At 47.2% G+C, this 72,089-nt stretch overlaps 2 protein-coding genes across 2 annotated transcripts; both read left to right on the forward strand.

Moving 5' to 3' along the window:
• Positions 1-22,565: 22,565 nt before the first annotated feature.
• LOC148454318 (uncharacterized) lies at positions 22,566-31,696 on the forward strand. The gene is made up of 5 exons (XM_088461052.1): positions 22,566-22,824; positions 28,640-28,703; positions 30,101-30,188; positions 30,684-31,042; positions 31,610-31,696. The coding sequence occupies exons 1-4, from the start codon at positions 22,633-22,635 to the stop codon at positions 30,694-30,696; spliced, it is 357 nt and encodes a 118-aa protein (XP_088317178.1). The 5' UTR covers positions 22,566-22,632; the 3' UTR covers positions 30,697-31,042; positions 31,610-31,696.
• Positions 31,551-44,244, forward strand: LOC148454319 (ciliary microtubule-associated protein 2-like). The gene is made up of 6 exons (XM_088461053.1): positions 31,551-31,745; positions 31,812-31,955; positions 40,370-40,537; positions 42,118-42,246; positions 42,619-42,740; positions 43,995-44,244. Exons 1-6 carry the CDS (start codon positions 31,551-31,553, stop codon positions 44,083-44,085), a joined length of 849 nt encoding a protein of 282 aa, XP_088317179.1. The 3' UTR covers positions 44,086-44,244.
• Positions 44,245-72,089: the final 27,845 nt, after the last annotated feature.

Consider the following 72,089-nt stretch of genomic DNA (forward strand, 5'->3'; position numbering starts at 1 on the left):
CGAAGCGCCGACAAACATTGAAACAGCAGAGGGGGACCTGCTGAGAACCCCTAAGAGGCGGCCGAAGCGCCGACAAACATTGAAACAGCAGAGGGGGACCTGCTGAGAACCCCTAAGAGGCGGCCGAAGCGCCGACAAACATTAAAACAGCAGAGGTGGACCTGCTGAGAACCCCTAAGAGGCGGCCGAAGCGCCGACAAACATTGAAACAGCAGAGGGGGACCTGCTGAGAACCCCTAAGAGGCGGCCGTAGCGCCGACAAACATTGAAACAGCAGAGGGGGACCTGCTGAGAACCCCTAAGAGGCGGCCGAAGCGCCGACAAACATTGAAACAGCAGAGGGGGACCTGCTGAGAACCCCTAAGAGGCGGCCGTAGCGCCGACAAACAATGAAACAGCAGAGGGGGACCTGCTGAGAACCCCTAAGAGGCGGCCGAAGAGCCGACAAACATTGAAACAGCAGAGGGGGACCTGCTGAGAACCCCTAAGAGGCGGCCGAATCGCCGACAAACAATGAAACAGCAGAGGGGGACCTGCTGAGAACCCCTAAGAGGCGGCCGAAGAGCCGACAAACATTGAAACAGCAGAGGGGGACCTGCTGAGAGCCCCTAAGAGGCGGCCGAATCGCCGACAAACATTGAAACAGCAGAGGGGGACCTGCTGAGAGCCCCTAAGAGGCGGCCGTAGCGCCGACAAACATTGAAACAGCAGAGGGGGACCTGCTGAGAACCCCTAAGAGGCGGCCGTAGCGCCGACAAACATTGAAACAGCAGAGGGGGACCTGCTGAGAACCCCTAAGAGGCGGCCGTAGCGCCGACAAACATTGAAACAGCAGAGGGGGACCTGCTGAGAACCCCTAAGAGGCGGCCGAAGCGCCGACAAACATTGAAACAGCAGAGGGGGACCTGCTGAGAACCCCTAAGAGGCGGCCGAAGCGCCGACAAACATTGAAACAGCAGAGGGGGACCTGCTGAGAACCCCTAAGAGGCGGCCGAAGCGCCGACAAACATTGAAACAGCAGAGGGGGACCTGCTGAGAACCCCTAAGAGGCGGCCGAAGCGCCGACAAACATTGAAACAGCAGAGGGGGACCTGCTGAGAACCCCTAAGAGGCGGCCGAAGCGCCGACAAACATTGAAACAGCAGAGGGGGACCTGCTGAGAACCCCTAAGAGGCGGCCGAAGCGCCGACAAACATTGAAACAGCAGAGGGGGACCTGCTGAGAACCCCTAAGAGGCGGCCGTAGCGCCGACAAACATTGAAACAGCAGAGGGGGACCTGCTGAGAACCCCTAAGAGGCGGCCGAAGCGCCGACAAACATTGAAACAGCAGAGGGGGACCTGCTGAGAACCCCTAAGAGGCGGCCGAAGCGCCGACAAACATTGAAACAGCAGAGGGGGACCTGCTGAGAACCCCTAAGAGGCGGCCGAAGCGCCGACAAACATTGAAACAGCAGAGGGGGACCTGCTGAGAACCCCTAAGAGGCGGCCGAAGCGCCGACAAACATTGAAACAGCAGAGGGGGACCTGCTGAGAACCCCTAAGAGGCGGCCGAAGCGCCGACAAACATTGAATCAGCAGAGGGGGACCTGCTGGGAACCCCTAAGAGGCGGCCGAAGCGCCGACCCACATTGAATCAGCAGAGGGGGACCTGCTGGGAACCCCTAAGAGGCGGCCGAAGCGCCGACCCACATTGAATCAGCAGAGGGGGACCTGCTGGGAACCCCTAAGAGGCGGCCGAAGCGCCGACCCACATTGAAACAGCAGAGGGGGACCTGCTGGGAACCCCTAAGAGGCGGCCGAAGCGCCGACACACATTGAAACAGCAGAGGGGGACCTGCTGGGAACCCCTAAGAGGCGGCCGAAGCGCCGACACACATTGAAACAGCAGACCTGCTGAGAATAGAGGCCAAAATATGATAATTCTGTCAATGTCCCAATATTTATGCACCTGACTGTATATTACAAAATTCTCCGGTGTACATCCCTTTGTCCCAATTTAAGATGATTACCAGCTGTATAACTTCATTTATTTGGGGAAATAATGCTCAACGTATAGCTTATAAGACACTGTCGACCTCGAGGGGAAGGTGGACTAGCGTTGCCTGATTTATATCTTTACTACCTAGCAGCTCAGATGTCCCAGATGAGGGAGTGGGTTACTCCGGTGGATCGGGGAGATCTTCCCTTGGCTCTCCTTGCAAAAGCGGGCCTGAAGCTTTCCCCCTTACAATTTTTGTTGGCTTGTACACCTCTCTCACGGTGTCCACCATTGCTGCAACAGGCTCGTAGAGCGTGGCTGGCCGGGAGAAGCTATTGGGGGAGACTCCAATTGATCTATGTTCCCCACTTTGGGATAATCTCTCTATTTCTGAGGTCAGGGGATTACAGGGTAGAGAGGCTTCGAGGTCATATGAAGTGGTAGCTATTGGGCAGCTGTACCAAGATGGGGTTCTTTATTCATTTACGTATTTGTCCTCCAAATATGGTCTCCCAGCTCACTTCTTTTATAGATACCTCCAGATTCAACATGCTCTCTGTGCAGTGGAGGGATGCAGTTCCTAACTTTAGTGAAGCCCCAAAGCGCCTATTGGTGCGTACTCTGCCCTCTAGTAGAACAGTTTCGGTAGGCTATTCCTTACTTTTGTCTTCTGGGGGAGGAGGGAGTTTGGCTGGCCTTAAAGCCCGTTGGGACAATGATCTGGGTACTGTCTGATGATGACTGGAAGATTGTTATCGGGTCTCCTCAGGTGGCTACGGCATATACAATATTTCAGCAGATACAATTGTATATTCTGCAAAGGGTTCATTGGACCCCACTTACACTTTTTGAGTTTGGAGGTTCTGCCGTGGACTCCTGTCCCAAGCGCCTTGCTCCGTCTGCTGATTTCTGGCATCTCCTCTGGTCATGCCCCTGTATTGCTTTGTTTTGGACTAGTGTGGTTACTGGTGTGCGAGATACGGGTATTCATGTACCTCTATTAACTCCACGTATCTGTTTATTTGGCCTGGACTTGGAGGATTCACTCTCTGGTTCCCATAAATTATATGTCAATAACCTTTTAATTGTGGCAAGGGTTTGTATTCCCCTCATGTGGATGGCCCCTGATCCGCCCACCTTTGCATCCTGGGTCGCCTTGGTTAATTTTACAACATCCCATGAACGCTATTTGTATCAGAAACGTGGCTGTCCGAGTAAATTTAATAAAGTCTGGTCTTTGTGGCAGAGATTCCGTCACGCCCTCTCTAATTAATAGTGATTATGATTTATTAGTTTTTGTGTTTGGAGTGCCTCGTCAGCCGTTTATTTATAAGTGCTTTTCACACAGTATTTTTGTAAGTCAAACATGCAAGAGTGATAATGTAAAAATTGAGTGATTGTAATTGTTCACCCTCTGCTTTAAAGTATGTACTATAGAAATATTATTTAGATGTTTGCCGGAATGTCAGATACTCTGCTACTGTACTGATTTGTATGTAATGCTGTACAATACTGATCGTTTATTTCTTTATTATATGTACTTTGTTTTTCTTTTCTATTGATAAAAGAAAATTTATTAAAAATATTTGTTTAAAAAAAAAAGCACATTGAGGCAAGAAAATCCCTCAAGTATTTCCCAGAAGGTACAAAAACTTGTACCTTCTCACTGAACCATCCCTGCAACTGTGTTTATTTTATTAAAGACAGATGCAAGCATCATGGATCTCCCCGTGTCTATTTTTTTTTTAACAAATGACGCAGCTCGAACGCATGATGCACCGCATACTGAAAAGCACAGCACGATCAGCATACGACGGAAATATGGGCTGCACATCTGATCATACGATACATTTTAAGAGTAGCGGGAGCGCGCATCGCATCGTATCCTACCTTAAAAAGTACACGATTTCCACACGATTCATCGTACGACGTGTCGCATATCGGGCAATCGGCTTGAAATCGCACTAGAGTATGGCCAGCTTTACATTAAGGATGACCTATGAGTAATCTCCTGTACACACAGTACGATAACATGTCAGATTTCAATGATAACGATCCTATCGTTATTGTTAAAATCTGACAGTTTCTGGGCCCTGCTAACGACCATACGATGGACGATGCGCGTCCACATATGTTAGTTGACGACGAACTACCGTCGTCTGTGCAAGCAGGCAGACCTGGCCAATATCGACCAGGTAAGCCTGTTTACTATAGGGACCAGTGATTGTTGATCGGGGGTCATTATAGTAGTGGAGGGTCTGCTGCATGTGCTGGATGCCCGACCCAGCACATGCAGAACATTCAGACGATCGTCTGATCGTTATCTGATCGTTGCTGTCGTACCGTGTGTACGCGGCATAGCAATTAGAATGTAACACAATGTAACATTGTATATCCTCAAAATCTAAACATATAGGCCCTCATTCAGAGGCGGTCGGAGGATGCAAGCGGTCGTTCAGAAACTGGGTGGCCACTTGCATCCTGACCGGCCGCCTGTTTCGGTCGTTAGGCTGTGGGTTTACACCCACAGCTCTAATGACCGCTAGGGTAATGACCATCGGGGCTTACGACGAGACCCTAGGGTAGGGTCTCACTTGTCATAAGCCCCGGAGAGCTTCTGGCTCTGTCAGAGCCGGAAGCTCTCCACTGACATCACTAGTAGACCGTACGGCCGCCTCTGAATGAAGCCCATAATCTCTGCCAGTATATAAAATATTCAGTTTAAAGGCATTTGGTGTATTCTTTCATCAGGACAATATATGCCCACGAACTGTGTTATGCACTACATAAGGAAAAGAAAAACAATTATTATAGTTCATGCTACCAGACTCTTACAAGCTGAATAGGCTACCTATTACAATAGGTTTATTCCTATTAGTGTGTACTAAGTGCAGGGGCGGATTGGAAAACTAAAGTGACCCTGGAAAATTTTCATAAAGTGGCACACGTTGGCTAACAGTGATAGCAACCAGCACTATTCACTACTTGCATGGACGGGCCTACACCAAGTAGAGCCAGGGGGTGAAATGTCTGAAGGAAAAAAAATTAACTATTTTTTGTGTGTACTAAATAAAAATACACCTTAATTGTATTGTGGTTTCTCTGCAACGGGGGAACCTCTGAAGAATAGATCCTTCTTGGACTGGCAGTGTCGGTATTCACTATCCATGCAGGTGTTCAAATGGTGCGGAAGCCGCCCGATTGCCTAGGAATAAAGCCAACATCATCATCATGCAATAGCGATTCAACCAGATAATCCCACAATAACAGAAGTTTTGGGGCAGGGCAAAATGTGAGTTTCTCTGATCTAACAATTTTATATTAATAAAATATATTTGCTAATTTGGTGCCATTTGTATATATGGTTTTAAGAATTGATGTTTTAATGAAGATTATTGACCCGCCGGCCTTTTTTTCTAATCCTACCAGCGGTCCGGGATGCGGTCATAATACCGACTGTGGGTATTCCGCTGGTCAGAATGCCGGCGCCGGAATCCCAACACCTGACAGAATCTCGGCGCTGGAATCCCAAAGGTAAGTAGTGGCATTGGGGGAGGGTTAGGGGTTGGTTTAGGCGCTAGGGGGAGGGTTAGGTTTAGGGTGCGGGGGTGGGAGGGGGAGGTATAGGGGTAGGGAAAGGGGGGGTTAGGATACAGACCAACCGATGTCGGTATCCTAACCCTGTCGGGATGCCGGCGTTGGGATTTTGTCCGCCGGGATCCGTGCCCAACCAAGTGGTCCTAATGATCGGGTGGGGGCGGAGAGAGAGAGTGATATATGGGAGGGACACTGGGCTAGAAGAAGGGACAGTGAGATGGGGGTGCACCTGTCTAGACGGGAATGAAGGGCAGTGAGATTGGGGGTGGGAAGGGGGAACACTGGACTCAATGGGGTGGGCACTGTTACTGGGCTGGCTGGGTTTTTTTAAGAGGTGGAGCAGTGATTGGGGAGATGGTTGTGGAGGGAAAGGGGAGACAATGGGATTGGGGACGGTGAAGGGGTCAGTGAGATGGTGGGGGTTTGAGAGACACTTGGCTGAAGGGGGGTGGAGACACAGGGAAGGGAGTACTTACCTGGGTTGTTGAGCATGCCTGGTCCCCGCAAACTCACTGGAGCAGCATCCGTAGCCACAGCAGCCTCCAGAGCACCTCAGCTGGGATTTGGGAGGCAGGAGCTGAGGTCCAGGAGCAGAGTTGAGAGTGGAGTGGCATGGCATGGTGTGGCGGTCAGGAGAGCCGCACCGGGCCATGGGGAAGGGGTGTGGCCTAACTGCGGGAGGCATGGCCACACCCCCTTAGAGAAAAAAACAACACAGTTTTGCAGCGCCACGGAGGTGGGCTTTGTGAGACCCGGCACATAGCCAGTGGAGGGGGGTGCAATCAGTATGATTGCTCTCCCCACAGGCACTGGAGACTGCTGTGGCTGCTGCTTTAATGTAAGAGGGAGGGGGAGGCAGCACCGGGCCCCTCCATCAAGGCAGGGGTCGGGTAATTAGTACCCGCTCCCCCCCCTCTCGGGAGCACTGGTGGCATTGTGGCCCGGTGGGGTGGGACTGCCGAGCCGTCAGTCTAAGGCAGCTGTCTGAACAGAGGCTGCTGAATTCATTGGAGGCAGGCCTCTCTCCAGCTAAGGAACATGATATGAGGGCGGGCCTCCTCCCGATCAGTGCTGACCGAAACACTGGACCTCAATCAGAGCCGCTCGCAAAATGCGAGCGTTCGCTCTGAATGAGGGAGGCCGCTACTTTTTTATGAGCCGGCCTCCTGGCCGCTCGCTGGGCTGTGGGTGACCACCACAGCTCTAGCGAGCAACCAGGTTGATGGTCGCGATGATCAAGACCCTACCTTGTATACAGCCTGGCTACACCCCTTCATCATACCCTCCCAGCCTAGAGTCACCTTGTATACAGCCTGGCTACACCCCTTCATCCTACCCTCCCAGCATAGAGTCACCTTGTATACAGCCTGGCTACACACCTTCACCATACCCTCCCAGCATAGTCACCTTGTATACAGCCTGGCTACACCCGCTTGAGAGATATGGTAAGAACTTACCCTTGTTATCTCTCTTTCTTCGAAGTCCACAGGGTTGACCTTTAGGTATAGCTGGATCTGGATCCACGGGCACCACACAGTTAAAAGTTTTAGCTCTCAGGATGCACTTGGTCCATCCTCCTTTTTACCCCGCCCCCGAGCCACAGGCACCTCAGTTGATAAGTAGCCAAGGCCGGCGGAGGAACAACAGAAAGAAGGAAGACTGGAACACACAAGAACCATACTCACAGAAAGTGAGATGGAAAACCAGTGACCAGTAACACAGCCCATATGAAGCCAGGTGCGTCAAGGCGGGTGCCCTGTGGACCCTATGGACTTCGAAGAAAGAGAGATAACAAGGGTAAGTGCTTACCATATCTCTCATTTTCTTTTTCAGGGTCCATAGGGGGTCCACAGGGTTGACCTTGGGGATGTCCCAAAGCAGTCCAATTAAGGATGGAGACGCTCCTGCGCTGAGAGTAGAATCCAGTGCCCAAAGGAAGCATCCTGAGAGGCGAAGGTGTCAAAAGCATAGAACCTCAGGAAGGTCTGGATGGAAGACCACATAGCCGCCTTACACAGCTGACAGCCGAGGCACCACGGCGAGCTGCCCACGAGGAGCCCACAGACCGAGTAGAATGAGCCTTAACAGAAACTGGAACAGGCAGGCCCGTCTGTGTATAAGCCTCAGAGATAGCCAAACGAAGCCATCTAGCCAAAGTGTGTTTGTTTTCTGGCCATTCCCTCTTGTGAAATCCAAAGAGTACGAATAAGGAATCAGATTTCCGAAGGGAACCGGTCCGGTCCCATAAAATTTGAGAGCACGGACCACATCCAAGGAGGCCTCACCAGCTGTGAGGTCTGGTGACTGAAAGGCCGGTACAACAATTTCCTGATTAATATGGAAATTAGAAACAACTTTAGGTAGAAAACCAAGATGAGTGTGAAGCACCGCCCTGTCCTGGTGAAATATCAGAAAGGGAGGACGACAGGAAAGCGCCCCCAATTCTTATACCCTCCTGGCCAAAGCAATTGCTAGGAGAAAGAGTCTTAGTCGTCAACCACTTGAATTCCACCGACTCTAGTGGTTCAAATGGAGGGCCCAAAGAACTACTGCAAAATCCCAAGGAGCCACTGGGGGGACAAAGGGAGGTTGAATCCATAAGACACCTTGGAGGAAGGTGTGGATATCCGTTAGCGGAGCAAGTCTACGTTGGAACCATACTGACAGAGCAGAGACAAGCACTTTCAATGAGACCAGGGTCCAATCCAGCTTGAAGGAAGGCCAGGACTCTGGAAATCCAAAACACCTGGAGGTCGTAACCTCTGGGACGAAACCATTGGAAATACCTATGCCACACTCTGTGATAGATCTTAGCAGAAGCTGGCTTACGTGCTCTAAGCATCGTGTTGATGACAGAGCTAGAGAATCCTTTGGACCTTAGGAGGGATGTCCCAAGAGCCATGCTGTCAAAGACAGACGACCCAGGTCCGGGTAAAGGCAAGGACCTTGAGACAGCAGGTCCGGTCGTTGAGGCAGCAGGAACTGTGTTGATGGAGAGACTCCAAAGATATGAGTACCAATGATGCCTGGGTCAAGCTGGAGCCACTAGCCGGACAGTGCCTCCGTCTTGTCTGAAATTGCGAAGAACTTGAGGAAGAAGAGAGACTGGAGGGAATAGGTACGCAAACTGGAAGGTCCACTTCACTGATAATGCGTCTACAAAGGTTGCCTCGGCATCTCTTGTTCTGGACCCGTACACTGGCAGTTTGTGACTGTGCCGGGAGGCTATGAGGTCCACCTTTGGGAGGCCCCATCTGTTCACTAGGAGTTGAAATGCCACTTGGTGAAGAGACCATTCCCCGGAATACACGTCGTGACGGCTGAGGAAGTCTGCTTTCCAATTGAGAACTCCCGGAAGAAACCCAGCAGAGATGGCTGGAAGGTGACCCTCAGCCCACGTTTGAATGTGTGACACTCCTGTCATTGCTGCCCGACTTTGAGTGCCTCCTTGTGAGTGATGTAAGCCACTGTTGTGGCATTGTCGGACTGAACCTGTACAGGTTTTCCGTGAAGTATGTGCTGGGCTAGTTTGAGGGCCCAGTAGACACCTCGAAGTTCCAATATGTTGATTGGCAGGGTTGATTGGACTGATGTCCAACGGCCCTGAAAGGAATGCGGACTGGTCACTGCGCCCCAGCCCCGGAGACTAGAGTCCGTTGTTAGGATTACCCAGTCCGGGATCCAAAAGGGGCGAACCCTTGATTAGAATAGATGTCTGTAGTCACCAAGATAGAGACAGAAGCACCTCCGGAGAGAGCACCATCGTTTGAGCTTTGATCCGATGTCTTAACCTGTTCCATCTGGAGAGAACTAGCCTCTGCAAAGGCCTGTAATGGAACTGAGCATATTCCACCATGTCGAAGGTGGACAACATGGATCCCAGAACTTGCATTGCTGAGTAGATCGACACTCGGTGACTGTGAAGACATCTGTGCACTCATACTCGAAGTGTGGAGATCTTGTCTGATTTCAGAAAGATTCTCTGATCCTGAGAATCCAGCAGGGCCTCCAGATGAATCATTCTATGTGAGGGATTCAGGGAGGCCCTTATTTCCAGATGATTAACCAACTGTGCTTGTGAAGGAAAGCAATGATTAGCTATAGATGGCTTTTTAAGCCCCTCTGGGGATTCTGCTAATAGCAGGAAGTCGCCCAGATATGGTAGCAGTCGGACACCCTGACCATGCAGGTGGGCTGCTATGACAGCCATAATTTTTGGAAACACCTATGGAGCTGTGGACAGTTCAAAGGGCAGAAAACTGGAGATATCGGTAATGAGAGGGCGCTATAGGTACATGTATGTACTCGTCCTGAATATCCAGCGATACCATAAAGTCTCCCAGCTCCATAGCTAGGATGATGGAGCATATGGTTTCCACCCTGAACCTTAGCACCCTTAGGGATTTGTTCAGGGATTTGAGGATAAGCCGATGAGACCTATTCGGCTTCTGAACCAAAAAGAGTAGAATTATATTCAGTCCCTCGCTGAGATAGCAGGACTGGCACAATTACCCCTGCTTGCAGCAAGTACTGTATGGCCTTCTGGATTTGTATAAAAACTGGTGGGGAGGCAGTCTGAGAAAGTAGAGGGCATACCCATGAGAGACCACTTCTCTCATGGTCTCCAAGCATCCGTGGTGGTTTGACACCAATACTGGGCGAACTGAAGAAGTCGGCCTCCTTCTCTGGGAACCCCTAGAGGGAGGCCCGTCCCACCAGGCTAAGGGGTTTATCCTCGGGTTTTGAAGCAGGGCGTCTGCTTGGTTCTGGTTTTGGGGAGCCCTCGTGGAAGCCAAATGCCTAGAAAAGGATTTCCTTTAGGCTTTCCTTGAGGAGGAAAGGACTTAAAAAGATTTAGAGCCTGATTCAGACCCGCTCGCGAGCGCATAGCACTCACAAGCGGGTCGATGTTTGGCCCCTGCGCATGACGGGTGCTCCGTCGCTACGGGTCTGGTACCAATACAGGTCGGCTGTTGATTATAATTGACAGCTTGCCCTGTTTTGGAGGTGGGCAGGGGGGGTTGGCTTGACAAACGGAGGCGTTCCAAAGGGAACACCTGCCGTTTGTAGGCAGCCCTACTGACATCACCAGTGATGTCAGTAGGTGGACTTCCTGCTCTATTAGAGCAGGAAGTCCACTGGGACTTGCGATGGACGAGACCCTACCTCAAGGGTCTCGTCACAAGCCCGATGGTCGCGACCATCACCTGGCCGCTCGCAAAAGCTGTGGGTGGTCACCCACAGCTATGCGAGCGGCCAGGAGGCCAACACACACAAATAAAAGAAAAAGGCCCTGATTCAGAGCGAGCACTCTGAAAGAGCATCCGGCTCTGAATCAGGGCCATAGTCCGAGGCCTTGTAGTAGAGGTAGCTGAAGGCAGAAATGCCGCTTTTGATACTACCAACGTGGTTACGATATTTGTCAATGGGTCAAACAAGATCTCCCCATTATAGGGTAATCCTTCAAGGCCTTTCCTGGAATCCACATCTGCCTTCCATGATCACAGCCACAGGGTACGGCAGGCAGACAAAGAGGCGGCCGAAACTGTGGAGGTTAGGAGACTGGCATCTAAGGTTGCTTCACCAATATAGGAAGCTGCATCTCGAATGTGAGCAACAAAAGACATCTGATTCCTAGAAGCTTCTGAGGGAAAAGTGTTTTCAAGTGCGTCAGCCCAGCTCTCTATAGGTTTAGCTACCCATGTGATAGCCATGGGTGGGCGGGCAACAGTCCCTTAAAGAGAGCATATCGATTTCAGGCAATCTTCCACCTTCCTATGTAGTTCAAGGAAGTAATTGTAGGAATAGGCAACGTATTTTAATTAAACACGTAACATGGGAATCCACAGGGGGTGTTTCTGACTTTGCACAATGAGCCACAGAAAAAGGGTAACATGAAGTTAGCTATTTTTGTGGTTGAAACCTCTTACCAGACCGATTGCCAGGCTGCAGCCATGTGTTCAGCTAGCTGATCCGATATAGGGAAATCTGCTGAAGTCCCTTTCTGCCATTTAAACAGCGGGTGCTTGGATTTAGGGGCTGGCTCGTCATCTTCTATTAATAAGATGGATCTGACAGCTCGCACCAAAGCAGGAATATTATTTTTGACCGACTCTCATTCTCCTCCAGAAGGGAGTCAGGTTTAAAGAGATCAGCATCTTTTACCTCATCGGATGATACCTCAGAATCTGAAAGTTGCGTGGACTGTGACGATACCACAGGACGCTTAAAGGGGTTACTGGGAAGGGGCTTCTTACCCTGCAACATGGAGTGAAAGCCATTAGATGTAGCCACCAGACTCTGCACCGAGTTAGAAAGTACATCTACCCATGGTGGCAGTACAGGGGGCTTGTATCGCCTGAACCTGTTGAGGCAACCCCAAAGGGGACATTACTGCCTGCTGTGATAACCCCATAGGGGGAATTACAGCCAGATCCGCTATGCGGTCCGCAATAGTGGCTAGTACCTTGGAGAAAATTAAGCTCAGGAGGGCCCTAGCACCGGCTCTGTCTGATGGGCCAGGTGGAGTATAATACTTACTACATAGCCCATCTTGTATGAAATCCTCCTCACTTAAGCCTGCAGCACATAACTTGCAAGATAGCAGTATGTGAGCAGATGCCTGTTGTTACTCTTGCCTTTGCTAAACATAGCTGCAGAGTAAATTGCACACAATATGGCACTGGGTATAATGCAACCTCTGTGTTATTGTAGGATACTAGTAGCAATGCAAAATACTGGTCTTGTCTTATGCTTGGCTAAGCAGCATGAGCCCACAGCCCAAATATGGCACAGTGCAACGAACTCCTGTATGTGACAAACCTCACAAATACTTAGTTCTATAGAAGTGAGGCATTGGAAACCCCCTGAATACACCTGTATGTTATGGTAATAGTCAGAGAAAAGATAAGGATAAATTCCATCCCATCATGGTACCATAATAATCTATGGTATTTAGTGTTCCCTCTAGCTCCGGCGGCAGGCAGGGCGCCGGAGCTAGAGAGGGCAATGTTGTGCGCGCGACGAAGGTGCGCGCGTCCGAAAAGGGGGCGTCTATAAGACGCGTCCCCTTTTCGTCATACTTGGGGGCGTGCCCGGCGCTTACGGACATGCCGGGCAGTCCCCAAGCGCTGCAGAAAGGGAGAATAGACGTCGGGCGCATGCGCCCGGCGTCTATTCTCCGGCGGTGACCGGGTCACCGCATGTTTGTCCACCCGCGGGACACCGCTAAAACAGCCTAGCGGGAACGCTAGGTATTCTAATGGTGCATACACACGGTCAGATGTGTCAAATGAACAATTAAACGATTTTACCAATGATTTGAACGATTTCTGACTGCATTAAAATGAATGGAATCGTCCAAATCTGACTGCAAAGACATCAGATGTCAGATATCGTTATCTGACAAGCGGGAACGCGCATCGTTCATCTGACCAACATGTCAGATATGTCAGATTTTCCTTCAGATATGAACGATTTTTAAAATCGTTATTGTACAGATCTGAAGGAAGATCTGACTATGTGTATGCACCTTAACCCTATATTAGTCTTCTTTTGCATCCTGAAGATAGTGCATTAAAGCACTGAAACGAACTGTGAGTGGAGTGGTTCTTTATGGATGAGTGCTGCACCTATGACATACTTATTGGATTTTATGTGAAGGCACCGTCTGCAGTTAAAGGTTTGGTATTTGAAGCGCCAGACCACGATATATATAAAGATACAGTCAAATCCTGCATACTCAATAATCAAATGAATGATGGGTGCTCAGTCATAGGTGATAAATGAAAAAGTCCGGTATGCACTAAAAACAAGTAGTGTTTGTTATTGTTTAACTGTGATTTGCCCCGTGATGAATATGCCAGTGGCCACCGAAGCGGCCGTCGGGCTATCTATATATCATGATCAATTGCTGTTGTATCGGCTCCAGGCAGATGAAGTCCGTTAAGTATTAACTGCTATTTTCTGCATGTAGCACTTTGATTTGTGACTGAAGAATAATACTGGAGGCTGTTTTATGAGCATGCATTATATATAAATTACATTTTGGCATAGTTATTTGAAGTGCTGTTTTTTTTCAGTGCATACCGGCACTCTCTCTAATTCTATACTTCACCCCGCTGCTCTCATTATGTCATGTCTCCAACATGAGGATGTATGCAGGTATTGACTGCGGCACTCAGGGTTTCTCAAAAGAATAAAACAGCAGCCTTTGGTATGTCAACGTTTCAATGTTTAAACCAACATTTTCATCAGAAATAAAGAATAAGTGTGTATTCACCATTTATATGTGCTCCCCTTCACCATGCTCAGCCTCCTGCCGGGGGTCCTGTCAATAGGATAGAGCAGCCATAAAGAAAAATATAATATCAAAAAGTATAGTATGTAGTATACACCATATGAGGAAAGCAACACATATTCATGTCACTATCATTGATGTCAATGAGGGAATAGTCCCAGAAGAAACATATTGGCCAGAAGTATGTATGGGGACCGAACCAGGAGACTGCATCCATAGGCACCTCTCTCTGGTCTGCAACCCAGCCGTCCAAGCCAGTCTAACTGTCACAGAAAACATGAGTACGAAATACTTACATTTAGGCCCCAAGGAGCGACAACATCGAGTTTAAAATTCACTGTGCCTCCCGTCTAAGCAGCATCTTGCCCAGATCACCCCTATGTTTAAGTGGAGGGATGTGGTCTATCATTCTGTATTTTAGCGATGTAAGGGGATGATTATATTCTAGAAAGTGGCTTGCCACCGGTTGTTCACTAACACCAGTGCTGCCCGGATGGCTGATCTGTGGACCGCCATCCTTTCCTTTAATTTTCCTGTCCGGTCATAAAATAATAATAATAATAATAATAATAATAATAATAATAATAATAATAATAAAATACATAAAATAGAAATATAAAATTATTATTAACATAACATTGTGCTTAGCTGCCATCCTTTAGATGAATGAAGTGGTGCTGTACACACCTGTATTTCTATGGTCTGCACCACTTCTGATGGCAGACACCAGCCATGGGGAGGTGGAATATGCACACATGATGAGGTAGCAGAGGTACTAGATGGGGAAAGAAGCATAGGGACAAATGGAGATGGTTGCAGAGGTACAGATGACAAAGGGGGCAGAGACATAGCAGGGGGAAGTATCAGAGGCACAGATAGAGGAGGACAGAAGGAAAATGTGGCAAAGGATGGGAAACAGGAATGAGGCATACCTGTAAGGGGAGGGGCAGAGGCACAGCATATAACGGTGGCAGAGGCACACATTGGTGGCGGTTTAGGGGAACACGTGGGGTGGGTAGGTGGAGAGGCACAGGTGAGGAACGTCTGAGTGCCTCTATTTAGCCCAGCGAGGGGAAGTAGGGGGCGGAGGAGAAAGGAGGAGCTGTGGGGGACCTTGGGGTGGGGCATCATGCAGAGTAGTCGGGAGAGGAAAGTGAAACTCAGCCGGACAGTGAGACTAAAGTCCCCTGCAAGAGTGGGGGAGGAGAGCACACACCACCAATGCCCCCATCTAAAATCTGGCTGGGTCTAATGATCAAAACTGAGGGGCCACTGGTGCTAACGATCCCAGCCCAAGCGGCTTCTGACTCACAGACAGAGACATGTGGCTGTGAGCGAGAGGCAGGCTGCAGCTGCGATCATCAGCACCAGCAGCCCATCTGTCAGATCTGTGCCCTGGCGCTTCCTTTACTTTCCTTTATGGGAGTGTTTAGATCCCCTTCAATATATGTACTTGGAAGTAGCGTTCCCGCTAGGCTGTTTTAGCGGGGCGCGGCGCCCTGCCCTCCTTCTGGAAGGCAAAAAGCGCCCTGCCCTCCAGAAGGAGGGCAAAAAGCGCCCTGCCCTAACAGCCTGCCGGAGCCGTCTTCACCCGCGGGTCGCAGTGTCCCGCGGGTGAAGAAATTTGCGGTGACCCGGTCACCGCCGGAGAATAGACGCCGGGCGTATGCGCCCAGCATCTATTCTCTCTGTCTGCAGGGCTTGGGGGCTGCCCGGCGTGTCCGTAAGTGCCGGGCACGCCCCCAAGAGTGACGAAAAGGGGACGCGTCTTATAGACACGCCCCCTTTTTGATGACCACGCCCCCTTCTCGCTCCGGCCCTGCGTCACGCCGGAGCTAGAGTGAACACTATGGAAGTGACGTGGATTGAGTGCAGTAAGGAATGACATTGGACAGTAACTAATGTCAGGGTACAAATAATGAAAGGGATCTATCCACTACCCTTCCTTTATACCCCTCAGCTCCATCTGCCGCCCAGCTCATCTGTCAGCGTGGCCTCCCAGCACAACCGGCTGACTGACGTATGCTGCGTATACGCGCAGCAATTTAAATGAACGATTTGAACAATAACGATATCGTTCATATCGTTATCGATCATTTTTTGCCTACCAACGATCAGCGATGTGCGGGCACGTATGGACGATAGCGATACCGTCCATCGGCCATGCATGCTGGCCAACCTGCTCGATATCGAGCAGGTTACTATAGGGACCTCGCTATAGTCATTGGTGTGCTGGATGATCGATATCGATCATCCAGTACACCAGGACGATCAGCCAGCGATATTGTTATCGCTGGCTGATCGGTCCGTGTGTACGGAGCTTTGTAGAGCACTTTCCGGCCCACTTAGCTCCGCCCACCTCATTTGTCAGCCCGCCCCTCAGCCCCGCAGGATGACTGCAGACTGTAATATATGCCTGGCCTCACACTTTAGCCTGCCGTGTGTAATTTAATGTGGTCCGGCCCCACTGCAGGCTGCCTCGGCTCACCGGGAATCTTCCTGCTGACTCCAACAGCCAATCCACCCCTGGCAGAAGACACGCAAATGCAGAAGGTCAATGCAGCGATCTTTAGCATCTGTGAGATATGGCAGCAAAAGACCCACCAGAGTGCCCATTAACACTACGACACCAGACACAGCGCCTCACCTGGGCTCTTGACGTACAGTCAGGTGAATAAATATTGGGACATTGACAGAATTTTCATATTTTGGCCTCTATTCACCACCACAATGGCTTTGAAATGAAACAAACAAGATGTGCTTTAACTGCAGACTTTCAGATTTAATTTGAGGGTAATTACATCCAAATCAGGTGAATGGTGTAGGAATTACAACGGTTCTATATGTGCCTCCCACTTTTTAAGGGGACAAAAGTAATGGGACAAACTAAACAATCCTAAATCTAACTTTCACTTTTAATACTTTGTTGCAAATCCTTTGCAGGCAATTACTGCCTGAAGTCTGGAACGCATAGACATCACCAGACGATGGGTTTCATCCCTGGTGATGGTCTGTCAGGCCTCTACTGCAAATGTCTTCAGTTCCTGCTTGTTCTTGGGGCATTTTACCTTCAGTTTTGTCTTCATCAAGTGAAATGCATGCTCAATCGGATTCAGGTCAGGGGATTGACTTGGCCATTGCATAACATTCCACTTTTTAGCCTTAAAAAACTGTTTGGTTGCTTTTGCAGTATGCTTCGGGTCATTGTCCATCTGCACTGTGAAGAGACGTCCAATGAGTTCTGAAGCATTTGACTGAATATGAGCATATAATAATGCCCGAAACACTTCAGAATTCATTCTGCTGCTTTTGGCAGCAGTCACATCATCAATAAATACAAGGGAACCAGTTCCATTGGCAGCCATACATGCCCACGCCATGACACTACCACCACCATGCTTCACTGATGAGGTGGTATGTTTTGGATCATGAGCAGTTCCTTTCCTTCTCCATACTCTTCTCTTCCCATCACTCTGGTACAAGTTGATCTTTGTCTCATCTGTCCATAGGATGTTGTTCCAGAACTGTAATGGCTTTTTTAGATGTTGTTTGGCAAACTCTAATCTGGTCTTCCTGTTTTTGTGGCTCACCAATGGTTTACATCTTGTGGTGAACCCTCTATATTCACACTTGTGAAGTCTTTTCTTGATTGTTGACTTTGACACATATACACCTACCTCCTGGAGAGTGTTCTTGATTTGGCTAACTGTTGTGAAGGGGTTTTTCTTCACCAGGGAAATAATTATTTTGTCATCCACCACAGTTGTTTTCCGTGGTCTTCCGGGTCTTTTGGTGTTGCTGAGCTCTCCGGTGCGTTCTTTCTTTTTAAGAATGTTCTAAACAGTTGATTTGGCCACACCTAATGTTTTTGCTATCTCTCTGATGGGTTTGTTTTGATTTTTCAGCCTAATGATGGCTTGCTTCACTGATAGTGACAGCTCTTTGGATCTCATATTGAGAGTCCACAGCAACTGATTCCAAATGCAAGTGTCACATCTAGAATCAACTCCAGACCTTAATTGATAATGAAATAATGAGGGAATAGCCCACACCTGTCTATGAAATAGCTTTTGAGTTGATAGTCCCATTACTTTTGGCCCCTTAAAAAGTGGGAGGCACATATAGAAACCGTTGTAATGCCTACACCGTTCACATGATTTGGATGTAATTACCCTCAAATTAAATCTGAAAGTCTGCAGTTAAAGCACATCTTGTTTGTTTCATTTCAAAGCCATTGTGGTGGTGAATAGAGGCCAAAATATGAAAATTCTGTCAATGTCCCAATATTTATCCACCTGACTGTAGCTAATTTGACACTGGAGTACTGGCAACATGTGGCGTGGTCCGGTGAGTCACGGTTCCAGTTGTTTCGGGCTGATAGTAGGGTTCAGATATGGCGCAAACAACATGAGGCCATGGACCCCAGTTGTCAACAAGGTACCGTCTAGGTTGGTGGTGGTTTCATAATGATGTGGGGTGTGTTCATCTAGCATGGGTTGGGGCCACCTGAAAATGTCACTGACCGTTAACCTCTACGTTGCATAGCTTTATGACCATCTGCAGCCCTTCATGGATTTCATGCACCCCCACAATGATGGAATATTCCAGCAGGATAATGCACCGTGTCATCGGTCCCAAGTCGTCTAGTATTGGTTCGAGGAGCATTCTGGAGAGATTTGACAAATGGTGTGGCCACCATGTTCTCCCAACATGAAATCAAATCTAGCATTTATGGGACGTGGTGGAGAGGTTCATTCCTGCATCTACAAATATCAGGGAGTTGTGGGAAGCTATCCAGACAGCATGGGTCACATCTCTCCAGAAGTCTTCCGTCCACTTGTGAAATCGATGTCATGTCGAGTTGCTGCACTTCACCAGTCTAGAGGGCTTTCTACACGATACTAGGCATCTATCCCATGAGTTTTAGCACTTTTTGTCAGCAGGGATTTATTACAGACATTGCTGCTGCAAGGGAGATCTGTCTCAGGAGATGTCAGATGCTGTTAGCTCTGTCACATGTAATCTAGCAATTCTAACAGTAGGAAAGACCAGACAGAGGCTCCCAGACTAAGCATATGTACATAAGGTAAACTTTCTAAGGCTGCACAATAGAGCTGGCCCTAGCCAATTTGGTGCCCTAGGCAAAATTTTGACTGGTCTCCCTATCAAATAATCCCACCACCAATCTAAGGCCCCTATTTATCAATGAAGTATAACCCCTTTAGCGCTTGCTAAAGGGGTTATGCCATCTTTTCTAGAGAAAACAGTTATAATCAAAGATTACCGCTGTTTGTCATTATAGCTCTCGCTATCTTTTATATATACACACATTTACATATATACATATACAATATATATATATATATATTAGTAACAAAAGTCAGGTGGCACTCAGAGTCTCAGTAAATCCATGGTTGCATGGTTGTACAGTGGGGTAAGTGCATATTGTTTTATGTGTTTATATGCCTTGTTGTATGTGTTTCACTTTGTTATGTTGTCCTGAGGAAGGGGTGGATCACCTCGAAACGTCGACCATTGACCATTAAATCCCTCTGGTGAGGGTATTGGATTTACTGAGACTCTGAGTGCCGCCTGACTTTTGTTACTATTACATTTTGGGGGTGCTGTCCTCCTTGGAGGGCACCAGAGCAAGTATTGGGCTTCTTGCCCTATGACACGGATAGTGGGAGTGCCGGTGCGCAGTATTGTATGTATGTATGTATGTATATACTATACGGACAGAGGTCGGCGCCACAAAATATAAACGGCAAGGGTGCACATCCAGAGACCAAAGCTGACCCCAAACGCAGAGAAGCGCAGCACTCCATGAACTTCAAGGAAATGACCACAGCACAATGCATAATTTTACGAACATTAAGCGCCGTATTCAATCAGAGGCGAAATCGGCCGTTTTCGCCTTCGTTTGCGAATCGGCCGATTTGTGAAAAACTGCGAAAAACTGACATTTTTCACCTAAAAACTGGAGAAACCTTTTCTCCAGCCTAGGGCAGGCGAAAAAATTTACAAAATCCCTATTTTTGGGTAAAAATGTGGGGATTTCTTACAGAACCCTTTGGACAGCCCCCCTAATGATAATTTAGCGAAAACATATTTCGTAAATTGCGTACTTTGTCAAAAATCAGGCGCTGAAATTTCAGTCTAAATTTTTTTTCCCCGTAAAAAATGTGTTTAACGTATCGGGTCTGGTATTTCGGAGGGCCATAAGGCTGCGCCAAGTGTTTTAAACATCGCACGTGGCTGGCGCAGGTGGTTCTTTAAAACCACTAAAAAACCACCTGTGCCGGCAACGTACGATGTTTAAAACACTTGGCGCATCTTTATGTCCCTTCAAAATACCAGTCCCAATACATTAAATGCATTTTTCACAAAATTTAAATAAATTTCAGCTGTCATTTTTCGCCAAAGCACGCAATTTATGTAAAAATGTTTTGCCAAAGTATCATTGGGGGGGGCTGTCCAAAGGGCTCTGTAAGAAATCCCCACATTTTTACACAAAAATAGGGATTTTGCCCATTTTCCACCTTTTTAAAAATGAAGGAAAGTTTTCTCCATTTTTACATGATGGCGATAATATCGCCGAAAAATCGGGTGATTGAATACGGCCCTATGCCTTGTGCCGTGGTTATTTCCTTGAAGTCCACAGAGTGCTGCAATTACTTCATTTGAGATAGATGAGAGATAGATCTCTATCTATCTATATATATATATATATCTATTTGAGATATATCTATTTGAGATACATTATATATATATATAGATATATATATATAATATGCAAATGGCCCGGCACTCTGCAAACCCTAGTCAGGGTATATACCTTGCTCCAGGTGCCCTCAGAGGGTAGAGATCACTCCCCTCAATGAAGTCGACAATGGATCAGCGGCACTCAGGAGTCTTTAAAAGTTAGTGAAGAAAAGGTGTCTTTATTTCGACGTTTCGGGGTCAAGTGACCCCGTCTTCAGGAACACACACAGGTTCCTAAAGACGGGGTCACTTAACCCCCGAAACGTCGAAATAAAGACACCTTTTCTTCACTAACTTTTAAAGACTCCTGAGTGCCGCTGATCCATTGTCAACATATATATATATTATAAATATCTATAGATATATATCTATATATATCCCCAAAAAAACAAAGATATCATAGATATGTTTGTGTGTGTGTATGTATATCTTTCTATATATAGATAGATATAAATACACACACACACATATCTATGACATTGTTGTTTTTTTGGGGGATATATATATATATATATATATATATATATATGACAGCTCAGCCCCCCTCTCTGCCAACATTGCCTGCCTACGCAGGTTACACTTACTTTTTGATGCAGGTAATGCTGCTGGGCAAGGGCTGGGCGCTGGGCAATGCGGGTGGAGCGCCGGCGGTTAGTCTGGGAGCAGAGCCGTGAGGTCACACATGGCTCTGCTCCGCAAAGGCACATGGGAAGAGTGGCCGTGACTGGGCACGCGCAGCATACCCTCCGCGGCCATCTTCTCTCCTACTGCAGCCAATAGCCAGAATGAGCTTCTATGCAGACGCTCATTCTTCTGACCTGGCTCACAGTCAGTCACCTGACTGGCTGACTACCGTACTGTAGTGCCCGATCGGAGCTGCAACGGGAGGGGGTGAGGCAGCGTCGCGAAGGGTGTGGGGGCAGCATCAGAGCCCTGGAATGCCTCCCCGCCCCAAGGCGTTTCAGTCGCCCTAGGCATTTGCTTAGTATGCCTAGGGCCGGCTCAGTATTTGTGGGAAGGTACATAAAGCAGTTCATATTCTCTGTAGAGCAATCACAGTAAAATGCACTGACAGGTAGCCACTAGCCAGGGCAGGAGGAGACATCATCTGCAGGTTATGAGGAGACAGGCGCTAACACACACAGGACGCTGCATGGCATCTGACGTCACACCACTGTGCCAGTGCTCTGATTGGCTAGTGAGTGTCATCACGTGATGCGGTAGTAGCAGGGAAGGAGACAGGCGTCTCCGTTGTTATGGTGACCAGGCGCAGGTATGGCGGAGAAGAAGAAGTTTAGTGGAGCTCCCTTCGGCAGCCAGGAGGCCAGGTACAAATGTCCAGCCCAGGACGCACAGGCTGCGGGAATATAATGCTTTTGGGACAGTGGGAAACTAAAGCAAACAGAGACATAACAGCACACCTTGGTGTATGAGAAGGTCTATAATGTTACAGCCTAACTTTCTTTAATGTATCGTTAAGTCAGGGGCGTATCTACATCCAGCGCTATCACACACACACAGCAGCTGGCTGGTTAGTTCTTCTATCATGTATGTGAAACAATGTAGCTGCAGCATGACAGGACACGCTGTCCTGGAGCTGAGCAGCCTAAGCCCGTCCTCCCTCCTCCCTGACTGCTCTGTGTATCGTGTGTGTACTGCTGCTGCGGGGATCACTGATTTAGAGCAGACAGGCAAGAGGCAGCGTCTGCTCTTAGTCACAGGCAGCAGCTTCTATAGCACAAATCCTCCTCCCCAACGCATAAAATTGGCTGGCAGCAAAGTGTTAAACACATAAATTACATACAGTACTTGAAGTTGTCTCTGTCTCTGTCCTCTCTGTCACCCGTCCACTACACCCCACGCTGATTGGATAAGGTCCAATGGTGGGGGTGGGACAAACTTTAAATGACAGGCTACTGGACAAATGATTGCCTGTATAGTGGTGAGTGGACTTGTGCTGTGTGTACACAGGAAGGGAAGTAGAAAGGAATTATGCGTTCCACCTGCACATGGATTCTACTTCCCTATGCTGAGTCTGCATGCTGCATCTGGTTAGACAAGCAACCTGCCAGCCAGGGAGCCCAGCAGCCAGCACCAGCCAGGGAGCCCAGCAGCCCGCTTACCAGTGACAGGGCCCAGCAGTCTTCCAGCCCACCAGAGACCTGCCAGCAATCTGCAACCCAAGTAAGTGGAGTGGGTAGCCCCTGATAGCTTTGTCCTTATAGGGCGGTATTCAATTGTTACGCCCCTCGCAGCCCCAGCGGGTTGCGAGCTGAAATGTGCGAAAAGTGACCTGTTTGGGCACCCAAACATCACTTTTCGCGGTCGCGCCCAGCACTTTGGTCGGGGGAAGCTGCTTTACACGGCTAAACCTGAACACTTTGGGCGCGATCAGCGCGAAAAACTGCAACAATTGAAAAGCGCCCTGCGATCTCCTGTCACTTTAGACGGGAGATTGGGAGTACTATAACAATTGAATACCACCCATAGTGTAGTAAGGGGGATGAGCAGGAGGGTAACGAGGTAAGAAGTTTGTGCAGTAGTTAATTTCCTGTGTGCCTGTTATTCATAGCAGCCCCAGATAGCTTCATAAAGAGTTTTTTAGTTCTTTTAAAACTGATTAATTTTGTTTTTATTTGCAAATATTTAAGTTATAATTAGAAAGTATAATTATTCCTATAAAAAGGAGGGGAGCGGGAGGGGGGGCGCAGGTCCTTTACTTTGCCAGGGGTGCTCGGACCCCTAGATACACCCCTGCGTTAAGTAGATGGCTGAAATGAGCCCAAGGTATTTTAAAGGGGAGATAGACAATCATTTATAAAGAATAATAATGCCTACAATAGATAATATGGACAAATAATGTTTAGTAATTGAGTCCAAAATGTGGCAAAATATATGCAATAATGAGAATGTGACAACAGTGGGAATCACATAGATTATAATTGAAATGGCACCAGAATAATAGCAGCATCAATTATAGTAATAGAAGTTGCTTTCAAGTAGAGAACTGTTCTATAATGCCCAGATGTCTCCTGATAAAAAAAAGGTTTACACGGTACAATATTGGTGTAAGTCATTCATGTATAAGCAGCGCAAGAAATAAAGGATAATACTCTGTATTAAGTAAACACACCCCTATTTGCACTTTGGGCCTGATTTGTTACTGATCGCAACTGCGATTATGCACGAAGACGGCCGATTGTTGCGTTTGCATTGCAGTGCGCAAATGTCACTGCGATCGGACTGCGATCGCAGTGACTACACAGGCCTATAACAGAGTGAGTGTTTGGGAGTGGTGATTGGGGGGGTGGTCGGCAAAACTCAGACATGCCAGTGCATTTGAACGCCATTACAGTGGCGTGCATAAATGCCACTTCGATGGCATATGCAGCTTGGGATCTCACTGCGTGCGATGAGGTTAGCAAATTCTGACCTTGTGCAAGTGTGCGTGAGGGTCTGATGGTACTCGTTGCTACCGATGATTATGCAGATTTGCAAAGTATTATGGATGTGAGTAAGGAGAAGTGGTCATCCTTATTTTAGGCTGCGATGGCACTGAGATTGCAAACATTAGCATATTTTCGCTGTGCAATCCGTAATGAATCAGGCTCTTTGACCCTCCACACTGTTCCAATAGTTTGGCATTTTGACATTACACAATGACAAAGTCCATTTATACTGAACTCTACCAATAATGATGTAAATTTGCCTTGATGACCTTGAAAAGACACTTTGAAAATTTTTAGGTGAAATGCCAGTTTCATGTTTGGTAAACAGCGAATCGAATTTTAAATGGAAATATAATTTTTTATGTTGTTGATAAATGTGCACTATTTCCCTAGAGTCTATGTTTCTAAAGCATCATATACGGTTCTTTTACCAAAATAAAATGGGCAGACTAGATGGGCCAAGTGGTTCCTATCTGCCGTCAAATCCTATAGTGTATTTTAGCTAGTGGCAGGATTAGCAGTATGAAAGCTCCCACCCATGTTAATACATTTAAACGTGCAGTTGCAGATATGTTATGCAACTTAAAATTAGAACTAAATGTTTATAGAAAAATAAAGTGAAATTAAACCAACTTAGAAAAATATTTTTTTACCATGAAATGCTCTAGTGCTGTCCTTCTGTTGAGATCTTCCTGTCAGGTGTCATACAACAGGGCACAAAAAGCATTTTAAAAAATATATTTTTTTGGAATAACCGAAAAACTGAAATATGGTCTGGTAATTGATGTATATAATACTGCACCAACACTCATGAAGGGATACACCATAGTCTCCAGCTGAACTCTAACTTCGCACTATAGGGGCTTTATTTACGTAGTGGCAGGTTTTATAAGCTGACACTTCCAGGGCCGGCGCTTCCATTAGGCAGCTTTAGGCAGCTGCCTAAGAGCGTCGGGACCTGATGGGCGGCCCGCTGAGGCTGTCTTGGAGAGAGGGCATTGCCTTCCCTCTCTTAGAAGCCACTATTGCAGGCTGAGACCCGGTGAATCCCAGTGGCGGCGCCCATTACACCCGCTCCCTCCCACCCAACCGCGGAGAAGACAAACTAAACAGACACACATAGAGGGGAATTCAATTAGAGGCGAAAAGCCATATTCACCTGTTTTTTTGTGAAAAATTTGCCTAAAAAAAAATTCGCCAAATTCAATTCCAGGACAATTTCGCCTAAGTGGAAACAATTCTCCAAAAATGATTCTCCAATCAATAGCTGGTGAAAAGAAATGCAAAATCTTTATTTTGGGGTGTAAACGTGGTGAAAAAACTCAGACCCCTTGGGACAGCCCACCAAAGGACAAATCTTAGGTTTTTGTTTCTGTTTTTTTTGCAGAACACCCCAAAAAAGACATGTCATTTTTGGGGTGAGAATTTAAAAAGTGGGGGGATAAACATTAAAAGTATCGAAATAGACTTCTTGGGGGTCCCCAAGTATGGGTCAGGGGTTTTTGGGATTGCAGGTGCATGCAGCAGGTGGATTTTTCACGTTTTTTAAAAGTTCACTTTAGAGACATAAAAACATGCTAGCACCCTTTTCAAGCACCCCAAATTTGACTGGTTTACTTAATTTCACCAAAAAATACAGCTTTATGCCATTCTTCACCACTTTTACAAAGACGCTAATAGCAAGCAATTTACACAACTTAAGTACCCAAAATAGTCTTATTAGGGCTATTAGTACACATTTATATTGATTCCCTAGGTTAATATATCTTTTTCTGGGGTACAGACTCATTTCCCCAATTCTTTCAGTATTTTTCGCCTGTTCCGCAGTCGCCTATTTCCGTTTTCGCCTGTCTTGCAATTGAATTAGGCGAAAAGCGGGGACGAGCATGGAATAAATTCGCCTCTGAAACAGGCGAATGAAGCGAACAGTCGGACAGGTGAAAACTACACCTCTACTTGAATATGGCTCACAATGCTAGAGGCTGCGGCAGCTGCCTGGGTCCTGTGCCGGCGATGTCATTGGCCGGCCCAGTCTGCTGCTCCGCCTCCAGTCTTCAATGTTCCCTGAGTCCTGGTGCTATGTATGCGCCCCTCCTGGACTGATTCCGGGGGTGGATGGGGGTGGATTGGGCTGCCGGGACGCCAGGTCAGTTCACACTCAGCCCGCCCTTCAATATCTGATCCCCCTCCATGCGATCAGGCAGCTGGATGCTTGATGGAGTTAAAAAAAAAAAATGGCTGACGGAGCCTTTGCTCTGTCTCTAGCCCCTGCGCCGTCAGCCTCAGACTTCAGACCAGGCAGCAGATGTAATGCAGCACTGAGCCAGGCCGCCAGCGCCCAGCAGCAAACTGCCCAATATTATTGTACAGTACTGCAGCACCAGGTATGCACCAGCAGAAATATATATAATTCTATAGTGTCCTGTGTGGGTGTATATATATATATATATATTAGTGTCCTAGTGTTCACTCTAGCTCCGGCGGCAGGCAGGGTGCCGGAGCTAGAGAGGGCAACGTTGTGCGCGCGCCCAAAAAGGGGGTGTGTGTATAAGACGCGTCCCCTTTTCGTCATACTTGGGGGCGTGCCCGGCACTTACGGTAACGCCGGGCAGCCCCCAAGCGCTGCAGAGAGGGAGAATAGATGCTACCCGGCGTCTATTCTCCGGCGGTGACTGGGTCACCGCACATTTCTCCCCCTGCGGGACACTGCGTCCCGCGGGTGAAGACGGCACCCGCAGGCTGTGAGGGCAGGGCGCTTTTTGCCCTCCTGGAGGGCAGGGTGCTATTTGCCCTCGTATTATACGTGTGTGTGTGTGTGTATAGATATATATAAGCAACAACTCCGGCACTCCTTCACGCAGTGTAACTTGGACAAACAGCCCACACCTTGCTCCGGTGCCTTCCTTATTAGGAGGACAGCACCCCCAATACACACTGTACAAAAAAATAGGCAGCACTCGGAGACTGGATAAGACTCGTGAAACCCTCAGCCGAGGGACTTTTAATCAATCATAGGTCGACCTTTCGGAGTCTTGCACCCCTTCCTCAGGACAGCAGAATAACACAATACAAACAAACAGACATATTTATATCATAACTACTCACCACTAAACAGGCGCCATGCACACCTGAGCTCCGTCCAGCAGCCGCACTTCCGGTCGCGGCAAGTCCGCAAAAACCGGAAGTGACGTCACCCGGGCGGGACCCAGCGCCATGGCAACCTGCAATAACATACACAGTGCGATCGTGAACAAACTTAGTCATTATCATAATGCAATAGATCCATAAAGTGTATATATCTCAGCACATGTACACTGTGTAAAAAAACATAAGATCTGCGTACAAATATCATGCACAGAAAGGATTATACAAACTTTGTTGTGTATAAAAAGTGATACTTACAAAAAGTGTAAAGTGAATACACATACATATAAATACTCAAATAAAATACACATATTCTAACGTGGACATATAACTAAAGATAAAAAATGCATTAGTAACACTATAAAAAACATTTTGCCACTAATGACATTGCCTCTTATTGTCATCAATATGACAAGTAAAAAATCAATACTACATAATGGAGAAATGGAGCCATCTAGTGGGCAAAAAAACACCACTATTACCAAATTTAAATGCATATACAATCCTTAATGAACATATTCATGTCATAGAAGATCCACAACATTGGCATATAAAGCCATCCAAAATTACACAAATTTATAAGAAATTAATAAGACCCAAAGAGTCATTTAACCCTCGAGGAAAAAGAGTATCCAATCTACAGATCCACTGTGTCTCCAATTGCAGGAGTTTCCTTCCTCTATCACCACCCCTTAGTGACAAGGGTACATGGTCAATAATCTTATATCTGAGGGTCGCTATACTGTGTTTGTTATGCGCAAAGTGGCGTGCTACCGGTTGTTCACTACCATTAGTGGAGATAGCTGTTCTAATTGCCGATCTATGTTGAGCCATTCATTTAAATTGGCATTCAGTTTTGCCTATGTAATATAGGCCACATGGGCATATAATAACATAGATGATGAATCTAGAGGTACATGTCAAAGGCCACTTAATTTTATATCTTTTCCCCGAGTATGGATGGAGTATGGTATCCCCGGTCTCAAGATATGAACACGTCGTGCACCCTAGGCACTTAAAACATCCATCTTTACGTGTCAAGAAATTGGGCTTAGGCATAGGTTTTAAAAAATTTGTCACATCAGTTTTAACCACCAGATCTTTGATATTTCTCCCTCTGGTATAGCTAGGTAATAGTTTAGTATTGTGCAAACACTTTAGCTCTGGATCAGATGTAATAATGGGCCATAACTTCTTAGCTCTTTTGTTGGTATATTTGCTCTTAACATCGTATTCATGGACCCATGGTAGCTGATTTAGCTTTTTGTCCTTAGGATCAATTCTCAATAACTCTTCCCTACTCAGACAATGCTTTTTGTCTAGCCTTAATCAATTCTTCCACCGGATACCCTCTCCTCTCAAATTTTTTAGACCTGATATCTAATTGTCACTTCCGGTTTTTGCAGACTTGCCGCGACCGGAAGTGCGGCTGCTGGACGGAGCTCAGGTGTGCATGGCGCCTGTTTAGTGGTGAGTAGTTATGATATAAATATGTCTGTTTGTTTGAATTGTGTTATTCTGCTGTCCTGAGGAAGGGGTGCAAGACCCCGAAACGTCGACCTATGATTGATTAAAAGTCCCTCGGCTGAGGGTTTCACGAGTCTTATCCAGTCTCCGAGTGCTGCCTATTTTTTTTGTACAGTGTATGTATATATATATATATATATATATATATGTGTATGTATGTAAAAATGCGATGTCTGTCAGAAAACAGCTACAGGCGGCACTCCACGGTCTTTATAAATGAAGAAAAGTGACTTTATTCGCCAACGTTTCAAGACCTGGGCGGTCTTGTCATCAGGGTGCAAAAGTGTGACAAATAAGGAAGCTTACCTTAAATAGCGGTGTATTAACAATGGTGTCCATGAACATCCTCAATCCTGAATATTCAAAATATTCTCCAGTACAAACAGGAATTAGATAATCAACTTTTGGACACTGCAGTATATGAAAAATTAACATATGACCCTACTTTAATATATAAGTCGGAACTGGATTCCACTTTACACACGGCGGTACTTAATCAGCATCTAAGTTCTAATCTGCTAAACAACTGGTGCAACCATTTCCAAGAGTCCCGGTGATTTATACAGTTTTTGTGCTGAAAAACTCGGCTTATACTCGAGTATATACGGTAGATCACCTGTGCTCAAGCATGGATATCCTTAAAACATGGACTGTATGGCGGAGTTTGGGAACCTCTATCATATGGTCAGTAAGCAATTAGTTACTTATGTAGAATCAGTCATGGCTTGCGGTCACTGGGCCTGATTCATTACGGATCGCAAATCGGCCGATGGTACGTACTTCGTATGCATTGCAGTGCGCGTACGTGAGTTAGCATTGCGATCGATACAAAGCCATCACAGACTGAAGGACAGGAGGGTGTTTGGGGGTGGTGATGGAGGAGTGGCTGGAGAAACGTTGGCGTGCCTGTCCGTTTGAACGCCGTTGCATGGACGTGCATAAATTGTCCACTGCGACGGCATACACAGCTTGAGTACTCACTGCGTGCAACGAGCAATTTATGAGTAAGGTCATACCTGCTGTAATTGTGCGTGAGGGGCCGATGTTACTCGATGTTCCCGATGTATACACAGCACTGCAAGGTATTACGGATGTGACATAGCGGTAGTGGGCGTCTTTATGTTGGCTGTGCGACGGCATTGCGATAGCATTCATTAGCATATTGTTTCAGCACACCTGTGTGCGTAATCGCAGCCGCGATTGCAATAGTTATCCGTAGTGAATCAGGCCCCACTGTTCTTTAATGTTTACACACTTTTTAGCCACGAACCAATGAGTGAACAACAAATACATTTTTTTACATAAATAGTTACATTTAGATTTTCTATCTTATCCCATAGATTTGATGTATCTGCGGTTTATCCTGAATTTAAGAAACCTGGTTCCTACACACAAGTACCTTCCTGCAAGAGGGCAACTTCAGAGACAGTGAGTACATATATGATACACCACTGGCTAAGAAACTCTAAAGAACATATTTCATAAAATATTAGGAGGGGAACATGCAGTAGCCAATGGCAACTACATAAATTAATTTGTGTCTCTAGAGTCCTGTAAAGTGATATCTGGTTGGTTGCTGTGGATTGAAACAGTTCATGCTCATTGCACCATGTTATTAAATAAGATCTAGTTGATGAAGTTGATTTTAGATTCAAGAAAGTTTATGAAAGATGTACAGTTCAAGGCTACATCCGAATAACAATAATGTCCTTTTAGAGGTCACAGGACACCACTTACCCCCTCTGTCCCTCATCTACCTAAGCCTCTGTTGATTGCAGGGCTGTATTTTATAGGGTAAGACTGGTTTTCTCTATATGTTTTTCTTGAGAAAGAAAACATTTTTCACGTTTTTTCTTATTTTTAAGTAAGAATGTGAATGTTGGACATAAATTGTATCTGTAAAAAGACTGTGATTTAATCCAGGCAAGACGTTTAGGGCCTGGAACCTATAATCCCTATAATCCTTTCGTTCTGGAGCGAGTTGCATCTACGCCTGGATGGAAAAGAGCAGAAGAAACAGAACGGCTGACTGTGATGCCACATGTCCTGTACAAGGAAACATGGGAGAGGAACCGTTTGCTGGTGAGGTGAAGCTGTAATTTACACTCTGGGAAACATGAATCAATTTTCTGAAACGTTTGTATGCTTGATTACTTTAGAAGCAAAACATGGGGCCGGGTCGATACAACATAAAGTCATTTCTGGAGCTAATGGAAAAGAAACCTGCCAGCGTGCGAGGACTGTGTAACACTAAAGATGTGCGATTCAAGGACGAATTAAAGGTAGAGCATGTTAAACAGTGATAGAGGAGTTCTAGGAATATGCACAATGATCCTCTACACATTGTGGGTCAGCCAAACTGTAGGCTAGTTCTAGGTACACACTGTGCATTTATGGGACCGATTAACCAATTCCCAGCCTAGTGCTGCCGGCGAACGGTCACAGTAATATAAGCATGCCCTGGCAGCGCCCCCTCTGTTTTACACGGTAGCTTGACCCGACGCTGGCGAAGCAAAGTATTTCCATTTTTGCATGTCCCCGTTGTCGGGTACAGTGTAACGCAATCTGAATAAATTACAGTAAGCTGCCATCTCCATAGAGATTTATAGGGGCGGGGGTAAGCCTCACAAACTGATTTCACTGGTGCTAATCTGTTAATAATGTAATAAAAGCACAGAAAAGCCCTTTGGTGAAAACACCAGAGAAAGGACTTTTCTCATCTTAATAAATAGACACCTGAATCAGTTCTGTACCCCCTTCCTGGCAGTGTGTGAATGATGTCACATGCAGATGAATGTTTGCTATGTGATCTATTTTGTTCATGATTCCTGTTTCTGTCCTCCACACAGAATTGTACCCCAGGACCTGGAACTTACGGCAAAGCGGGGAATCCACACACTCATAGAAGAGAGGGCTTCAGAGTCTGCCAGCTCCAAGGGTATAATGGACAGCGAAACGACTAAATGTGGCTCAGCAAGCAGCAATGTAAGTGATTATGGGATGAGAGGGGCCGTGTGTCATTGCTTTCCTAATGCACTGCTCATATTTCAGGAATGTGTGCCGGGACCAGGAACCTACAACCTAAAATGCTCCATAGATGAAACCTTGAAGCACGTTGTGGGTAAAAGAGGACCTTATGACCTATTCACCGGGCCAAGATCACAGCACATCCTGTACGGACACTTTGCTACACCTGTAAGTATGCTACAAAGTGGAACGCTTCCATTAGAGGTCATTGAATGGAAGATGCTGACCACATATAGTATGTACATGTATAAAACTGAATATAAGAAATTAGGGAACCAGTATATGACGAACGGTACAGGAGGTATACAATAGTATATGCCTGTACTTTTTTATTTTCAATTATTATAGAAATGGTATACTTCTCTTTAAGTATTGTTTGTGATTTATGGCTACCATGTAATGATCACAATATTCCCTTGTTTAAAAAAATAAGAAAAAGCAATCTTCTCTGTTCTGTGGCCAACTTGGAAATCCAGAAGACTCTGGGCCTGATCAGAGATGGGTGATAATGCACAGACTGCGACTTTGCATGCAGCGGCTGTGCAATAATATGCTTATGCCACAGGTGGCGTCTAGTTTAAAATGACGCCTACTGTATGCATTGCAGATCCGAGGGGTGCAGCATCGGCTCACTCTGTGGGAACATCTGCCATCTGAGTAACCCTGTGTTGCAAGACGCAGACACTGGCCACGGCGTGCCTCAAAAACGGGGCCGACACATCTGTTTTCAAGACCACCCAGTCCCCAAACTGCCGCAGCTTGTCATTCATGTTGTGGCTTAGGGGGCACTGCTAGCGATCTCTCAGAACGAGATCTGCACATGCACAGATCTCACACCATTGGGTTTGCGTACATCTCTGAATAAGGCAGATCTGACCATCAGGAGGTGAGGTTGAATAACTGCACCCTATACAATACAATACAGTACAATAAAATACAGCCACCCACAAGATTTTATGACCTCTTGATCAAAGACACTGCAGGGGTGGTAAATGAATAAATTGTATGTGGAAATTGCCAGATTTGGCCAACTTTATCTGGAGAAACTTGTAACATTGTAGGTCAAATTGGTGTTATTATTGTCCCACTTGGTGCAGTTATGGGTGGAATGTCTATAATTGTTTACGATTAGGGAACTAATACAGAAAACAACATTTGAATTTGTTTATTTAAAATATATTTATGCAGCAGGCTCCATAGGGTATCCACAGGGTTACCTTGGGTTATAGTCCTGGCTTGGCCATCGGGCACCACACAGTTAACTTTGTGCTCCCAGCATGCACTGGGCCCCCCTCCTATAACCCCGCCCCCAGGCCAAGGCACCTCAGTTTCAGTTGGTACCCGGCCATAGTCGGGTCACTGCATGGGGGCTGCTGGCAAAAACAGCCCCGAAGTTAAGAAGACTGCAAGTGCGGCTAGTGGGGACAGTCCAGCGGAAGCCCCCACTACCCCCACCTACACCCCTGCTGGCGCTGAGCCACCGGTACTGAACCAGGGAACTCGGCAGGCTTTTCTGGGGGTCCCAGCTAGCAGGACTGTGGTCAGGTGCACAGGGAGCAACAAGGTAAGCACAGGGGGCGTCTGCGGACGGAGCCCACTGTGGCACAGTCCAGTGTCCTCAGGGCTGGGGGCTACCTGAGGGGTGCAGTTAGTGGAGCCAGGTACTCATCCTGCGCTACCACTAGACCACCAGGGATATGGGGCTGGAGCATTAAGGAAGCGCTCCAGCATCCTGAGGGTTAATGGCCTGCCAGAGAGGGTGCTTTTCCGGTTTTAGACTATGGGAAAGACCCCTCTCTCACTGCACCAGCTGCCTTTCTACTGAGGCTTGGCGCGCTGGTGCTTGGGATCCTTCCCCACGGCTCCGCCTACAGAACGCACGGTGGCCATCTTGGATGCACAGCAACGCTGAGTAGGAATGTGGAGCCTGGGTCCCCCACCATCCTACCTCTCCTACAGCTTAATGTTTGGTCAGGTAGCGCTATTCCCACTTCAGACTTTGCATCTGAGTGGTTGATGATAGCGCTGTTAGTGCAGGCAAGCGCCGGCTCTGACGTGCGCACGCGTGAGACCCGGCTAGCGACGGGCGCTCCGTTGCTCCGGGTCTTGCACCAAAACGGGGCGGCTATCAATTTTGATCGACAGCTCGCACCATTTTGGAGGCGTGGCGGGGGGGTGGCTTCACAAACTGAGGCGTTCCCAAGCGAACGCCTACCGTTTGTGGGTGGCCCCACTGACATCACCAGTGATGTCAGTGGGAGAGCTTCCGGCTCTATTAGAGCCGGAAGCTCTCTGAGGCTTGCGTCCACAAGACCCTACCACAAGCCCCGATGGTCGCGATGGCCTGGCCGGTCGCAATAGCTGTGGGTGGTCACCCACAGCTATGCGAGTTGCCTGGAGGCTGCACAAAAAAAAACCGCCCTGAATCAGAGCGAGCGCTCTTTCAGAGCATCCGTCTCTGAATCAGGCCCTCGGTCCGCCACAGTACAGAACTTAACGGACGTTTTGCAGGTGCCCGCTCTACGGCCTGCTGAGAGACCATTAGTAGCGCCACTGTTACCACATTATGACGATGATGATGTCAGATGAAGGGGAGCTCCCGGAATCTGACTCGGAACGACCCACTTAAGCGGTTGAGTATAAGTGCAGGATTTATGTATCCGGGCTAATTAAAGCTTTCCGCAGGGTTATGGAGGATGACTGTCTCCCTGAGACTGCATCGTCTTACGCATACTTTAAAAGGTAAGGCGTCAGTTTTTCCTCTCTGGTCAGCTGGTGGACCATATGGAGGAAGCGTGGAAATTCCCAGGCAGAATGTTTCAGCCCCAAAAGAGACTCATATTCTTATCCCTTTGCAGAGGATTACTTCACTAAGTGGGACACCCCTCCTCAGGTGGATTCCCATGTGACACGCCTGATTAAGAGTGCAATCTTACCCATGCCGTCTATGTCCTCATTTAAGGACGTTTCGGACCGCAAGGTAGAGATTTACTTAACATCCATTTACTCTTTGGCCGGGGGATCCGCCAGACTGCTCATGGCGGTCTGTTGGGTGGCTTGGGCCATGGAAAAATGGGCTGATGCTTTTTAATCGTCATTCTCCTCTGATGCTTCTGAGGAGCAGACGGTGCTGGTAGTATCCGTGATTCTGCTACTTATATTAGCGAAGCAGCGTTGGATGTTAGCCTGCTTACTTCCAGGATTTCAGCAGCAGCAGTTTCGGCTTGCCGATCGTGGTGGTTACGTTCTTAGATTCCACGTCTGCATTCAAAGAAGGGCCTGGAAGGCTTGCCGTTTAATGGTCTGGTCCTCTTCGGCCCAGACCTGGATAAAATTGTAAGTACATTGGCAGCTGCAAAGTCTGCATGTCTGCCATCGCCTCAGGCTCCGTCTAGGACTGCTACTTAGGCTGAAAAGACGATCGTCCTCAAGGTAAGCAGAAGGTGCAGTCTTTTCCCAGGCCATCAGGAGCCACCAGGAAGACACCCTAGTCCAAGAAGCGACCTTGGAGTGCTAGACGCCTTGTCACCAAGCCTAGGGCAAACTCTCAGCATGAGTTGGGCCTCCCCTTGGGGAACCCCAGGGTGGGAGGCCGACTTCTTTGGTTTGCCCAGCACTGGTGGATGATTATCACAGACACCTGGGTCAGAGAAGTGGTTTCTCACGGGTACGCCCTCTCCTTCAACAGAAGGCCTCCCCATCAGTTTTGTTTCCTACACTCCGGAGGTAGGCCTTCATTCCACAAAGGCTCTGGAAATCCAGAAAGTGGTAAGTTCTATGCTCCAAGATGGGGTCATAGTTCCAGTCCCCCCGTCCCTCAGGGGGATGGGTTCTTATTCCAATCTCTTTTTGGTACCAAAACCGAACGGTTCTGTCCGTCCTATTCTCAACTTCAAGGCTCTCAACAAGTCTCTGAGGGTCCCTCGGTTCAGTATGGAGACTCGACGTTCCATTATATTAGCTATGGAACCTGGGGATTTCATGGTGTCCCTGAATATTCAGGATGCCTACCTGCATATCCCCATTGCTACGGCTCCTCAGAGGTTTCTCAGATTTGCTGTATTGGATCACCATTACCAGTTTCAACCGCTGCCGTTTGTTCTTTCCGCGGCTCCGCAGGTGTTCACCAAGGTAATGGCGGTCATGGCGGCTCGCCTGCGGTTACAGGGGGTTCGCCTGTTACCTTTCATGGACAACCTGCTTTTCCTAGCAGGGTCTCCGGAGGTACTTCGCAATCATCTGCAACTGACAATATCGGTGTTGCATACTCACGGCTGATCGATTGGAAAAAGTCCTCACTGATGCCATCTCAGAGGATGATGCATCTGGGAGCACTGTTGGACTCTCAGCAGCAGAGAATCTTCTTTACAGAGGAGAAGATCTCAGCCCTACATACCAGGTTACGTTCCTGTCTCCAGGGTCGCCAGGTGTTCATTCACTTGGCATTGAGATTACTGATTTCCATGGTGTCGACATTCGACATGGTGGAATATGCCCAGTTTCGTTCAAGACCTCTACAGAGGCTGATCCTCTTCAGATGGGATGGATCACATGGTCGGATTAAGGATTCTGCCTTTGAACCTCTATACACCCCTGCCTATACCTTCTGATATCCTGCCTATAAACCTCTAAGGACGACGCTATTTTGCGTACGCAGTTATACAGTAAATAAAGACTCCAGACCTAGAACCTGTGGTTCCAAAGCACAAAATATTATTCAAGCAAAAGTACAGTCAGTTACACGCTAGTTATAAGTACAAATTTAGCGCAAAGGAATTATACAGACCCAAGTACAGTTATACATACGCAGCGCTCTGGACCAGATGTAGGCATCAGCAAGAAACCCCTCGTCAATCAGCATTCAGCACGAAGACTCGAAACCCAGGGTCAGAGCACACATATTTATACCCTCCAGAAATAGACAACACAATAGAGAAGTTTGTTGCTAATACCATTGGTCCTAAAGGAGAGGGCATATGTTACAAGGCATTTAACAGGTTGGTTCAAATATACACAGTCCAGCCTCTAACAACTGGTGGTCTCTGGTTTCCCACCTCATGCAAATCCTAATGGTTGGTCATATAATGTTCATTTTGTTGCTTGAAGTCTCTGCGGTCCATAAGTTGAGAATGCCTGTTGCGATCTCTACATCGATGTTACCGGAATACTGTTGAGAGAGTATGCATCAGTACAATACCAAACATGGCTTACTTATCACATATAAAACCTTAGTTACAAAATAATCTTTATTTCATAGCAATTATAGTAAATGTGCATACTTGAATCTTATACCTTAAAGCTTTTGGAACCTTGTATGTGAATATGTAATGTGTGAGTATGTGGGGTTTGATGTAAAGACGCTAGTTAGGTTTATCTGATTTGGGGCAGATGTGCACGCATGCAGCTAATAAACAGCGTTCGCATGCAGGATATTGTACATTCGCTACTGAGCGTCATGTTAGCAGCTTAACTGTGCATAATGTGTGGTGTTCATGCATGAGATTCCATACGGCAGTGTTCATTCCAGGAGTACTCAACTCTGAAGCGGACTTCCTCAGTCGACACGATGTACATCCAGGGAAGTGGTCACTTCACCAGGAGGTCTTCCAACTCCTGGTGGACAAATGGGGTTTTCCAGAGATAGATCTCATGGCCTCCAGATACAAATGCAAGCTAAGAGTGTACGGGTCCAGAACAAGAGACGCAGAGGCTCTCCTGGTAGACGCTCTGTCGGTTCGGTGGACCTTCCAGTTTGCGTACCTGTTTCTTCCTTTCTCCCTTCTTCCTCGGGTATTGAAGAAGTTCAAGCAAGAGGGAGGCATGATCCTGCTGGTGGCTCCAGTGTGGTCGGACGTCACTGGTACTCAGATCTTCAGAGTCTCTCCATAGACGCTCTGTTGCTGTTTCCTCAACGTCCGGACCTGTTGTCTCAGGGTCCTTGTGTTTACACGGATTTGAGTCGTCTGTCTTTGACGGCGTGGGTCTTGAGACATCCATGCTTCGGAAACCTGCTTCTGCCAGGATTTACCACAGGGTATGGCATACCTTCTTTGAATGGTGTCGCCCCAGGGGGTACGATTCCCAGGTATTTCGGATATCCAGGGTTCTGGCTTTTCTCCAGGCAGGATTAGATAAGGGTCTTCGTCTAGCCTCATTGAAAGTACATGTTTCCGCACTGTCTGTGTGGTTTCAGTGGAGGATTGCTCCACTCTCGGATGTTCGCACCTTTTATGCAGGGTGCTCTTCGCATACAGCCTCCCTTTGTGCCTACTGTGGCTCCTTGGGAATTGACCTCCATTTGAACTACTGGGCTCAGTGGATCTCAAATGGCTCACAGCTAAGACTGTGTTTCTCCTGGCTATTGCTTCCGCCAGGAGGGTGTCAGATTTGGGGGCTCTTTCTGGTTTTTCACAGCAGCAGGGCAGTGCTTCGGACTTGCCTTGGGTTCCTGCCTAAGGTGGTCTATAGTTTCCACATTAATGGGGAAATTGTAGTGCCGGCCTTTAACTCACAAGACCTTGTGGTACGAGCTCTACGGTTTTACCATACCAGTTCCCTTAGGAAGTCGGACACTTTGTTCGTCCTCTATGGTTTCCATAAGAAGGGTTGGCCGGCCAACAAGCAAGCGTTGGCCAGGTGGATTCGCATGGCGATTTCTGAGGCTTACAGTCATGAGGGCATTCCTGTTCCGCCCTCTGTTACTGCTCATTCTATGAGGTCTGTGGGTCCATCATGGGCAGCTCCTTTCTGCACAGGAGCGCCCCCACCGTTGAGGATACTGCTTTGGGAACTCCCAAGGTATCCCTGTGGATACCCTATGGAGCCTGCTGCAGAAAATAAGAGAGATGGTAAGAACTTACCTTTGTTATCACTATTTCTGCAAGGTCCATAGGGTTCCACAAGGAGCCCACCCTGTCGCCCTGTGCTTCATATGGGTCTGGTTCTGGTCACCGATTTTCCGTCTCCCTGTTGTGAGAATGTGATTCTTGTGTATTCCAGACTTCCTTCTCTCTTTTTCTCTCCTCCTATGGCCTTGGCTTATTACTGAATTGAGGTGCCTTGGCCTGGGGGAGGGGGACCCAGTGCATACTGGGAGCACAAAGTTAACTGTGTGGTGCCCGATGGCCAAGCCATGACTATAACCCAAGGTATCCCTGTGGAACCCTATGGACCTTGCAGAAATAGAGATATCAAAGGTAAGTTCTTACCATATCTCTTATTTTATATTATTTATATATATAATAATCTCACAAGTTTCACACTATGGGGCCGATGAGGGGTTGAATGTAAGTTGGATGCAGTTATACGCTACTGTGCGCACAGGAAACTAATGTGGTTGATCACCTGTTTGCAGAGCTGTACGCATTTATTTATTTACATTTAGAATATATAATGCTACGCTTTACAAAGAACAATTCAGTCCTTCACTGCCCCAATGGTTCTTACAATCTATGGTCCATATCCCATGAACATACATACACACTAGGGTCCTTTTTTATCAGAAGTCAGTAAATCTACGCTATGTTTTTTGGAGTCTGGGAGGAAACTGGGAGAGCCGAAGGCCTTGGTCAGGAACTGAACTCCTGATCTTGGAACTGTGAGTCTGCAATGCTAACCACTATACCAACTGTGCTGTCCCATCTGTTCAGCCCACTGTCCCTATGCATTTGCTCGCTTTCATAGACACCATTGTTATGAATGCACCAGTCTGATAACCGCCATATCGCTGTGTACACACTACTCTGCATAGCACGCAATTCTGTTGATAGGCCTGCGAAGCGGTCATGCGACTGAGTTGCATAGGACTCAGCTATGGAGCATACACAGCACAAAAACACTCAGAAGCCAATTGCAAAACAAAGTTACGTTCAAATCTGCATCGGCCCTTACATTGGGTTTCCTGTTCTTTGGAGAACTGGACACAAACTGCCTCATCTTTTTTGCATTTACTTTATAAGCATAGATACTGTTTTACATACCATGCCTACCTATAAGATTAGTGCTTTGAGTGGACATCAGGGACATGAATATCCACAGGATTTTTTTTTTATGCAAAACTCGGCCTTTCTGCTATCAGTGCTGCTACGCCAATCATGTGCACAAAATTCTACTAGGGTCGACCAACAACGGCTCTGTTATCCATGGCTAATGGTTTCAAACCATCAGTAAGAAACCATCAATGATTGAGCCATCAATGGTTTAACTCTGCGCATGCGCTGAACACAGCCGGCATTAGCCATTTGGATTTTGCCATTGATGTTCACCATTGGTGGCCTCCGATTGACGGTAAAACTAGTTATGATCGACATCAGACCATCGATGGTTGCCAATCATCAATGGTCGATGGCCAACCCTAAATTCTGCTTCTAGTATTCCTGATTCAATACAGATGGAGGTTAAAAATATGACTGAATGTGCTAATAGAAGTGTATGAAATATATTCACAGTGCACATGATATAGCTTCAGAACATCACGTGCTAGACTCAACCCACCTACATTCTCCCAAAAAGGCAAAAACAAGTGGCCAGAATATGGTGGTTATTCTGTGTGTGTATTTATGTCTGTTTCATTATATCCCTAGGAATGTTATCAGACAGAGCTAGGATACTTTGATGCAAAGTCATTCATTGAAGATCTTGAAAATGATCAAAAAAAGAAACATGGCAAGTTTGGAACAATTCATCGCTTTCCAAAAACTCCAACGGACAGGATATTCTACAGCTCGCTTGCCCACTGTCCCCGGCCACTTGTCAGTATTCAGGATTTGATTATCCAGTACAAACCATTTGCAGGATGTCTGCTTCAAAATCTAGCCTGTATTACCATGGAAACTTGGATGGGTGTGAATGTATACAAATGCACCCTTTATGCAAATGTACACAACTATGGATGGGCCATATAATATGTTTCCATTACTTAATTGCATATTAAGACTTAGCATGATAAAATAGTATTTTGACTCCTGGCTGTAACAAGTGTTTTGTGCACTAACATTCCTGTAAGCTCAGAATTTGGGTTTAGTTGGCTGAATCCCATGGATCTAAATGAATCCCAAATGTTTGAGTTGCTGTTAAGGTCCATCCAAGTCTCCAACAGAATCCTGAATTTGATACATTCCTTAATACAAAATGTATGTACTGTACATATAGAACACAGCTTTCCAGAGCTGGTTATTTAAAAGGACTGCACATACAGTATGTTAAAGATGGAAGGAACTGAGGGGCTAAATAAGGCATTGGAACTGCTGTGCTGGTGTCTATTGGGCAGCATGAATCGTGCAGAAATGATATATTGGGGAAGCTTATACTTGGCCATCCCACTCTTGCGTCTCATATATAATTATAGTAGCCCACTGATGCTGGCTGGTGATCACGTACTTTCATGCAAGTGCTACACCACATATGCTACATAAAGGTAAATGAAGACACTAGGGGATATATTTAATAAAGTGAGAATTTTTAGAGGTGGATATGTTGCCCATAGCAACCAATCAGATTCTACTTAACATTTAACTAGAATCTAATAGTTAGAATCCGATTGGTTGCTATGGGCAACATCTCCACTTCTAAAAACTCACTTGAGTAAATGTACCCATTGAGCCCTATTATGAGTATGTTCCAATGCCGATATTCTCGCATTGGTCAATGTTTTTTCAACTTTGCATGCGTTTAAATTTCAGCTTGAGCGTCCCACAGTATGTGGGTACAAAGTCGCAGGACCCAATGATACCTTTGCATGGAATCAGAAATGTATTGGGCATTCCTGAACGGTAACTGGGAGGTGGCTCTTCTGACACAGGAAGATGCATCTTATGGGTGTGTTATGGGAGTTTTGCGGGTGTGTCGCAGGAGGGGTTTTGGAATCAGATGCTTAATTGCGTGCATTGGAGGCCACACTCTGACGGAGAATCTGCACCTAGCAGTGACGCACCAAGCAGTAATGTAGCACCTACAGATGCACAAAGTGGCTGTCTCAGTCCTTGCACATTCCTGCGCACGGCTGTACACCAAGTGCTTATTGTAGAATTAGCATAAAGTCACAGGTGAGACTGTGACAGAAGAGCGCAAACACGTACGCCACTTTGTCTGGCTCAGAATCAGTCCCTAGAGGGAGCAATAAAGTGCACATGGTTAGTGGGGTGATCTGTGACAGTCCTCCTAGTGACTAGCTTCCAGTATCAATACTAATGACACCTAGGCAATAACATCTGCAATGTTTATGTACGCGCAGCAAGAGTTCTTACAGGAAGTGTCTGTGCGGCCTGTTATGCCTGTGTTATACTAATATACTGTGTGTCACTGCATCTTGATCTATTGTTTTTCATGATAGCATTCCCCAGGTCCTGGTTCCTATGATGTAAAATCAGTGTTCGCTTCTGTGAGGCAGTCCTCGGTTCCCTTCCTGACCTCTGCTAAGCGATTTGACAGAAAGTCATGCAGAGTCCTCTTTGGAAGTAATGTAAGTTTATTGTGCATAGAATATAGATGTTCTTTTTATTTCTGCATTACTGGTGCTGACTCGGCCTAAGTTAGCTCTTCCTAAGATTTTGGGTTGCTCTGCACAAATTTACACAGTAACTCCCTGAGATCTATGGGTATTTCGCACTCACATTTACAGCAAGCTTTTTATTTTTTTGCTTTATAGTATAAAAATAGTTTCAAATACTTTTAGCATTTTCCTTCTGTTCGCCACGTTTATGAATATGGACCCTGAATTAGTACTGTCTTCAAATTGAAAGCTTATGTCTTAGACAGAGTATTAGAACCTCCGGATTATCCAGTCCCCTTGTTTCTCACATTCAGTTAATCTACTGTACTTGTCACATTGCAGAACCCAGTCGGCGTTGGTCGATACGATATCAACAAACCCACAAGTGGCAAAACTTACCGATCTGCATTTCTCTCAAAAACCGCACGCTCTTTCTCTGATCGGGAAAAAGAAAAAGCTTTCAAGTGAGTTACAATTTGGTTCTTTTGCATTCAATGGTTAACATACCCTAGTACAGTGGTTCCCAAACTTTGTTTGGTACATGGTCCCCTTAGGTCCTCAGCATTTTTTTCACAGCATCCCTAGGCCAGGGGGGAGCTATTTACTAAGATCAAGTGCATTCCAATCAGCTCCTAACTGCTGTGTTTGAAAAATGACAGCTAGGAGCTGGTTGATTGGTACTTTAGCTTTGTCCACTTTATCTCCATCTAAAGCTTAGTAAATAGACTCCTCCATTAGCTTCGAGGTTCTGTTGGAACCTTGTGCACTAATACAATGTGGGTCCTATGACGGGAATTCCTAACACGTTTTTTCTTGCACCCCATAGAGGTGCAAGCAAGAGTAAGCTAGACTTTTCATCAGTAATAACCTGCTGTGTGCACAGTTGGAACTTCATACTTAAATGAATCTCCCCCCAAAAAAACATAGGGGGAATAGCTGGGATGAGGGACAATGGGAGATATACCCACAAAGGATTGACAGAGAAACAGGTACATATTACATTTTGGAGATAGAGAGGGACAGATAGGGACACAGACAGGGAGCAGAGATGCACACAGAGGATGTGACAAACTTGGGTGGGTGGACCAAAGTCAGGGCTGGACTGGTGAAGAAGAGACAACAATGAATTCTCCCATCAGGACAGGAATCTGTGCAGAGCGCTCATTCACCCTTGTTGTATTGGCAGCAAATATTTGGTGCTCATTAACCTCTTCTCACTTTGCTGCACAGAGAAGGAGGGAGGAGAAATGAGAAGACAGATGGGGCTGTACAGCACAGCCACACACAAGTAGTGCAGCCTGTGTAATTGGCTGCACTCTGACGTTCTAAGGCTAACAGGTAGCACATGGCCCAGCCTACAAATATGGTGGCCCAAGTAATTTATTTGCACCCCAGGTACCACAGAACCCAGTTTGGGAACCACATCCTTAGTATAATATATACTAACATGTGATTAGCAACCAGTGGGCTCACTGAGGCTAAAGAGCTCTAGATGCTGCCTTTAATTTATTCAAACTGTACTAGAAAAACTGATTGGTTGCTGAGTTACAGCAACTTTTGTGTTCTGTTATCTGTGCATCAGTCTCAGAAATGTCCCCCTCAGTAGTGTATTGTTTATACATCCTCTTAACATGTAAGTTGTGCCCTACAAGAAGATGGACTTGAATTCTCATTCTGACGGCCATTATATTTTCTAATTCCACTGTTTGTTGTTCTAGGGAACGGATCCAGAGATCACACAGTACTTTGCCTGTTCAGCCATTAGTAGCACCGGCTAATGGTCCTCTACTACAATCTACTACTACATGAGAGAGAGGATGAGGCTTACCGGACATCATTTTGGCTGAGAACTTGAAATGATGGATAATCTAATGTTTTATGTGTTAAGAGGAACTGTGGGAATTAATCATTAACATCTTAATGCAAAAATCTGTCTATTGCTATTAATTGCACACGTTACTCATTTTCATCAGGATAATTGTTATATATAGTGGTCTGTTTCTTATATGTTCCAGGAGATATTCAATAGTTATTACCTCTTGTTATTTTATGAAGCACTCCCAGGTTTTCCAACAGCTCAATTCATAACACTGTCCTTCAGTGTAATTGAGGGATTCAGCATGGATGGGTAAATGAATTAGAGTCCTATGAGGGAGTAGTCACTGCTGTTATCTTTCAATAATAATTGTTGGCAATGATATCCCCCTCCGATTAAATAACTTCACCATTGACACTATAACAGATTTATATTCAACTCATAGGGTGCTACCGCTAATAACTACAACATGATCATGTTCAATGAAATGAGAAAGGAAGTTATACTATGGTGGTGTACATAAGTAACCCACTAATTATATACTGCAATACAAATTTTAATGATATATTAAATAATAATATACTAAAAGCCCAACAAACAAGAAAAAGAGGTAAACAAAGGAAAGCCATAGTAAGTTTTTCAGCGAATAGAACTCACAGTATTATGCTTTAACACACTAGAAGGATCCAATTTTAAAACCACACTTTATATACATGAGTGCCTCCAACTTGAAGTATAAATGAATGACAGCACAGTAGAAGCAGATCTCACTACTTGTACTTATGTGGATGACAAAGGAAACGAATCTGAGGAATCTCCTAGTGGTGCAGGACATAACCCTGCTCTCTGGTAGGAAGATGTGCACTACTATGGTTGGAGAGAACAAAGATTTTATGCAGGGCTATATTTTATTGTTGTAAATGTGAGTGGTTTTTATGTGAAAAATGTATCTGTAAAAGGCAGAATACCAGATCTGTTGTTTCCCTTCATTTTCCACCACAATCGCAACCAGAACCAGAACCAAACCCACCACTTATTAAATGTACCCCATGGTCTATAGAGGAGATAGTTCTCCTACACAAACTACAGGGTCAATGCAGAGTTGAACGCAACTCTACCGCAGATGCTCCCTCTTTACGTGCATGGAAAAGGATGCGTATGTTCGCCTGGAAGCAGAGCTGTACGCATCTGTGCTCTGCCCTGCCCACTATCCATATGCGTAGCTTATTACTTATCAACATCAGCTCACACGTGCACCAGCCTATAGTTGGGGTAAAAGAATTGTCTGAATTAGCTGTATTTACGCTTCCATCCAACTTTGTATAGCCTGCAATTATGCACTGTAAGGAAATGCAAATATTCATACCACATAAATTGATATACAATTAATTAAAAAATATGAGATATGGTAAGAACTTACCCTTGTTATCTCTATTTCTACGAAGTCCATAGGGTTCCACAGGATACCTTGGGGTATAGGTGTGACGTCAGTCGCAGGGCACCATAGAGTTAAGCTTTCAGCCTCCCAGGATGCACTAGGTCCCCCTCCTATACCCCGCCCCCGGGCCAAGGCACCTCAGTTAGTTACCAAGCCATAGGCCGGAGGAGGAGAAGGAAGAGAGAGAACAAAGATCTGGACACATACAAGAATCACATTCTCACCAGAGGGAGACGGAAAACCGGTGACCAGAGCAAAGCCCATCTGCAGCACAGGTGCGACAGGGCGGGAGTCCTGTGGAACCCTATGGACTTCGTAGAAATAGAGATAACAAGGGTAAGTTCTTACCATATCTCATATTTTCTACTTCAGGGTCCATAGGGTATCCACAGGATACCTTGGGGATGTCCCAAAGCAGTATCCTTTAAGGGTGGGGACGCTCCTGTGCAGAAAGGAGAATCCGCCGCCCGAAGGAAGCATCCTGAGAGGCAAAGGTGTCAAACCTGTAATACCTCACGAAGGTATGGACAGAAGACCACGTAGCAGCCTTGCAGATCTGAACTGCCGAGGCACCACGTCGAGCTGCCCACGAAGGACCCACAGACCTAGTGGAATGAGCCTTCAGAGAAGGAGGGACCGGTAGGCCTTCATGAAGATAAGCTTCAGAAATAGCCATACGGATCCAGGCTGCCAAAGTTTGCTTTGAAGCAGGCCAACCCTTTTTACAGAAGCCATAGAGGACAACAAAGCGTCCGACTTCCTAAACAAAGAAGTGCGGTCAACATAAGTCCTTAAGGCCCGCACAACATCCAAAGAGGCCTCACCCACGGAAAGACCCGGTGAGTTAAAGGCCGGAACAACTATTTCCTCGTTAACATGAAACTGGGAAACAACTTTGGGAAGAAACTCGGGCCGAGTGCGGAGCACTGCCCTGTTCCCATGAAAAACCAAGAAAGGGGGTCTACAAGAAAGAGCCCCTAACTCAGAAACACGTCTGGCTGAAGCAACGGCCAGAAGGAAAACAGTCTTAGCTGTTAGCCATTTAATATCCACTGAGCCCAGTGGTTCAAACGGCGGTCCTTGGAGAGCCCTCAGGACCACAGCCAAATCCCAAGGCGCCACAGGTGGAACAAAGGGCGGCTGAATACGGAGAACACCTTGCATAAAGGTGCGCACATCCGGGATTGTAGCAATCCTACGGTGAAACCAGACAGATAGGGCCGAAACCTGTACCTTCAAAGAAGCAAGGCGAAGCCCATGATCTAGTCCCGCTTGCAGGAAGGCGAGAATCCGAGACAGACGAAACTCCCGCGGTGCATAACCTCTCGGTCGACACCACTGGAAGAACGTATGCCACACGCGATGGTATATCCTCGCGGAAGACGGTTTCCGAGCTCGTAACATGGTACGCACCACAGAGCTGGAAAACCCCCAGGACCTCAGCATGGCCGTCTCAACAGCCACGCCGTCAAAGACAGCCGAGTCAGGTCCGGGTGAAGACAAGGACCCTGAGACAGAAGGTCCGGTCGTAGCGGCAACCGCAGAGGACTGTCCACGGACAGACCCTGAAGGTCTGAGAACCAGTGCCGTCTGGGCCACGCGGGAGCTATCAACAGGAGCGTCCCTCCTTCCTGTTTGAATTTCCGGATTACCCATGGAAGAAGGGAGACCGGAGGGAACAGGTATGCGAACCTGAACGTCCACCGGACGGACAGAGCATCCACCAGAGACGCCCCTTCGTCTCTTGTGCGAGACCCGTACACCGGCAACTTGTTGTTGTGCCGGGACACCATGAGGTCGATTTCTGGAAGACCCCACCTGTCCACCAGTAGTTGAAAAACGTCCGGGTGCAGGGACCATTCCCCTGGATGAACGTCCTGGCGACTTAGAAAGTTCGCCTCCCAATTTAGCACTCCCGGGATGAAGACCGCTGATATGGCCGGAAGATTGCGCTCCGCCCAAACCAGGATCCGAGAGACCTCTACGAGAGCCGCCCGACTGCGAGTTCCTCCTTGCCTGTTTATGTAGGCCACGGTGGTAGCATTGTCCGACTGGACCTGCACCGGGTGACCCTGGAGAAACCGCTGTGCCTGCAGGAGAGCATTGAAGACCACACGGAGTTCCAAGATATTTATTGGAAGCTCCGCTTCTGTCGGTGTCCACCTGCCCTGGAACAAGTGTGGACCCGAAACTGCTCCCCAGCCCCGAAGACTGGCGTCCGTTGTCAACAGGACCCAATTTGGAACCCAGAACGGACGTCCCTTGTTGAGGTGGGTCGTCTTTAACCACCACGCAAGGGACAGGCGAACCTCCGGGGTGAGCACAATCATCTGGAACTTCAGAGACTGAGGCAGCCCGTTCCACTTGGACAGGATCAGGTGCTGCAGAGGTCTGGAGTGAAACTGGGCGTATTCCACCATGTCGAACACCGACACCATGGAGCCCAGTAACCTCATCGCCGAGTGTAAGGACACCCGGCGGCTGTGCAGACAACTGCGCACCCTTGACTGTAAAGCAGAGATCTTGTCCTCCGTCACGAAGATCCTTTGCTGTCCCGAGTCCAATAAGGCTCCAAGATGCAGAATCCTCCGAGACGGGATTAGAGTGGACTTCTGCCAGTTGATTAGCCAGCCGTGCCGTTGCAGCAGTGCAATGGTCAGGTCCAAGTGGTGTAACAGGAGCTCTGGAGATCCTGCCACCAATAACAGGTCGTCCAAGTACGGCAACATGCGGACTCCTTGCAGCCGCAGAGAAGCCGCCATGACCGCCATAGCGTCCTGTATGTCCAATGACACCATGTAGTCCCCAGGTTCCAGCGCCAGAATGATGGACCGTAGGGTCTCCATCCGAAACTCCGGGACCCGCAAAGACTTGTTGAGTGCTTTGAGGTTGAGAATCGGACGATATGACCCATTGGGTTTCTGTACCAAAAATAGATTTGAATAGAAACCCTGGCCCCTCTGGGAGAATGGAACAGGCACTATAACTCCAGCCTGGAGCATAGTGTGCAATACCTTCCGCAGCTCCGTAGCCTTGTTCCGGTCTGATGGTAGACCCGTGGTGAAGAATCGAGCCGGGGGTCTGTGCCGGAAGGAGAGGGCGTACCCGTGAGAGACCACCTCCAGAACCCAAGTGTCTGTCGTAGTGAACGACCAACACCGGGAGAACTGCAGCAGGCGGCCTCCCAAGGGGAGACCCGGACCGTCAGGCCGCAGGCTTGTCATCTGGCTTGGGGGCCGGACGTCTGGTACTCCATGCCTGTTTCCGGGGCTTGACCGATTTCTTAGGGCCAGCCTGTCGAGGAAACGACTGTGGTTTGGGCCTGCCCTGGGCCCTAGATGACCGAAAGGACGATGGTCCAGAACCAGAAGGAGCAGCGGCCGACGGGAGACAAGCAGATTTGGCTGCCGCCAGCGTGGCCACAATCTTATCCAGATCCGGACCGAAGAGAACTTCTCCGGTAAACGGCAACGCTTCCAGACCTTTCTTGGATCTGCGTCCACCTTCCAGGATCGCAGCCACAAGGTGCGACGAGCAGCTACCACTGCTGAAGAAATTCTAGACACCAGAGTACTAATGTCTAGAGCCGCCTCGTTGATGTAGGTGGCCGAATCACGGAGATTGCCAATCAACTCCGCCTGTTCGGCCGGACAGTCGGATTCAAAAGAAGCCTCTAATGAATCCGCCCAGCGCTCCATCGCTCTGGCAACCCAGCAAATGGCCATAGCCGGCCGTGCTGCCCCCCCTGCAAGGGAATAAGCGGACTTCAGGCAGATTTCTACCTTGCGGTCCGTAGCATCCTTAAGGGAGGACATGGATGGCATCGGCAATGTGGCACTACGGACAAGACGGGTCACGTGAGAATCCACCTGTGGAGGGGATTCACACTTAGCAAAATAATTATCCGCGAACGGATAAGCCACCGCCAGGCGTCTCTGCGGCTGGTATCTTTTGCCAGGTTGTTTCCACGCCTCCTCTAAATGGTCCACCAACTGACCCGAAAGAAGAAAGACTGTGGCATCGCCCTTCACATCTTTGAAAAAGGCATACTTAGATTTAGCCGCTGGGGGAACTTCGTCCTCAATCACCAAGGCTGTGCGGACCGCCCGAATAAGTCCAGGAATATATACTTTGGACTTAGCATCAGCGTCCTTGGTATGGAAAGGTTCCTGATCGTAAGGATCCAGAATCTCCCCATCATCAGACGTCCCTTCGTCATCCTCATAAGGAGCGGACAGAGACGCCACCGGCCTTTTATGAGGCCGCATCACAGACTCCCCTTGCAACACATCCGACAAGTGCTGTACAGAACTCGTCAGGGAGTTAACCCACGCTGGCTCCTGAGAACCCGGGAGCGGGGAAATAGGGAGACTGTGGGGTACCACCAATTGTCGTGGGAACCCCTGCATGGGTGACGACACCACAGACTGCTGGGACAAACCCATCGGAGTAAACGCGGGCTGCGGAGCTAACTGGCCCACTAAAGCTGTTAACGCCTGAGCGAAACAAGCCCAGGGCGGCTCCTGTACCGGTGCTGTAACCGTAATAGGCCGCGCCATGGACAAACACTGCCGGCAAAGGCCCTCCGCGCTACCCTCCCCCTCCGCTAACGGTACTTTGCACGTGGTACACTGTAGCCGGAGGGGAAAATCACTTTCAGACATGATGGCACCAAGTATGTGACCTCTCTCACCAATTAAGTATTAAATAGGCGAGAGACCACCCTGCAGCACCGCACCGCAAGGGCTTTAGCAGAAAGAACAGGGACAGTAATAAAGCTGACAGTTTAGAGAAGAAAAGTTACAGGCAGCGCTAGCACAGTCACATACAATGCAGAGAAATAACAATTCCTGCACTAACAGCGCTGATCACTCAACTACACAGACACAGGGCCTGGTAGGACACAGCGCTGCATACACAGACCTGAGCCACAGCGGAGGAGAGGTATGCGGGGGGACCCAGACCACGATGCTTCCTTCCAGACTTCCAGCAGCGTTCACCATGCGTTGCAGAGAAGATGGCCGCCGAGGAGCAGAGAGAAGCTGGCCTGGGGGAGGAGCGCTGACACAGGACCAGTCAGCACAGTGCAGAGAGGGCTGTGTGCAGCGGGGGAGGCGCCGGCTGTGAGACAGGGAAGGCGCGCTCCCCTGGCATGCATTTAACCCCTGGGACGCCGCAGCGCTACCGCTCTGCTGCGGTCCGCTGTCCCAGGGGGTAGTGGAAGCGCAGGTTGGTCGCCTGGCTCCACGCTGCAGCCAGTCCCCAGGGAGCCCCCTGCCTGGGGACTTAGGACCATGTGATCAGCGGGGACCCACCGCGGGACCCCGCTGCTTACCTCTGTCCCCCTTGAATCCGGCCATGGTCTGGAGCATCTGGGGTCACCGCTAGCTGTGACCCCAGACGCCCACCAGCATCCCCGGATCAGTACCGGCGTTCTGGTACCGGCGGGGTGTAGGGAAGACAGCATGGACGTCAGGACTGACTGTCCATGCTGTTCATCCAGATGTGCAGCCACAGCTGCATGAAGAAAAAGCTTCAGGGGCTCTTCTAGCCCCCACTCCAACAGGTGCACCCGACTCCGGCCGGGCACCAAACTAAACTGAGGTGCCTTGGCCCGGGGGCGGGGTATAGGAGGGGGACCTAGTGCATCCTGGGAGGCTGAAAGCTTAACTCTATGGTGCCCTGCGACTGACGTCACACCTATACCCCAAGGTATCCTGTGGATACCCTATGGACCCTGAAGTAGAAAGGAGGACTTATGACTGTTAGAGGGAAATGAATCAGACCCTCTAAAGTAGGGGTGGGCAATAAGCGGCCCCCCAGCTGTTGTAGAACTACAAATGCCAGCATGCCCTACTAAAACTGTTACAATGCATGCTGGGATTTGTAGTTTAACAACAGCTGGAGGGCCGCTTTTTTGCCAACCCCTGCTCTAAAAAGAGTGGACAAGTGAAGTTGCCCATAGCAACCAATCAGCTCCGAGGTAGCATTTATCTAGTATATTCTATAAAATGATAGGTAGAAGCTGAGTGGTTGCTAAGCCCAACTTATCCACTCTTTAGAATGTTTGATACATCACCCCCCAAGTCATCTACTATAGCATACACTACACACATCACATCTCACACACAGAGTTGTGGAGGCTTACGCTACTTCTCACAAGGTTGCCTTATAATTACATCTTTCTCACTTTCCTGTACCTCTGTTCAATTCTTTTGTATTTTTTTCCCTAGTATTTAAAGCTCTAATATAGGTGGCGTGATCCTGCAAGTCATATTGTAGGACATCAGAGCACCCATGAAAGTGTTACAGGAGCACAGAAGAGAGATATATGTGGAATCTTTAATAACTAAATGTGCGAAAGTTGTAATATTCTGTTAAAAGGACTTAAGGTGCATACACACTAGACGATATGCTCCCTGAGCGATATCGTCTAGTGTGTCCCCGGCAGGCTGTGCTCAATGTCGTTCATGACATTGAGCACAGCCGCTGAACAATATCATTAGCGATATCGTTCAGCGCCGGGCTCTCTCACCCATTCCCTGACATGCAGCAACCTGACGAGGTCGTCAGGTTGGCCTGCATGTCAGCCCGATGAACGAGGATGACGAACGACCCGCGGGAACGCGCGTCGTCGTCATCGTTCATCTTTTTTGTGTTAAAAATGGACGATAAAGTGGACGACTGAACGATAACGATATCGTTATCGTTCAGTCGTCCACTTTAATCGCCCAGTGTGTACGTACCATTACAGTTTGATGTGGTCTTTGATGGAACCAAGTAAACACCTGCTGTCACAGCACCAGCAATATACCCACTTTCTACTAGTAGTTTGTGCTGGCTCACATGGGGGATGGGTCTAGTGAATACCCCAGTATGGAACAGGGCCACCCTAAGGACATAATTTGCTTTGTTGTGAGCTATGCACATTCTGTGGCCCCCTGGCTCCTCCAGGCAGCAACTGAGAAGTTTGGGCCGAGGTGACAATAGAATCATGAGACATGTTGTTAGGGATAGGCCGGGGGTCAGGAGCTGGCAGCACAGCACTGGGAATCAGTACACAAACCAAAAGTCAGTCATTAGCAAGTGTAGGGTTCAAAGTTGTACGCTAATCTGATGTTCACGCAATTGAGCGATTATCGATGATCTACGCATGCGTCACAGCCACAATGAGCACACGTGGCGATTGAATTGCGATTACGGTGCAGTGATTTGCAAGTGATGGACAGGAAGCGAACATTTTGTGGGAGGTAACTGGGAGTGTCAACTAAAATGGAGGTATGTTCCGGGCGGTTCTCCAGCTGTGTCTGTGATCCAGTACGCAGATAACATGGCTCTGGTGGACATTCTGATTGGCCAAAGACTCACTCAGGGAGTCGATGTTTGCATTATCTGTGTCCGATGCAGCGAATGTGCACGCAATTGCGGCAGGTGTGATGGCTCAGGTGGGCATCTCAGTACAAGTCCCGGCCGCTGTGCCATTAGCATATTCTCACAAATCCTCAACTGTGAAAATCTCATCTGTGGCAGCAATAGCGCACAGCTCTGAGTCAGCATTCATTCATAGATCTCCGGGGAGCCAATACATGGAGTAATGACCGGTAATCATCAGAGACGAGATGGAATACAGCGAGACCTGCAGGAATGCCAGGCTTGGTACTGTCAATAAGAGAGAGGTTATTTCATTTAATAAATAAAATTATCCACCATCCATGCGCTTTACCGTCGCAAAACGGCATATAGCATCCGCCTGCATCGTAAATCTCTTCTTCCACCAGATAGAGATGAGAGGATACTTGTGATGTGGGCACTCCTGTAACTGCCTGATATCACATCGCATAGAACTGAGGGCCTGATTCAGATCTGGTCGCAAGCGCTGAGCGCTCGCAACGGGGTCGATGGTGGCCCACAGCGCATGCGCACAACGGAGCCAGCTCCGTCGTGCGCATGCGCGAGACCCGGCTAGTGACAGGCACTCCGTCGCTAAGGGTCTTGCAACAAAGGGGGCGAGCTGTCAATGTTGAGTGACAGCTCGCCCCCTTTGGTGGGCGGGCCGGGGGGGTGGCTGCCCAAACGGAGGCGTTCCCATGAGAACGCCTGTCGTTTGGGGGCAGCCCCACTGACATCACTTGTGATGTCAGTGGAGAGATTCCGTCTCTGTTAGAGCCGAAATCTCTCTGGGGCTTGCGGCCACGAGACCCTACCACAAGGGTCTCATCGCAAGCCCGATGGTCGCGATGGTCTTGACCATCGCGACCCTCATCATGGCCGCTTGCTGTAGCTGTGGGTGGTCACCCACAGCTATGCGAGCGGCCAGGAGGCCGTTCTAAAAAAAAACAAAACCCCGGCCCTGATTCAGAGCGAGCGCTTTCAGAGCGACCGGGTCTGAATCAGGCCCTGAATTCCCCCCAAATTACTTCCCAGAAGTTAAACACCACAGCTCTAGAGCAAAGCAAAGATAATTAGCAGTTTAATCTCACTTTAAGATGATGAGCAACTGCATGGAAAGTCATATGGAAAGACTGAGCTGTACGCAGATAACAGGCAGATATAGATGTAGATGCGAGAAGATCACCCAATGAAATGTTTCTCTCACTGCACAATGAGAGATTCTATAATTATGGAAGTTACTAAACATAACAAACAGAGGTAACGGGCCTTACTCCGAGGTGGAGGCAGGAAGGTAGCGGCTGTAGGGTAATGCTGCGGCGGATGTGTGTTTTATAGAGAAGCTCACCGGCTGCAACGCGAATCCATGGCTGCACCATTGGACCTGCAGTGGGTCCATGGCTGCCAGTGTCACGGGCATGACCGCTGCCGTGAGCCCCCACCCCACAGTCATCGCCCAAGAGCCCCACTGCAATTGCATGGATCTTTATGCAATATTGATCTGCGATCCCTACTGGTAACCATCAGGACACACGTGTAGTGCTTCTCGGACGCATGCGCAATTGTGCCCAATGCTTTGCTCTGAATCGGGCCCACGGAATGATTTGTACAGGCAGATGCTGTAAGTATATTGGTGTACGAGCATTGCTCATATGCATTTCATAAATAGTCATAGGTGGCTACACACAACTCAATATTTATTATGACATAATAAAATATAGAGAAACAAACAAAGCACTTGATTAAACCATTATGCTTGTTGGCACTTCCCAATACACAAACATTACCATTATTTGGTTTCACATTTCTGAAAAAAAAAAACTCACATTCAGCCCCGGATAGAAATTCGGTCTTCATTTCCCAAACTTGTGTTCCGTTTTGGACCTCTTATCACAATTATTATGTCTGAATTACATGGGTCCTAAAAATCTGTGGCGTTGGACAACAATAGGTTACTCTGGGACTGCCAAGGTGTAATTGCACAAGGTTGTACAAGGTGCAGCTTCTAAAGAGTCTTTGCGTCAGTGATGGCACAATATTAGGCTCAGAGCCCCTACAAGCGGCTGGGAAAAGGCTTGTAGTATGGGTTTTTGTATACAGTCCATTTCTGTAGCTTATGTCTTTTGCCATCAATGACGTGCGGCTTTACAGATTTTATTATACACCTCTGGAAAAGCGTTTTTGCAGTTCAGTTTCTCTCGCAGCTTCTGATACAAAGAAGAGTCAAACATCTCCCAGAATTCATCACGGCTCATGTAACAGTCTGCATACAGCATTTGGAAGCTGAACAGAGAAAGAAATAATTATCATTTGGAGGCAAATAAACAACTACAGGATGTAAATATGCATTTGGTCTGCTTGTATATGCGCACCAATGGCCTGTGTCAGAAACGGATGGAAATCATACAGTTGCCGCGTCTTTGTACTCAGCAGCTGTGTGATAATAGACTAATGCCACAGGAGGCGTCTTCTGTAAATAGACGTCACCTGTAGGCTTCTCTGATTCGCTGATGCATCCGAGGACGTTACCTGTTGCCACCCCCAAATGCCAGCAGCAAGTCAATCATGCTGCAGCATGTGGGGCACTGCAAGCAACATCACAGCCCCAGATCTGCGCATGCGTAGTGCGGTCTCTGCGCAGATCTAAAAACATCAGAGATGTATGTAAACGGGTTTCCGTACATCTCATGAATCAGACCCCAAGTAAATTAATGTTGCAACATCAGTTAAAGCACCAGTTAAAGCAACCACAGGAGGGTTATAATAAACAAATCACACTCTATGCTTCCGGCAGCTGTACAACAGATGCTACAGCAATTAGGGGCCTATTCATCATCGGAGGCCGCATGGCCCCTGATGATTAAGTATTGATCTCGCTGCAAGGGATACTTAAGTATCCAACTTGCAGCGGGGAAAACTTAATTCATCATTTCTTCGGTGCGGGGACAACTGCTCTGAAAGGCAACTGTCCCCTTGGTTAGTATCGCAACTAGAGAAGTAGCTGCATTACTTACCTCCTCCACGTTGGCGCGGCTACGCATGTGCAAAGGTAGCGAGAAGGCGGCAGAGGGATCCGCTTGGATCCCTCTTCGCATCCCCGGAACTCCTTCCCATAGGAACCCATATGAAGGAGCGGGGATCAGAAAACTAGCGCCATCTGAACATGGCGCTTGTTCTTGCAAGCAAGCTCCAAAAAGTTTTCGGAGTTTGCTGAATATCAGGTGGCCCATTTGGGACCCCTAATGATGAATGGCCCGGTAACTAAAATATGCGGAAACTAGCGTTTCCACATGATTACCGGGCCATTTATCGATGATGAATAGGCCCCAAAATTCTATCCATTTCCTCAATAGGCAGATCAGTGATTAAGGGTAAAATAGTGTAGTATTGCACATTTGTACTGGAATAATATAGTTTTTTGTGATACTGACCAAATAAGTCCAGGCAAATAATACAGGTAAAGTAACTGCCCAATGAGGCTACAACTGGAATTTATATCGGTAACTTACCCATGAGCATCTCTGACAAACATTTCTAACTGGCGCATTGAAGCCTTGGCATCAAAGTGCTTTGTCTTGGGTTCCCCATATGCTCCAATATCTACATAGGCTCAGCCTCATTGCCCTTGGGATGTACCATGCCTGGCTGACTTGGTAATATGAATGGACAAAGCCAAAGTGGGTAAACCTGTAATAAAGAAAAGAACATATGCCTCAAAATGTAATATACAGTTACAGAGCAGAAAGATAAATGTGCTGCAACCTGGGACTCAGGAGTCCTGACAAAAGCCCAAGAACCACGGTTTATTACCCAAGATTTACATGATTTAAAACCCAACAAAGGGGCTGATACAGGGTTAGGAACAAAGCAAAAAAAGGAATTTGAGCCTTGGAAAACCACATTGCACTGCAGACAGGGCAGATTTAGGGCCTGATTCAGAGCCGGTCGCTATTTGCGGTCGTTCGTTCAACAAAAAGGGGTGGCTATTCAAATGAACCGTTCGCTCTTTGCGGTCTGTTCACGCCTCTATGTCTGAACGAGCGAACAAAACTTGCGGTTGTAATTTTGAAAGAGACGCCCCCTGGCCGCTCGCATCATACGTCATGTCTGCTATTTATTAGATTAATCGAGTACATCGACCAGCGTATGAACTGCTTGCTATTCTTGTGGCTGGTGTTTGCTACCACAAATTTGCGAGCAGTTCTGGCTATAAAATAACCCAGTGACGTGGTCAATGACGCTCCAGTATTAATTATGCACACCCTTAAAACACCCGTTTTGACCTTTAAGCACGCCTGCGTTCGGATCTCCACTCCCCGTTTTCAAGCACCTTCCCCTGTTACCACCCACAAACGCCTCCTCCTGTCACTCATTAGCAGGCATTCGCTATTTAGCGAACAAACGATTTTCAGCCGCACTGACTGGTACGCGCATGCGTATAACGATCCGTACGCATGCGCAGTTGGGCAAACATCGCTCGGAGCGAACGACCGTCCGCTTACGTGCGGCTCTGAATCAGGCCCTTAATCTGCAGAGAGATTTAGGGGTAAAATGTACTAAAGGTCGATTTTAATTCTAAATCAATCAAGATTGATTTTAGGGGCTAAATTACACATCTACTAACACTGAAAAATGTATATAAAAAATTGTCTGTTAGTAAATATGTGATTTAGTCTCTGAAACACAACATCGATATTGATCGATTTTTTTAATAGATTAAAAACGACCATAAGTAACTTTGGGGGTCATTCAGACCCGTTCACGAGCAAAGGACGCTCGCAAACGAGTCGATGTTGCCCCACTGCGCATGCGCACGATGGAGGGAGCTCCGTCGTGCGCATGCGCGAGACCCGGAGAGCGACGGGCTCTCCATCGCTCCGGGTCTCGCACCAAAGGGGGCGTGCTGTCGATGTTGATTGACAGCACGCCCCCTTTGGTGGGCGTGCCGGGGGCGTGGCTGCCAGACGGAGGCGTTCCCATGGGAATGCCTACCGTCTGAAGCCGGCCCCACTGACATCACTAGTGATGTCAGTGGAAGCGATTTTGGCTCTGATAGAGCCAAAATCACTCCAGGGCTTGCGGCAGCGAGACCCTACTGCAGGGTCTCTGTCGCAAGCCCGATGGTCGCGATGGTCTTGACCATCGCGACCATCATCATGGACGCTCGCATAAGCTGTGGGTGGTAACCCACAGCTATGCGAGCGTCCATGAGGATGCTCCTAAAACAGGTAGGAGGGCCCTGATTCAGAGCGTTCAGCTCTGAACCAGGCCCTTTATCCCCTAGTTGGGAAGAGCACGTGCTAGCTCAAATTTAAATTCCAGTGTAAAAACAAAATTGCTCCTGGACATAGCTGCATCAAGCTCAACTCATAGGGCCTGATTGATCACGAATCGCAATTGCAACCACGTGCGCAGATTGGTCGATGGGGCGTACTGCACTTGCGTATGAAACGCCGTGTGCGTGATAGCATTGTGATCGCACAGTGATCACCCACGCAGAAAGAAAGCCATCGCAGAGTGAGTGATGGAGGTCAGTGTTTGGGGGTGGTGACGTGGGAGTGGTCGGAGAAACGCAGGCGTGCCAGTCCTTTTGAACGCCGTTGCATGGGCGTGCATAAATTAGCCACTGCGAAAGCATACGCAACTTGAGTACTCACTGCGTGCAATGCGGATAGCAATTTCCGAGTAAGGTCAGACCTGCTGTAATTGTGCATGAGGGGCCGATGTTACTCGATGTTCCCAATGTAGACACAGGACTGCAAGGTATTACAGATGTGAGATAGTGGTAGTGGGCATCTCTATGCTGGCTGTACGACGGCTTTGCGATTGCATTCATTAGCATATTTTCACAGCAGACATGTGTGTGTAATCGCAATAGCGATCCGTAGGGAATCAGGCCCTTAGTCTAGAATTCTTGACACTAAAGCCAGGTACACATTACCCGACCCGCCAATGCGACACCTGATGGTACGATTGGAACGATATATACCGGGCAGTTCGTACACACTGCACTATCCGGTGTCCCACCGACCGATACATTGTTCACCCTCTTGGCTTCGGCAGATGGCTCGCTCCATCTGCCATACATGCACGGTCAACGGAATGACCCCCATGTCGCTGTGCAGGGGTGCGCATAGTGCATACACGCTACACGATCCAGATGATATGTCCGTCCAATTCGCCATATCCTCCGAGAAATCGTCTAGTGTGTACCCAGCATTAGGGGTATATTTGCTAAAAGTTGATTTTAATTGATTTCGAAAATCACTCAAAATAGATTACCATCGATGTTGTGTGTGGGGCTAAATCACACATTTACTAATACTTAAAAACACAATAAAAATGTTGATGGATTTTGAATGATTTTCAATCGATTAAATATGATCTTCAGTAAATATACCACTAACACTGACTACAACTGAAATGAAATACAAACAGGATATACTGTATGTAGAAATATTGCACCAAAGATCCATCAACATGATAAGCTCTCACTAATATCTAAGTATATCACATTTAAAAGAGTTAGCAACAAATCAGGCTACAAATAAACACAGCAGCATTTGAGTCTTGCACACATGACGTGTTCAATAGTAGGAGTTATAGAAGCAGTTTCGGACTGGTCGGGGACCTTGCACTTTACAGATGCATGTGCCTACTATCTATAACCAGTCTCCCAGTGCTTCTTCCTCCCAATTGTCCTGCCACATCAGCCTGCATATGGACCGGACCAATGGTAACTACCCAATGAGGATGGTCTCCTGTTTGTTTCTTACCTACTCAGGGAAGGGTTTTGTCCTTTTACTCTGACAACTAGAAAGCCTAAATCATTTTAGTGATCTACAGGATTGTCTTGAGCCTTAATCCTTGCTTGATGCAGATAATGGCTGTGACAAATGTCAGAGTAAACTACCTGCAGATTAATCAGGACTTTGTCCTGCCTGTATCCTCCTGCAGTCCTGGATAGCAACCCAGGGCAACCTGCCTTCCTACTATAGATAAGGGAATGATTTAGCAGAGAGTCTTCTCCAACAGCTAACAGGCTACAGAGTGTGGCTCTATTGGGGCCTAGTAGACAGGGCAAGCAGAACTCCCAGCGAAAATTGGACGTGTGTTTAAAAGGTGGAGGTAATTCCATCTCTGGGTGGTGGGGTGCAAGTTCCACCACTGTCCACATTAGGGGTGTCGCACACAATTTTTTTTTCTTTCTGGAAAGGGTTCAGACTCTGGGATCCGATATATTTCAGGTTTTCAGTGCATGAGGGTTGTCAAAACCCAGGTTTCAGCTGACCTCCAATGTCCATTCCTTACTAGCCTCACTTTCTCACAAAATATTAAGTATTCTTTCCTGTGGTAGCAGGAGGGGCACCATCTGTCTACAGGTGAGCCATTACCAACAGTGGCGTAACGAGGCCAGGGTGAGCGGGGCACGTGCCCTGGGTGCCATGACATGCCCGGAAGAGAGGAGCGCCGCCGGCCAGGGCAATGTAGAGTGTGTAGATGTGCTACACACTGGGATCGAGTGTGTGATTCCAGCACCAGCAGTCCAGTGAGAGGTGTCCCCAGTGGGACACATCAGTGGCCGGCGCTGGGACAGTGGACCTGATTCAGCGGGCGATCACAGCTGTGAACGCTAATTGGCAAGCATTTGGCTAATGCTTGCCAAAGCACCGCCGACATAAAGACTCCCACTGCTGCTATCTCACATCCGTCCACTGTCGGTCTTCTGTATAAACATCGGTACCATTGATGCACATCGACCACTCACGCAGCATTTACAGCTGGTCTGACCTGATGCAGACACTGCAAGTGTCTTAGCACACAGTGGGCTCTCAAGCTGCATATGCAATCGCCGTGGCTGATTTAGCAGAAGAATGCAGCAGAGGACTGGAGAGTGGGAAAGTAAAAGAGCTAACGAAGCTCTCCACTGCAGCCTCTCCCGCCAGACAGGTAAGCCTTCTATGAGGCCTTCCCGTCATTAACCCCTCCCTAGACCACCAGGTTGTCGGGCACTAGACCCGTGGTTGTAATCAGGCCTTAGGTCTGTGGCACTGATTAGTGGGCATCAGGCCCATGCTCCTGTAAGTGACCTTGGGCAATAGGACCAGGCCACAAATTTTTTTGGAGGGGGCGCCATTTTTCGATTTGCACTGGGCGCCTAAACTCCTCGAACACCCCTGATTACCAATTCCTAACTGGTAGGGAATAATCATGGAAGACTGTTTCAAGGATTGTGGGACATAACGTTTTGGGGCAAGAAAAGCATCCAAATCAGATCCAGTAGTCTGAACATTTAAAAAAAATTTTTTTGCAAAACAATAAAAAAAAAGGACACAGAGGAAATCATTTATCAATAACAAAAATGTATTTTTTTTGAAGCTTGCCATATTCTCTGTACATTGCAGTAATAATTGTTTAGAACTCACATTAATCTCCTTGTGGAAAGCAGTGATGGATTTTTGTAGGCATTTCATGGGAACAAGCATATCCTGAACCACGTGGTGCTGCTCATACAGCCTTCGGATGGTCTCGCCCTGGGTGAGCTTTAATAAGGAGATTTTTGGAGGAACCATCCAACCAAACAGGTACCGGAACACTGGGTGATTACCAAAAGGAATTATGGCCCTGATTCAGAGCCGGACGCTCTGACCAGAGCGCTCGCTCTGAATCAGGGCCCACCTCCATAATTATGGAGCGTCCTCCTAGACGCTCGCATAGCTGTGGGTCACCACCCACAGCCTATACAAGCGTGCAGGATGATGGTTGCGATGGTCTTGACCATCGTGACCATCGCCAGTGCGACCAGAAGCCTGTGGTTGAGTTTCTCAACCGCAAGGCCAGGAGTGATTTTGGCTCTATCAGAGCCAAAATCACTCCCACTGACATCACTAGTGATGTCAGTGGGGCCGGCTTCTGACGGTAGGCGTCCCCTTGGGAACGCCTCCGTCTGGCAGGCATGCCCCTGGCACGCCCAACAAACGGGGCGTGCTGTCAATCAACATCGACAGCACGCCCCCTTTGATCAGACACTACGAGCGAAGGAAAGTCCTTCGCTCGTCGCGTCTCGCGCATGCGCACAATGGAGCTCCCTCCATCGTGCGCATGCGCAGTGCACACCATCGACCCACTTGCGAGCGGACAGCCACTCGCGAGTGGGTCTGAATCAGGCCCTATGTCCTAAAACAAAGGGAGAACAAAAAGAAAAGTTTATTACAAATTTTTTGACACACGGTTAATAAATAATTTATTAATAAACGATAAAGCTCTTAATACTTCTGTAACGTTTTGGAACAGGCGATGTTTATCGACATGATATTACAAATCTAGTCCTACTAGCAGCACTGGTACAATCCTATCTTTCTAGAGCACTTGTGCACTGGCGGAGCTGGACACCTACCTGCAACTCCCAGAAGATACTCCGTGTGTGTCTGTGATAGTAATGCCGTAGGGGGATGTACTCTGTTCCACTTCGGTTACTCTTCAAATAAGACTTAACATGTTGGAAAAACCAAGGTTTCCAATAATTTCCAATATTATTGATCTTTAAAATGAAATAAAAAAAAGTTAAGGATTAGGTTTGGGTCAAAAAATAAGACAATTTATAAAATAATATTAGATATGGGAAATCCCTAAGCAAAACATTACAATATGCTGGTATTACACCTCTCCAATGTTGAAGTAGACAGGACCCGATTCAGAATTAAATGTGAGTCAGTTTCACAGACAGATCTTACAATTTTTAGCAACAGGAGCTGAAATGTATCTATAGGTGATTCTGGGCCATGCAAATCTCAGTCACGTTTTACTAGAGGTTGAATGGGTATAACTGGGTAGCAATTGGGCATTCGCATGTAGACGAGGTTTACAGAGGGGCGTGTCGCTGGCGTATATGCAGAATTGTGATCTAAGCAGTGTTGAGCATTTGCAGAGGTCCATCTGATAGCAGACGGATCTTTTACACCATTTATAGGACTGACGCTGATAGTGATGACGGCTACGTTCACGGTAGGATGGATAGGTGCAGTCGTATAGATGCGCCCAACTCTGAATATGGGACAAGATCCGGATTTATCTCCGGGCACACAATGCAGCTGCACTTGCAACCAACTAACATTAACTCTAAAACAAGTCCACAGTGAGTACATTTAACAAGTACATAATGGTAACCCATTCATAGTCATTGGATCTCACAAATAGTCATTGTAAAGCAATTCTATAAGCGGCTTTAAATTGTCAGAATACCCTTTAATAATTGTAATGCTCTCTCTGCATTGACATGTAGGATTTACTAAGAAAGCAGAGGCAGAAACTTGGGGGTAGATTTACTAAAACTTCTAAAAAGTGCAGGTGTTGCCTGTAGCAACCAATTAAGAGTGTAGCTATCATTTAACTAGTACATTGTTGGTTTTTCTGCGCCTATGCTATTATTAACCTCAATAACCTTAATTTCCACTCATTTCCAGTCTATTCTGAACACCTCATATCTCACAATAGTGTTTTTATGTCCAAAAGGTTGCACCGAGGTAGCTGGATGACTATGCTAAGCGACACGAGTGGGCGGCACAAACACATAGTTCATCTAGGAGTGACACTGCAGTGGCAGACAGGATGGCAGTTTGAAAAACTAGGCCCCAAACAGTACATAATGCAAAGAAAAAAAAGAGGTGCAAGATGGAATTGCCCTTGGGCCCTCCCACCCACCCTTATGTTGTATAAACAGGACATGCATACTTTAACAAACCAATCATTTCAGCGCCAGGGTCTGCCACAAGACTGTGGCTGAAATGATTGGTTCGTTTGGGCCCCCACAAAACAAGCTGGCAATTAATCTGTCCCTGCACAAACTGGCTCTACGGAGGCAAGATGTCGTCCTCATCCTCCTCATCCACCGATTCCTCACCCTCTTCAGTGTTGTGTACATCCTCATCCTCACAGAGTATTAATTCGTCCCCGCTGGAATCCACAACCACAGGTCCCTCTGTACGTTCTGGGGGCTGGTCTCCCTGGAAGAGTTGATAATTCATTTTATGAACATCTTCTTCTCCACATTTTGTGGAAGCAACCTCCTACGCCTTTCGCTGACAAGGTTCCCGGCTGCACTAAACACTCTTTCGGAGTACACACTGGAGGGGGGGCAACTCAGGTAAAATAGAGCCAGTTTGTACAGGGACCTCCAAATTGCCTCTTTTTCCTGCCAGTACAGGTACAGGACTGACATGCCTACTTGGATGCTGTCACCGATGTAATCCTTTAACAGACAGACACAATTCACAAAGACAGAAAAAAAAGAAGAATTTTTTATTTTTTGTGGAGCGCACTTTGAGGGTTACACCACCCTTTAAGAAATGAGCCAGCCAGCCCTTTACTTATGGGACACAGGCGCACGCTTGGCGCTGCTCCTTTGTTGATGCACGTGCAACCACAGTGCACACAATTCACAAACACAGAAAAAAATGTTTTATTTTGTTTGGAGTGTACTTTGGGGGTTACAGCACCCTTTAACGGTCAAGCCAGCCGGCCCTTTACTTATGACACAGGCGCACGCTTGGCACTACTTTGTTGATGCACATGCGGCTACTGCGCACACAATTCACAAACACAGAAAATATTTTTTTATTTTGCTTGGAGTGTACTTTGGGGGTTACAGCACCCTTTAACGGTCAAGCCAGCCGGCCCTTTACTTATGACACAGGCGCACGCTTGGCACTACTTTGTTGATGCACGTGCAGCTACTGCGCACACAATTCACAAACACAGAAAATATTTTTTTATTTTGTTTGGAGTGTACTTTGGGGGTTACAGAACCCTTTAACGGTCAAGCCAGCCGGCCCTTTACTTATAACACAGGCGCACGCTTGGCACTACTTTGTTGATGCACGTGCGGCTACTGCGCACACAATTCACAAACACAGAAAATATTTTTTTATTTTGTTTGGAGTGTACTTTGGGGGTTACAGCACCCTTTAACGGTCAAGCCAGCCGGCCCTTTACTTATGACACAGGCGCACGCTTGGCACTACTTTGTTGATGCACGTGCGGCTACTGCGCACACAATTCACAAACACAGAAAATATTTTTTTATTTTGCTTGGAGTGTACTTTGGGGGTTACAGCACCCTTTAACGGTCAAGCCAGCCGGCCCTTTACTTATGACACAGGCGCACGCTTGGCACTACTTTGTTGATGCACGTGCAGCTACTGCGCACACAATTCACAAACACAGAAAATATTTTTTTATTTTGTTTGGAGTGTACTTTGGGGGTTACAGAACCCTTTAACGGTCAAGCCAGCCGGCCCTTTACTTATGACACAGGCGCACGCTTGGCACTACTTTGTTGATGCACGTGCGGCTACTGCGCACACAATTCACAAACACAGAAAATATTTTTTTATTTTGTTTGGAGTGTACTTTGGGGGTTACAGCACCCTTTAACGGTCAAGCCAGCCGGCCCTTTACTTATGACACAGGCGCACGCTTGGCACTACTTTGTTGATGCACGTGCAGCTACTGCGCACACAATTCACAAACACAGAAAATTTTTATTTTTTTTGCACTTGGGGGGAGCACCCCTGATGGACAGAGCACCCCCTGGACAACACTACAGCACCCCTTTAGGACTGGGACTCTGCACAGGACTTTGGAGTGGACACAGCCCCTATGGACAACTGACTGCACAACACAGTCCAGCCAGCCCCTATGGACTTTGGAGGAGTGGACACAGCCCCTATGGACAACAGCAGCACAGCACAACACAGCCAGCCCCTATGGACTTTGGAGGAGTGGACACAGCCCCTATGGACAACAGCAGCACAGCACAACACAGCCAGCCCCTATGGACTTTGGAGGAGTGGACACAGCCCCTATGGACAACAGCAGCACAGCGCAGCACAGCACAACACTACACTGCACTATACTACACTACACTACACAGCCCAGCCAGCCCTAACTCCCACCCTCCCTCTTGACTATCCACAGCCGAGTGAGAAAATGGCGCCGACGCGGGTACCTTATATAGGATCCAAAACCCGCAAGACCCGGAAGGCGGGACGATGACGTATTGCCTCGATTTCAGATCTGAGTCAGGCGGGAAAAGTCGAGTCTGACTCGGATCGGGAGGGGTTCAGATTTCAGAAATCCGAACCCGCTCACCCCTAATATATATATATATATATATATATATATATATATACACAGCCACATATAAACGGAGATAACCATATATATATATATATATATATATATATATATACACACACATAGCCACATATATACACAGATAACCATATATATATATATATATATATATATATATACACACATAGCCACATATATACACAGATAACCATATATATATATATATATATATATATATATACACACAGCCACATTTATACCAACACTGAAATATAAGGAACATATGTGCTATTATTACCTTGTTATGGTACCACGTTATCCCTGAGCCGGGTGCTCTCCTGTGATGTACTTAACAACTACCTCCACAGCCTGCACTCTGCCTGTCTCCACCTCAGCACTCTCCCCAATCAGTTCCCTCTTACAGTCTCACTAATAGCTCGATCCCCACAGCTCCTGGACCTCACCTAACAGAGAGGAAGGAAAGGGGGGGTGGGGGTGTATTCAGCATGCGGGACTCGGGAGCCGGGCATGCTATCCTGATGGGAGATGGTCCTCGGGAAAATGGCTGCCACTCCTTAACTCTTGCACACACACCTGTTACTATACATATTCACACTCTAGTGCCCAGACCTCCCCCTAGTGCCTGCTTCAGCGTGACATGACCAGCTGCTGGATTCTATGGGGACGCGGAGCGCTGTCCAGCAGCAGCGGAGTCTGTGCTGCTAGGAGGTGACTTCTAGGGTGGGGCGATCGCCACAATCGCCCCCCCCCCTGGATCCGCCAGTGAGCCATGCTGCAGCACAGATGGTTAAATCAAATTAACTGGGATACTAATTAAGTCACCTGTGCTCAAGTATGGCTATCATTAAAACCAGGACTGTTAGTGTGCCTTGAGGACCGTGGTTGGGAACCCCTGGCTTAGTGAATAGACCCCCTTGTGCCAAACCACCACTGCTTCCACCGCCTATATTCCCAGCCCAGGGCTAAAACTGATCTCGACGGGACTTGGACATTGCGGTAGTAGACGGGGCTGACAAAGTGTTCTGCTGCTGCCTGCATGTAAATCACGCCATCTATTCAGCACCTAAATTAGACCCAAACAGAGCAGACGAAGATGGGTACCAGGCCAATCTCAGGCAGAACTGGCTAATACGCTAGATTGTAAGCTCTCATGAGCAGGGCCCTCTCTACCCTCTGTCTCAGTTCTGCTCCTTCTTTAGCTGCCTCATATGTTGTGGTTCTGCTGTAGGATTTTTTTTTTTTAATGTATGATTTGTTAAACCGACCGTCCATCACTGAGAAGTTTTGTGTCTCCTTACAAATAACGGATAACCTCCGGAAAAAAGGGGGAGAAGGACAAGCGCCTGATAGTGTAATATACAGTATTAAGTAACAATTAGTCCAAATTAGGTATTCCGATGTATATGCGTGCCCAGGGGCGTTTTAAGAGAGGAGGGGGCCCGTGTGCACTCCTCGTGCGGGGCCCCCTCCTCTCTCCCTGGTGGCTGGCAGCCGACTGACGCGGCTGGCCAGCCACTGGAGCATTAGTAGACTCCGGGCACTAGAGTGTGCCCGGAGTCTACTGCGCATGCGCAGAACACCGGAAAAATGGCCGCGGTGGCCATTTTTACGGTGTCAGAGCAGCAGTGACACCCGATGTGGGACCTCGGACAGGTAAGTTTAAAAAAAAATGTGGGTGCAGTGTGTGCGGTGCGGGGCCCCCCTGGACCCGGGGGCCCTTGTGCCCCGCACACACTGCACCCATTATAGATACGCCACTGTGCATGCCATGTATACACTTGTCAGTTAAGCATATAAAGCAAATCTAATGCTGCCCATCCACTAGGCGATTAAACCTAGTGATGGATCGATAACGACGGTCGTTATCGCTCTGTCGCTTGGTAATCGCCTGCCAATCGGGCAGTAAAATGTTAAAACGACCAGCGATACGCACGCCCGCTGGTCGTTTTTAACATCAGTCATCGCCCGAACATGACGGTCAATCTGACGACCGCCATCATGTTGCCATGTTCGGGGACAATTGATCTGCATACACTGAATGTTCAGTGTATGCACTTCACCCCGCGGGAGACGACGACGTCGTAATCGTGCCGTCATCCCCGCATCGTGTAGTGGATGGACAGCATTAAACAATCAGCTTCAGGGCTTCCCACCAGGGAACAACTTCAGATACCTCCTTCCGCTTAGATATACGTTCGTCACCAATGATATCACAGCAACGATTTATGGATATCTGACGCGTATACTGCTGTACTGCCAGTTGCAGACGGTCTGTCTTCGCTCTTCAAATAAAGACTGCCTGCGGTGCCAGCTCTCTTATTTTCTCCTATCCCACAATTCTCCTTCTGGTTGTTACTGATAGGCAGAGGGAGGTTGGATCTCATCTCCTCATCTCACAGCAACAACAAAATGGCTGCTGTGGAGGATAACCTACAACTGAATGGACAGATGTTCCTCTGACGTTCCGGCCAATGATATGGCTATATTCTGGACAGATAACTTGCTAAGCCTGAATTTAGGAATCAGCGTTTGCACTGCTCTATAAGAAACCAAAAAGGCAATTGCAACTTGCACCAGTTAAAAGCCAATGGCCGATCAGTTAGTAAAAGTGCACGCAAAAGTACCGTATGCCATCGAGCCATGGGGTCTGATTCTGAGCCGCACTCCACGCCGATGTTCCCGGAGTACAGTGATTTTCTGCTACTGTGCATACGCAAAAAAAACCCCTAAGAACTCTGACAGTGCATGCGTTCCACTGTGTGTACTCAGAGAGGGGCAGATGACATGGAGAAGCAAGGTATCAGAATTGTACTGGAAATTTGCTGGGCGGTGACTGTGAGGCGGCTATTCACAGACACGGAGATGGTCCATCTTGTGGGCGTGTTATGGGAGTGTCAGGGGCGTGCCACTGAACTGATTGCACACACAGATGCTTAATCGCTCACATTGGCGGCCATTGGTGTGGATTAACAGATAGACAGTAAAAAGGTCGACAGTGTCTAGATAGACACCAGATGTTAGACAGTCAATAGGTCGACACTAAATGTCGACATGTAAGAAGGTCGACATGTACAAATCGGCGACAAAAATTGTCGCCACATGATTTTTTAATATTTATTTTAGCCATAATCTTCACCCTAACCCTCCCTCCTGGTGCTTAACCCTAACCGTCAGGGTAGGTGCCTGAGCCTAACAGTCCCTTCTAGTGCCTAATGGTGCATACACACTGTCAGATTTTTCTTTATTTAAAAAATCGTTCAATCGCTCATATCTGAAGGAAAATCTGACATATCTACAAATAGAAAGTATGGTGGTCGCTCAAATCAGCTTAATGATATTGCCCAGGTGCTTGTAAAGGGCGGGGTTTACACTGAACCAGAGAAAAAAAAGGGATATTCCCTCCAGCACACTGCAGCAATATTGGCAAAAATACTTGAATCCTACATGATAACAGAAGTCAGAGGTATTAGTTGCATACATTTGCGTGAGGTCACTGGTACCTAGTGAATTAGGCTGCAGTCTAGCAGACGGCTTTCACTTTGAGATATTCCGTTTGACATTAGCTGAACAAGAATATAACACCAGAGCACAAATACATAATATTATTTTTTATTATTATTATTATTAATGAATATCCTGCAAGTAAACACGTCCGCTAACTAACGAGTGACATGCAATCAGGAAGCCTGATTAGAGAAGATAATTACTGGTTTCTGAATATCAATGCTACTCTTTGGGAAATATTAATTGAATAAGTCATGGTTTACTTAAAAGTAAGCGCCATCTGGAGACGCCTCGAAAACGCTTAGTCACAAAAAAATGAATAGATGTGAGCGATTTGTCTGAGTAAATAAAGCAATATAATTATACTAATGATTAAGGCTATTAGTAAAATAGCTGCAAACTACAGCAAAACATGATGCACCAAGCTATAAAGCATGCCCATCTGCTCTAATGATTAATTTGGCATTAAACAGAAGGATGAAGTCCACGCTTGCACTCTACGTGAACATAAGGCGTGGACAACATTGCACATCTGGGTCTGGTAGTGGAATGGATATATACAGATTATGGGGGCAACCATGCTGGCTGGACCAGTATGTACCTAATCATTTACTAGGAACCAGTGACATCATAAAGGCACTGCCTAATATTCATGAGGCCTGCCTAATATTCATGAGGCCTGCCTAATATTCATGAGGCCTGCCTAATATTCATGAGGTCTGCCTAATATTCAGTGAACAAGTAGATCAGCATGCAAAATAGCTGCATTTGTCATGAGGTTATGTAACAACTGCACAGCATTCTCATACCCCTTTCAGGCATACACCAAAAACCCGGGTTTTCGCTATATGTGAACAGAAATGACCCGGGTCGAAGTCCTGGGTCCATGACCCTGCTCTGTACCAGGGTTTTCCCGGGTGAACCCCTGGTAGGCTGTAGTGTGAATACATCCAACTCAGGTTTCTAGACCCGGGTTTTAAGAAAACTTTCTCATTGGCTGTTCCGTGCACCTGCAGATGACATCAACTGCAGTCACCCGGACCACGACAGGGGAGCAAATTAATTTAAGTGTGTATTATTTTACGTTTAACTTTTTTATGTGAAAATTTTGTCTTTGTATAGACCAAGACTTATATTCATAATTATCTTATATTGTAATGTAAACATTTATTGGTTTTCAATAAAAAAAAAAAACACATTGGAAACAAAGTTTGTGGCCTTTACTCTAAAAATGGTAATTTTTATACTATGTCATTACTGTGAATAAAAAAAATAAAAATAAAAATGTTCCTTTTAAATCCATACCAAATTTCAGGGCAGACCCGGGTTTAGTGTTAATGTATCCGACCCTGGAATTTCCCGGGTTTTGGTGTAGTGTGAATGGGGGTCTCATCGATTTTGTCCCTCACTATTCTACCTTCTCCATCCATCGACTTCAGCTTTGTCCCTCACTATTCTATCTTCTCCATCCATAGACTTCAGCTTTCTGCCTCATTATTCTACCTTCTCCATCCATCGACTTCAGCTTTCTGCCTCATTATTCTACCTTCTCCATCCATTGACTTTGTCCCGCACTATTCTACCTTCTCCATCCATCGACTTCAGCTTTGTCCCTCACTATTCTACCTTCTCCATCCATAGACTTCAGCTTTCTGCCTCATTATTCTTCCCTTTCCTTCATTATAAATCATTATTCTACCTTCTCCATCAATCGACTTTGTCCCTCACTATTCTACCTTCTCCATCCATCGACTTTGTCCCTCACTATTCTACCTTCTCCATCGACAATGTGCCTCACTATTCTATCTTCTCCATCCATCAACTTCAGCTTTCTTCCTCGCTATTCTACCTTCTCCATTCATCGACTTCATCTTTGACCCTCACCATTCTACCTTTTCCATCCATCGACTTCAGCTTTGTCCCTCACTATTCTACCTTCTCCGTCCATCGACTTCAGCTTTGTCCCTCATTATTCTACCTTCTCCATCCATAGACTTCAGCTCTCTGCCTCATTATTCTACCTTCTCCATCCATAGACTTCAGCTTTCTTCCTCATTATTCTACCTTCTCCATCAATCAACTTTGTCCCTCACTATTCTACTTTCTCCATCCACTGACTTTAGCTTTGTCCCTCACTATTCTATCTTCTCCATCCATCGACTTCAGCTTTCCTCCTCGCTATTCTACCTTCTCCATCCATCAACTTTGTCCCTCACTATTCTACCTTCTCCATCAATCGACTTCAGCTTTGTCCCTCACTATTCTACCTTCTCCATCAATCGACTTCAGCTTTGTCCTTCACTATTATTCTACTTTCTCCATCCATCGACTTCATCCTTCACATTTCTACTTTCTCCAACCCATCAACCTTAGTTTTGTCACTTAGGATTTTACCTTCTCCAACCCATCATCATCACCTTTGCCTCTTACGATTCTACCTTCTTCAACCCATAGACTCCATCAACCTTAATTTTGTCCCTCGCGATTCTACCTACTCCAACCCATCAACTT

The sequence above is a fragment of the Taudactylus pleione genome, unplaced genomic scaffold, assembly GCF_031769625.1.
Source record: "Taudactylus pleione unplaced genomic scaffold, aTauple2 ptg001008l, whole genome shotgun sequence".
Taxonomy (NCBI): Eukaryota; Metazoa; Chordata; class Amphibia; order Anura; family Myobatrachidae; genus Taudactylus; species Taudactylus pleione.

What these genes read in the sequence shown, in the direction of transcription:
- LOC148454319 (XM_088461053.1), top strand. Translation starts at nt 31,551, where the DNA reads ATGAATGTTTGCTATGTGATCTATTTTGTTCATGATTCCTGTTTCTGT. An exon ending in GTGGCTCAGCAAGCAGCAAT is followed by an intron (nt 31,746 to 31,811) that starts GTAAGTGATTAT and finishes CTCATATTTCAG; the next exon opens with GAATGTGTGCCGGGACCAGG. An exon ending in GAAAAAGAAAAAGCTTTCAA is followed by an intron (nt 42,741 to 43,994) that starts GTGAGTTACAAT and finishes TTGTTGTTCTAG; the next exon opens with GGAACGGATCCAGAGATCAC.
- LOC148454318 (XM_088461052.1), top strand. Translation starts at nt 22,633, where the DNA reads ATGCGTTCCACCTGCACATGGATTCTACTTCCCTATGCTGAGTCTGCA. An exon ending in GCCAGCAATCTGCAACCCAA is followed by an intron (nt 22,825 to 28,639) that starts GTAAGTGGAGTG and finishes CGGTTTTTGCAG; the next exon opens with ACTTGCCGCGACCGGAAGTG. An exon ending in TGCATGGCGCCTGTTTAGTG is followed by an intron (nt 28,704 to 30,100) that starts GTGAGTAGTTAT and finishes CTTATCCCATAG; the next exon opens with ATTTGATGTATCTGCGGTTT.